At 43.1% G+C, this 60948-nt stretch overlaps 1 protein-coding gene across 2 annotated transcripts; it reads right to left on the bottom strand.

Annotated features, from left to right (window-relative positions):
• Positions 1 to 23003: 23003 nt before the first annotated feature.
• On the bottom strand, positions 23004 to 41692 carry cercam (cerebral endothelial cell adhesion molecule). Of its 2 annotated transcripts, XM_060908941.1 has the most exons (12): positions 41404 to 41692; positions 39993 to 40103; positions 36840 to 36957; positions 36619 to 36753; positions 35711 to 35915; positions 34249 to 34368; positions 32547 to 32623; positions 32268 to 32374; positions 31286 to 31418; positions 29998 to 30125; positions 29417 to 29620; positions 23004 to 28318 (listed from the first exon to the last, which is right to left on the bottom strand). In XM_060908941.1, exons 1-12 carry the CDS (start codon positions 41610 to 41612, stop codon positions 28084 to 28086), a joined length of 1782 nt encoding a protein of 593 aa, XP_060764924.1. In that variant the 5' UTR covers positions 41613 to 41692; the 3' UTR covers positions 23004 to 28083. The 2 variants fall into 2 exon arrangements, with proteins under 2 accessions (XP_060764924.1, XP_060764925.1); XM_060908942.1 differs by lacking the exons at positions 39993 to 40103; positions 41404 to 41692 and adding an exon at positions 37728 to 37993.
• Between the last annotated feature and the right edge of the window lie 19256 nt (positions 41693 to 60948).

The raw sequence follows: 60948 nt of genomic DNA, 5'->3' as shown, positions 1-60948 counted from the left end.
ACGCGTTAGTAAAAGTTGCCATGTCTTTTACCTAACGCGGGCCTTACTGCAGGTCTATTTATACTAATTAACATATTCAGTGTGGAATAATTGAGGGAGGAGACGGGGCGGGGAACGGGGCTCGTGCATGTGCGCCGAATTCCACGTTGATTGGGATGTACAACAGGAGAGTGCGTGGAAACCTTCGTACGCACTGATTAATACATCCGGATTTTTTTGGTCGTACGCAAATTTCCCGATTTTGACGTGCGCACATATTTAGTGGGAAATCCACGCAGGTCTTTGTACATGAGGCCCCAGGTCATCACAGGGCTATAATAATAATAATAATAATAATAATAATAAAATTATTTTTATTACTACTAAAATCTCTGATCGCTGTTATGATGCTCGTCTAAAATCCACCAGCTGAAGGACAGCAAACTCACAGGACAGCGACGGACACATGAGCAGCAAAGGAACATGCTAATGGGCAGAAAATCATCTCCTTCTTACCTCAAGTTCAGTTTAGTTCATGTCGGATTCCACCATGTTTTCCTTTCCGAACAGACTGAAATGGTGGTGGAGAAAAAGAGCACTGGGGGCGTGTCTATAAAAAGACTGACAGGACTCCCGTGTAAACACAAAGAAGCATAACACAGACTATAATGCACTTATTCCGAGGCCATGGCTTAAACCATTTATAGTATCATGTTCTAAATATTTTCCAGATTATTTCTAATAGTAAAATAAATGGAAAAAATCATATTATTGCATGTTTAAGGAAAATAATTGCTCCTAAAGCTGTCCTGCCTTTCAGATTTTTCAAGTGTAGGTCATAAAAAGAATTTTCCCGACACCTAATTATTTTTGTTTAGTGACCAAAAGCTACTGAATTCGAATCACAGACTTCCAATTTTATTTTATTTTATTTTTTTAAAGAGAACAATTAATGAGTTTATCTCCACGTGGCCCTAAATTCTCTGCTATTTTTTCCTGCTTCCCCATGACCCAATTCAAGATACTACGTCATGCATCACGTGGTGGGCTTTCCCCGTTCGCGCAAGGCATTGTGGGATACAAACAGAAGAGAAAAATGGAGGACGTGAGTGTGCGAATGAAACGTGAAAGAGCGACTACAGTAACGGAAAGAAAGCGAGAAGAAAAGATGTGATGTTATATACGAAGGAAAGGAAACGCAGGACCAAACTAATAAATATGGGCGCTCAGCGAGCACCTCGGTGTGATCAGCTGTTCGTTTAGCGACAGAATGATGGAACTGTCAGTGCACGCTCAAAGGGAAACCTGTAGATGGCAGTAATGCAACACTGTGGATGCCAGCTGCTGTAAAACCCAAAAGAAGAAGAAGGTAAACCTGTGCATGCGCACACGGACTTCCTCTGTCCGCTTGACTGCGCCAAGTGAGCGATTTCATGCACATTATTTGCTTTAATCCCCTCAAATTCAATAACTTCCCAACCACAGAATGGCCTGATATTTTGTGAGATATTACAGAAATAAACAGATATCACAATCACCACATTTCAGAGGGAACTAAATTTCACCGAGTTTATGAAATCAAAAGGCCGTTTAGCTTTAAAGGCAGGATATGTGATTTTTTTTTCATATTTCTTGAAATTCTCCTTACATCCAGACAACAATGAATAAACCAAATGCTCTGATAATATAAAGAAGAAAATCTGTTGTCTGTGGCCGTAGCTGGGCTGTAAAACTCCCATCCAATTATTTCACTCGGTCTGAATGAAGTGATTGGACGTCCTACCTGTCTGTCTACCTGTGCACTCACTGCGAGCCTTCCACAAGGTGAGGCAGATATATTGCTAAAGTTAGCGAGCTAGCCGACAGCTATGAGTATTAACACTAGCCACGTTTGGGGTTTACATTCATTATGATAATGTGAGGTGTGAATGAGACATGAGGAAGATGGCGGCTCACGATTGTGCAGCGGCTTCTAGCTCTCCTGTTGGTGTACATTTATGTTTTTTGTTTGTGTTTTTCGTAATGTTCCCATGTCAAGGTCTTACGAACAAGTATAGCCATACTGAACTAATCAAGATAGGACTACGATACAACACAGCCATTATGAGAGCCTTCCAGGAGGCTTATTACATCCCGGAGGATATAGCCAGACCTCCGGGTGCTCCGTGGATTGTTGTTGGTAGCAGCAGGAGACGAAGGCGGTGACGGGAGAGAAAGCAGAAGCGAGGATGCCGGTCGGGCCTGCTAGCCCAGCTAAGGAAACTACCACACAGACCTACACTGCCAAGCCTACTACTCACCAACACCAGATCCATAGCACACAAAATGGAGGAGCAACTACACACGGAACTGCTGCGTGATGATTATCACTGAAACCTGGCTGAACCCCCTCATCCCGGATGCCGCCGTGCAGCTAGCAGGCTGAGCTAGCTACCGGCAGGACCGAGACAAGAACTCCGGCAAGACCAGAGGAGGAGGACTTTGCATTTTTGTGCATAAGGAATGGTGCACCAACAGCAGGATTGTTGCCCAGCACTGCTCACCTGACCTGGAAGCCCTGTCGGTAATATGCAGACCATTTTATTTACCAAGAGAGCACACCGTAGTGACTGTTACTGCCATCTATATAGCCCCCGATGCTAACGTTAGCACAAGTTTGGCTCACCTGCGAACCATAGTTAACAAACTGCAGTGTGACCACCCGGAGGGAATTCATATTGTAGCAGGGGACTTTAACAAGGTGTCCTTAAAGACTGTACTCCCCAGCTTTTTCCAGCATGTAGGTTGTGCTACTAGAGGGAACACCACACTAGACCATGTATACTCTAACATCAAGAAAGCATACAGAACTACTCCTCTCCCTCATCTGGGCCAGTCAGATCACATCCAACTACTCCTGATCCCAGCATACATCCCTGTCAGAAGGACTATACAGTCAAGTAGAAGGACTATCAAAACCTGGCCTGACACTGCCCTATCCCAGCTCCAGGACTGCTTCCAACAGGCTGAATGGGACCTGCTCTTTCAAGGCGACTTAGATGGTGACACAGAAGTTGCCCTGGATTACATCACATTCTGCATGGACAATGTCACAGTTGAATGTCGCATCAGGACATATCCCAATCAGAAAGCCTGGATGACGAGAGAAGTCAAGAGACTCCTGAGGAAACGTAATATCACCTTCAGGTCAGGGGATAAAGAACAGTACAGCTCTGCCAGAGCTGATCTGAAGAGGGGCATCAAGGAGGCAAAGGAGGCATATAAAAGGAGGGTGGAGGCCTACCTGACAGACAACAATCCGCGCAGAGTGTGGCAGGGAATACAACAATTAACCAACTACAAAGGCAGCACTGTCAACAGTACCACCAACACTGATGCCTCGCTGGCTGAGGAGCTGAACCATTTCTTTGTCAGGTTCGAGGCTGACAGACCTGCAATAGACCTGCTGTCTCCACCAGTTCTCACCAGTCACACTCTCACTCTGCAGGAGCATGAAGTGAGATGTTCACTGAAGACCATCAACCCACAGAAGGCAACAGAACCTGACGGAGTGCCCGGCAGAGTCCTTAAATCCTGTGCAGACCAGCTAGCAGGAGTCTTCACCAGAATCTTCAACAGCTCCCTGTCACAGGCCATTGTACCATCTTGTCTGAAAATCAGCCACCATCATCCCCGTGCCAAAGAAGCCAGCTCCAGAGGACCTTAACAGCTACAGACCAGTTGCACTGACACCTGTTGTCATGAAATGCCTGGAGAAACTGGTGCTACGGTACATAAAATCTAGCCTCCCAGCCTCTTTCGATCCCCATCAGTTTGCATACTGGTCAAACAGGTCCACGGAGGATGCTATCACCATAGCGATGCATGGTGCCATCTGGAACACAGCAACACCTATGTGAGAATGCTCTTTGTGAACTACAGCTCGGCATTGAACACCATCATCCCGGACATCCTCATCAACAAGCTGCTCCATTTGGGCCTCTGCACCCCCATCTGCACCTGGATAAGTGATTTCCTCACCAACCGCTCACAAGTTGTCCGACTGGACCCCCACCTCTCCTCCACTATCACACTCGGTACAGGTGCACCGCAAGGGTGTGTTCTCAGCCCTTTGCTATACTCCCTGTACACCAGTGACTGTTCCTCAGCTCATCCCTCCAACACAATCATCAAATTTGCAGATGACACCACAGTCATCGGTCACATAGTAGAGGGAAATGATGAGACACACTACAGGGCTGAGATCGAGAGGCTGACAGCATGGTGCCATAATAACAACCTCGAGCTCAACATATCAAAGACCAAAGAGATGATCCTGGACTTCAGGAGGAAGCAGCATATGGACCCACTGCCACTCTTCATAGAAGGTGCCATTGTTGAGAGGGTCCACACCTTCAAACTCCTGGGAGTCTGTATTGCCGACGACCTCTCCTGGACAGCTAACACCACTACCATCATCAAAAGGGCACAGCAGCGTCTCTACTCCCTGAGACTGCTAAAGAGAAATAACCTAAGGGAGATGCTGCTGGTGGCCTTTTATCACTCTGTTATAGAGAGCATACTGACGTACTGCACCACAGTGTGGTATGCAAGCTGCACTGTGGCACAGAAAGAAAAAAAAAATCACTGCAAAGGATCATCAGGTCTGCAGAAAAGATCATTGGCCGCTCCCTGCCCACACTTGACAGCATCGCCTCATCCTGTTACCTCAGCAGAGCAAAAAACATAATCAAGGACTCCTCTCGTGGGCGGCACGGTGGTGTAGTGGTTAGCACGGTCGCCTCACGGCAAGAAGGTTCCGGGTTTGAACCCAGCGGCCGGTGAGGACCTTTCTGTGTGGAGTTTGTATGTTCTCCCCGTGTCTGTGTGGGTTTCCTCCGGGTGCTCCGGTTTCCCCCACAATCCAAAGACATGCAGTTAGGTTGATGTGAGGTGGCCTTGGGCTGAAGTGTCCTTGAGCAAGGTACCGAACCCCTGACTGCTCCCCGGGCGCTGTAGTGTGGCCGCCCACTGCTGTGTGTGTGTTCACTGCTTCAGATGGGTTAAATGCAGAGGATGAATTTCACTGTGCTTGAAGTGTGCATGTGACAAAGGTTTCTTCTTCTTCTTCTTTTCTTCTCTCACCCAGGCCATGAACACTCTCAGTTACTTCCCTCAGGAAGGCGTTACAGATCTGCCAGAATCTGTACAACCAGATTCAGAGACAGCTTTTTCCACACAGCCATCACAACTCTAAACATTCACTTACAGAAATAGGACTTCATCATGCTGAATGATTATCTTACCTGGTTGCACTGCATTTGCACTTTCCAGTACTGTGATTTTTTCTTCAAAAAGAGGAAAAGGGGAAAAAAATATTTTTACATACTGCCTAATATCTATTTTTATACTGTTTCTTATGTGACCTGTCCTATGATGTGTATGTATCGGTATGAGTTTGGTATGAGAGTATGGCGTGAGTGAGTGTATGAATGTATACTTCTATGCACCAGAAGGAGTAGCACTTTAAATTTCGTTGTGACAATGTCTTACAATGACAAATCAATGATTCTGAGATAGATGGTTATGACATCACACTCTACTCTCCTCCCCCAGTGCTCTCTCTCATGGATTTGTCCACCAGCAGTAATCAGACAGTTCACGTGTTTTGGAGGCATGGCTTTGGAGGGAGGGGCTAAAGGTAGGGGTGGGATTTTTCCACTGTATACTTTCACAATCTCTGACTGGTTTCTCCAGAATGACCTACTGCAGCTTTAACTGGAACTTTGTTACACAACTTTCTCAGCGAATCAGGACATCAGGACGTTTGCAGAATCAGAAGCCTGAACTGCAGTAAACAATAATTCAGTGTGCTGCAATGCTGAGAACATTGTTTCGTGGTGTTCGTGTCGGTCCAGAGTCCAGCACAGGCTCAAGATTTTATTCCTCAAACACATCTCATTCATTTGAGCAGGAAAACCATCACCATGTGAGAGGACGCAGATGGATACAGTGAAGACCTGATGCCTTTAAAAAGAACAGTCAATTCTGACATCTGAGGAGATCCTGACCAATCACAGGGAGGGGGTGGCCCTGGAGATCGTTTCTGATTGGCTGTCAGATGAGGGCAGAGTTACTGGAGGTCAGCAGTTCTCTCAGTGTGAGACATGTCTGTTAGACGCTGGAGTGAATTTCTGAGCCTCTGATAACAAACACGTCCTGTAGCCAAGGAGCAAAGTTCAGCCATGTGCCGTTGGACTGGATCACAAAATTATTTCAGACTCTGTTTAAAATTAACCAGAAAAACATTCTCAGCTAACCACCAGAAGCTTATGAGTTTTAATCCCAGCCTATGGCAGAGAAACTTACTCTGCATACAGGAAACTCCATATGGTTCAGAGTGCAAAGGTTTGCATCCCCTATAGGTTTTGAATGAAAAAAAAACAAAACAAAAAGAAAAACTACACTCACCAGCCACGTTATTAGGAACACCCATCCATCCATCCATCCATCCATCCATCCATCCACCTGCAGCAGTTTCCTGCAGTTCTGTAATCAGCTGATCCCTCGACGGCAGCACGAGGCATCAAATCCCACAGATACAAATCAAGAGCTTCAGTTAATGTTCACAATGTTCAAACATCAGAACGGGAAACACTGTGATCTCACAGCGAAGTGTGACTTTCTTTCACTGTGGTATGGGTGTTGGTTTGATCCAGATGGACTGGTTTGAGTATTTCAGAAGCTGCTGATCTCCTGGGGTTTTCACACACAACAGTCTCTAGAGTTTACACAGAATGGTGCAGAAAACAAAAAACACTGAGTGAGTGAGCGACAGTTCTGTGGGTGGAAACAAACACCTTGTTGATAAGAGAGGGTCAGAGGGAAATGGACAGATTGGTTTGAGCTTTTTTGCCAGGAAGGATATAATAACTCATATAATCACTCTTTACAACCGTGGTGAGCAGCAAAGCATCTCAGCATGCAACAGCAGACAGAAGAACACACTGGGTTCCACTCCTGCAGCCAAGAACAGCGATCTTAGAATCAACATGTTCCTATTAAAGTGGCCGGGGAGTGTATTTTACAATTTATCTACACATCATAAAATTTAAAACATTCATGTGGTATGAAGGTAGGATGGTGCCATATATCCGAAGAAGAGCAGACTATGATTTGCAAACCCGTAATTCGCAACTTGTGAATGCGCATCTCAGAGTTTGTAAGTGTAACTTCAGATCCACACATCTGCAAAAAGCAAACTGCAAGCATATTTCACAACTTGTGAAAGCGCATCTTCGAATTTGCACTTGTAACTTCAGATCTGCAAAGCTGCACAACAGGATTTGCATGTGCAGGTTCATGTGCAGGTTCCTATTTGCTCGCTCAGTTGCGTCATCCTTCTCACGTGATTTCTGGCACAATTCACTCGGATGGATTTGAAGGAAACGATTTGCGCGCAGAGACCAGGAATGCCTGTTCTACCACTTTTGTCCAGGAGGTGGCAGTGTGGTTATTGGCCATGCAAAGTCGTATATAGGGAATAATATCTCAACAAACGGCTCTGTGTGGCCATGAATCTTGGTCTGCGACACGGCGCCACGAAAGCATGGAGGGAAGAGGTGTTCAACAACGTGTAAGTAACATTATGGTTTAAATGTCTTATAGTTAACTAACTCTGTAATATACACGGTTAGTGAAATTATCCTATTTGAGGTAATGTGCACGTAAAAGCAGCCTTGAAGAATGAGGTAATTAGGCTATCTTGACAGGCTAAGTTGGCTAACTATATTGTAAGACACATGTAGTAACATTTACAGTTAGCGAAATTATCCTAATAGAGGAAATGTGCGAGCGATACAGCTTGAAGAGTATAGGTCAGGGGTGTCAAACCTGATCCATAAAGGGCCTTGTGGCTGCAGGTTTTCATTCCAGCCATGCAGCAGCACACCTGACTTGGCTCATTCAATCAACTGAACTGTCTTCACACAGTCAAATACTTGCAGCCACACCCACCCTTGATTAAAGGGTGGGTGTGTCAGTTGATTGAATAAGCCAAATCAGGGTGCTGCTGCATGGCTGGAATGAAAACCTGCAGCCACACGGCCCTTTATGGATCAAGTTTGACACCCCTGGTATAGGTAGTTATCTTGAGAAGCTACGTTAGCTAACTGTATATAGTAGGCTAACGTTTCACAGCAGTGGCGAGCTGACCATCGGGAGCACTCCTGGTGGCCTGACAGTTAGCCTGATTTAAACAGTCAACTTCACCAGCAATAATATAGTAAGCAATTAAACACACCTATGACAATGGGCAACACTGGATTGTGGTATATTAAAACGCGCTGCCTGTCTTTGGGCTGCACAGAGTATCCGCCTCCACTGAGAGAGGAGAGGAGCAGTATTGTTTTTTCCTGAGTGCTGCAGTGACTATTGGCGGCTTTCCCTCCTGTTTTTCAGGAAAAAAACGATATTCAAACAGAGAACTTAATTGACATAAGGAGAGACCATTTTTAAATCTATTTTGTACATCATTTTCCCCTAGACATATAAACTTGTTTATACGACTATGGTTTTTCGATATTTTCTCCGCTGTCCATGATTTGTCAGTCAATAGTTATTTGGCTACCGGTACTTTACTACTGTTATTGTTACCATTCATAAGCGCATTGATATGGAACGGTGATTACTTTTTTGGGGACTACTTCAAAGGTAGGCCATTTATATGACGTTAATGGCCACCCCATCAGCCAATCAAGGAAGAGGATCCCATTGTTAAGGGAGATAAAAGTGCAGTAACTGATGCAGAACCTATGTATGTTTGCTAAGTGCCTTTCATGTATAGTACAATAACAATGGAAAATTGTCTTTTATTTACAGGCACTGTTGCGTCATGTCCTTCAAAGACTGCTTACACGCCTGGAACATGTCCTGCAACAGCCACACCTGGACATGGACTTCATGCAGTTTGTATGTTGTCAGGAGAGAGTTTTTCTCAGTGCCATAGCAGGTCAAGTCACTATTCCAGCAGAGGTAATTGCAGGAATAGATGAACTGGACTGTGCGATCAACACTGAGATTGATCAAGGAAAAGTAACAGCATTGAGTATGGAGCAAGGTGCAAGAGGGCGCCCAAAGACACTCATTTCTGACGAGCAAATAAGCAGCCTGTTGGAGTTGTCGTTCCCTGTACCGACAATTGCTGATTTACTTGGGGTGTCCATCAGAACAGTGCGTCGGTGGATGGAGGAGTTCAACCTTAGTGTTAGGGCCTCCTACAGCCAGGGCCGTAACCAGGATTTTTCAAATCCCGAGGTCAAACATTGCGATACATCTTATTTGCCAAAAAAAAAATGTCCTAATATGGTGACTTTTCATACATTTTGGAAACGAGTCAAAATCACAAGCCCAACAAGATGAACATGTAGGTGAACATGTTTATTTTAACAATTTCAAAACTGCACGATCACAAAAGTAATGTGTGTGTGCGTGAGTGAGTGTGGGTGAGTGAGTGAGAGTTTGAGTGAGTGATGGAGTGTGAGTGAGAGTGAGAGAGAGAGAGTGAGTGAGAATGAGAGAGTGAGTGAGTTAGTGAGAATGTGAGTGTGGGTGTGAGTGAGAGTGAGTGAGAGAGTGTGAGTGAGTGAGAATGAGTGTGAGTGAGTTAGTGTGAGAGAGAATGAGTGAGAGAGTGAGTGAGAGAGTGTGAGTGAATGAGTGAGTGAGAGTGACAACGCAATCTAGCCGAGCCTGAATGGACTTCAACTGCTTTTTAAAAAATATATGCCTTTTCAATAGCAAAATACTAGACGGTTATTGGACAAAACCGACTAAAACGCTACATTCGGAGACTGAGACCCCGTCCACACGTAGCCGGGTATCTGCTAAATCGAAGATATTTTTCTACGTTTTGGCCTGTCATCCACATGAAAACACATCAAAAACGAATATTTAAAAAAACTCCGGGCAAAGTGAAGATTTTTGAAAACTCCGTGTATGCCTTTTCGTGTGGACAGAGATAACCGGAGTTTTGCGTTTTAGAACGTCACAATCTGCGCCAAAAAAATGACAACAAATCTGCCCTGACGTCAAACGTGCAACCTTTGTTTACTGCAGAATCCAGATTAAGCATGGACTTAAGCTAGCCGCACACCACGGCGATCCACGCGGTACCGAACCGACCCATTTCAGAGCCGACTCCCGACAGGGCACGCACATATCCCCCGACTGTTGACGAGTGCAGTCGCGATTGAAGCGACACGTGACAACTTAATAGCTTTGTGATTGGCTATTGGATATAGTTACTGTTAAATCCAACACTTGAAGATGCTACAGGCTGAATTACAAATGACACAACATGGAATATGTAGCGCACTATCTAGGCTGCATGAGCTATTATTTCCAACCTTAAATAGTGCACTTATATAGGGGAGTTAAAGCGATTTGGAATTCAGCCACACAACTTGAGCAGAGTAGCTTTCCAGCCCACTGTGTCTATGGATAAAGCTTCAGTCTATGGAATTACAGTATATACCTGCATTAGGTGCTACCAACACGTATTTCTCGCGCTAGAAATTGTGTTTAATGATGTCACGTGTTATATGCGAAAGATATGATTGGCTATTGCTAGCGACTCTCGCCGATCAGTCTGCCTCCCGATTAGTTTTTCGAATCGGCTGTGAGATGAGTCGGTACCATCGAAAACTAGTCTTTACGCCTGACTCGCGACTTCAGTTGGCTCGGTACGCTGAAAATCGGCGTAGTGTGCGGCTAGCTAAAGAGTAATGGATCGGAGTAGTGCCTTGAAAGCGTTAATTATTGTGCTGGTGCTATTTACATGTTTAATTTTAGAAGCCCAACTACTGCTCCAAGAGCACAGGCGATGTGATTAGGGGGTCGGATTTGGGGAAATAATGCCATCTACAGGTTTGGAATGCTTATGAATGTGATTGAAAACGCAGATGTTCGGTTATGTGTGGAAGGGATTTTTTTCGAAGACGAGGTGGTGTGGATAAAACATTTTTATAAACGGAGGGGGGGGAAATGTTCGGTTTTAAAAATACCCGGCTACGTGTGTACATGGCATGAGCCTCACTGGAGATGGGAGTCAATAAGAGGGGCGGGACAAGACTTCCCGAGAGGAGGCTCATCTCCAGCTGGTGATTGGAGGAGGAGCTGTGAACGCGGCTAGGCTGCTCATGATTGACAGAAAGCAGTCAGAGGCGGTACATCATGTTGTAAATAAAATGTGAACATAAGTTTGCTACCCGTTTTCATTTCCGTTCGAAAATACAACCAATGATCAAAACAATAGTGTCTTGTGTTCCCGTTAGCCTATAGTCTGGTAAGTTAGCAAAATAGCTCAAGTCTCGTCAGCACCCAGTAACTTCATAAACAACAGGTCACGACTGTCCAGCCTTTTCTGATCTGAAACGCGCCAAATCACATCGAGAGAGAGAATAAAAGTTTGTGCCGCCTGGAAAACGAAAATCCTATCTAGCTAAGTGGCTTCGACTGTTGTTGCTTGAAATGCTAATTAAAATTGCACTGTTAATGATCATAAGCATTCCGGCACATAACTGTCAGTGACTGGCAAAATGAACTCCCCTTCTTCCCTCTTTCTTTTTCTCTCACTTGTTGACTTTCCAGAGCTGAGTTTGGTTTGTTTTAGTGTAGTAGACTTCTTCATCTTATGTCAGTTTTCAGATTCCACGACTAATTGACAAACTGGCTGGCTGCGGAGTCGGACCTTGATGAGAACACTTCTCAGCTCTTGTGTATCCCGCGGTGCTGAGCTGACTATCGCGAGGCTGCCGGATATGAAATGTTTCCAATGTCAGATATTTCAGCTTCGTTTAAAAATGATTATGTGGACTTTATTTTTAGACAAACAAATGAGAACAGGGGGATGCAAGCTGAATTTAGAATTTTCCACCGATCAAAGTCACAACGATTTTCATCATATATTAATTTCACATTTCTGAGTGAAAAAAAAAAATACCGTGGGAAAAAAATGCCGAGGACATGACCTCGGTGTTCTCAATGGTAGTTACGGCCCTGCCTACAGCAACCTCTCAAATGAGCAGCTTGATGGGATTGTGTCTGAGATTAAAACCAGGATGCCACATGCAGGATACCGCATGATGAAAGGGGCATTGGAGGCAGAAGGACACAAAGTGCAGTGGGATCGTATCCGAGCATCACTGCATAGGGTGGACACCCTTGGTGTGTATTACCGCATGATAAACCTTGGGTGTGTGGTGAGACGGAGCTACTTTGTTCCGAGCCCATGTTTCTCATGCACATTGACACCAATCACAAACTGATCAGGTTAGGTTTTTTTGTTTAATCATGCCTGATGTTTAATTAAAAGTGGTGATATTCACAACCACCGAACTAAAGGAGTTTACTGTGTGGAAGATAGTCAAAGGAGTTAAGTTGTAAGCAACTGGACTTCTTGTTGGAGCTTGAAGACCGTTCACCTTTTATCCCAAAGGCTTTTTCAGTTCTGGCCTGATGTTTGAAAACCAGGAATTATATCTCTGGATCACTGGAGGTGTAAACCACACCCCTCATTCCATGACAAAGGGTCACATAAGTCACCCGTCAAGGTGTGAATTGGAGTGAGACCTGTTTACCCTGTGAACAAGTGTTTCACATGGGATCATGACTTTGTTTTAATATCACTTTCAGGTGCTAAACATTCCCCTGCTTGACTGGGAAAGCAGTGGACTGAGAACAGATCCAAACCCTGGGGTTACTGTGCCTTCAATTGCTTGCCCTTTGAGCAGTGCACAAATGGAGGAGTTGAAACAAAGAGTCAATCCAACGGCTCCATCTTTGTCCTTTGGCACAGACCAGTACCTGGCAACTCTGCAAGTGGTGCAGAATATGATTGCAAGTTAAAATATTGTAGTTACCACAATGTTAATGTCCACTTTTGTTACTTAAATAAATAAACATGCTGATGTTTTACAGTGCTTTTAATGTTTTTTTTTTCCCTTCTTCACTTTTTAGATGTTGACACACTTAACAGGCAGTGCTTCTACAAAGACAAAAACAGTCATTCCAGAGAACCTAAACCTTAAAAAAATTGAATGAAATTACATGAAAGGTTGCATATACTGTAGAAAGTCAATCAAAATAACTTTATGCCTGTGTCACTTGTTATATGAGCCCAAATCCAGTGTTGCTTGTTTTGATGCACGCCTCTAGGTCCTTTTGAAACTGCCTGAAATCAGTGTAATGAGTGGGAAGACGGAGTGTTTCAAAACAAGTTGCTGCTCTTGGGTACTTTGATGAAGTCATCGCGACAATGAGTTCACGGGGCAAGACCTCCCATCCAGTCCAAAAACGCAGCAGTTCTTTCCGGTCATTGCTGGATGCTGCAGGTGAAAGACCAGATGTCTGTTGACCATACTTTACAAAATGATGGATTCTTGAACAAATTGAAGTTGGGTGGTCTCTGTTTACATCCATGTCCAGTCATAATCAGTATTAGCTGCAGCATGTATATGGATGGTATAAGATACTAATACTAAGACACTTAATACTGATTATGAGTGGACATGGACGTAAACCGAGAACAGTCAGACATTAACTGACACAGCATGTTTACATGACAAAGTAAAATATAGAAAATATTCTTTAGACGTTACAAATAACTGGTCACCTACCATTCTCAATAAATTCACGAAGGTATCCTCCATGCTTTCGTGGCGCCGTGTCGCAGACCAAGATTCATGGCCACACAGAGCCGTTTATTGAGATATTATTCCCTATATACGACTTTGCATGGCCAATAACCACACTGCCACCTCCTGGACAAAAGTGGTAGAACAGGCATTCCTGGTCTCTGCGCGCAAATCGTTTCCTTCGAATCCATCCGAGTGAATCGTGCCAGAAATCACGTGAGAAGGATGACGCAACTGAGCGAGCAAATAGGAACCTGCACATGCAAATCCTGTTGTGCAGCTTTGCAGATCTGAAGTTACAAGTGCAAATTCGAAGATGCGCTTTCACAAATTGTGAAATATGCTTGCAGTTTGCTTTTTGCAGATGTGTGGATCTGAAGTTACACTTACAAACTCTGAGATGCGCATTCACAAGTTGCGAATTACGGGTTTTACAAGTGCAAATCATAGTCTGCTCTTCTTCGGATATATGGCACCATCCTACCTTCATACACACCATGTGTTATAAAGTAAATCTGAATGTAAAAGACGTTGGAGGTGTTCATTATAAAGGTAAAGTGTGGACGTGCACATTATTAGAAATGTTTCTCATTTCTCTCTTCATTTAAAGCAGAAAGGCTGAGTCTCGGTTCTCTCTACACTTTCACTAACCTTCCAGTTTTTAATGTAAACTTTCCTCTCTGTTGTAAAGTGACCTTGGTTTGAGGAAAGGAGTTATCTAAAATAATAATATTTATCATTATTAAATGTTAGCAGTCATATTGGTCTGACTTTTCTAGTGTGTGTTTTTTCCACAGCAGCAGGTCAGGGCCACGTGAGGAGCTGTGTTCGGGGCCACGTGAGGAGCTGTGTTCGGGGCCACGTGAGGAGCTGTGTTCGGGGCCACGTGAGGAGCTGTGTTCGGGGCCACGTGAGGAGCTGTGTTCGGGGCCACGTGAGGGGCTGTGTTCGGGGCCACGTGAGGAGCTGTGTTCGGGGCCACGTGAGGAGCTGTGTTCGGGGCCACGTGAGGAGCTGTGTTCGGGGCCACGTGAGGGGCTGTGCTCGGGGCTTTTCTGCTCCACTTACACTCATCTGAGTGAAACGTTACAGCTGAGACTCCGTCTGCCTCGGGTTTTTCCTCGCACGGCTCTGTTCCTTCCATACGATCAAACGGACCCAGTGTCAGTCCCCCTCAATGAAGTCGACCACACGAGACATGCTCGAGGCCCAAAATTTGCTTCCTGAGTTTTAAACCAGAGCTATGAGGTTCAACATATGAACAGCTAATAAAAGTGTGTGTCTGATAAAAGTCTTTATCCCACAGTGAGATTTCCATTTTGGTGAATCGAGCCTCATTCAGCAACATTTGACATAATTGTGTCTTTTTTTTTTTAAACTTTTTTACTCGACTGCTCAGATCTGCTCCTGGATTAGATCCTGCTTCATTTGCATTTCCATTTAAACAAACAAACAGCCGGTGTGCAGTAACACAGTGTACAGTTCTGATCTTTACTGAGTTATGCAACATCCACATTTCTGAGCATTTCCACACTCAAAAGTGCTGAGATTGAAAAAAAAAATAAAGGAAAATTCTGGGATATTTACATCTCAGATATCAAATTTTTTGATACACCCTGTATTCCGAGCGCTACACATGGAGACGAGTTTCCTTTACTAGAATGTGGACTGGAACATAAGAAGCCCAGTCCCAGGTCTTAATATAACTCTGTGGACTGTCCTGTTGTGGGACAACATGATGGGAAAAGACTTCCAGGGTTACACTTTCATCCCTGGAAAGTATTTAATGGACTAAAATTAGAACACATTTATTTAAAACACATACAGGTGTCTGTTTTTTCTACTCTGATTCACCAGAATTACTGTAACACAAAACCTCAACAGACTGTAATCCCAAAATCCATGTCTTCAAATAAGATCCAGGAAAAAATAAGTAAATAAATAAAACCCCCACTGTTGTAAGCATGTCGTCAGGCCTGTGATGCGCCCTCTAGCGGGTCGACAAGCAAATTTGGTAGCTAGCTTACGTTAATGGTGGTTATCTTGTAGACAGTGTTTATAACAGTGATGTAAACGTTGTCATGCACAACAGGCTTACAAACTTGCAAGGACTGGCTAAAAATTCTAATATGTGCCACACAAATAGGTGAAAGACTGTCAACTTCTCCCAGATTAACTTATTGTGTTTATCAAAATGTCATAGTCAGAGTTAGTTTCAGCGAGCTGCATGGCTTTCATCAGAAGTAGCTAGTGTGTCGTGAGCATGAATGGAGTAGGACAGGGGATGGCTCACAAGAAAGCTCTTTTTTACATAAATAGGCTACGTTTGTGACCTTGGTCGGATATTAATGCAGTAATTCAGCTAAGAAACCCGAACTTTCTGCAAGGAAGCCCTGCTGCGATCAGCACAGCTAATGGCTACGACATGGCAAGTTTGCTTCGCTTGTGTCTCTGTATTGTTTTTGCTTCCATGGGAAGGAAGGACAGCCCTTGCCATTTTCTCTGAAGCTTATTAAGAACTGTATGAGGTCCACCATGGGCCAAGAGAGGCTCTCCAGACTGGCACTGATGTCAATTGAATGTGATGTCCGCAGGTCTTTGGACATGGAGGGTATTGTGGCTGCCTTTGCTGAAGCCAAAGCCCGCAAGCAGCAGTTTTAGACATTTTGCCCATGATTCTAGTTGTGTATTCTTAAATTTTTATGTGTTTTTCTATACCTTTTGCACTTCTCTGTGTGTGCTGGTTCTTATTAAGATTCTTATTCATGTTTGTAATCATTTAATCACCATTTGAAGTTATTTCTACTTGTGTATATACTGTAAATATTTAGTGTTGTGTTATTTGCACATTTTATATTACTCTGTCTTATTTTCATATTTTATATATATATATATATATATATATATATATATATATATGTGTGTGTGTGTGTGTGTGTATTTTGTCTATTCTTGTGTTTAATTGGGTTTGATAATTATTTATAATAATGTAAAGAGTTCATTTAAGTAAAAATCGTAAGAATGATTACAATATGTGTGATGTTTATTTATTAAGTCTTCAGTGGGTAGGCGGCCATAAGGCCTTTCGTCGAGGGGGGGATAATTATGGGCCCCAGATCCCCCTTTGCCTAGGGCCCCCAAATAGCTTAAAACAGGCCTGCATTTAAACCATTTCATTTATCAGTGAATCTCTCTCTAAGACTTACTCACAGGTTTTCCATTTCCAAAAGTTTAATTCTATGTAAAATTCTACTAAAATTGTATTAAATTTAATACTTTTTTTTTTAATTCACATGCTGCATTTTCACTGTTTTAGATCCATACTCTGGGCCAATGAAAAGTCTAATTATTAATTATGAAAAATGTTTTACAAGCTTTAAATCAGTTGCACTAAGGATCTATTTATTTATTTAATTTATTTATAAATGTCGGTCCTGGCGGCACAGTGGTGTAGTGGTTAGCGCTGTCGCCTCACAGCAAGAAGGTCCTGGGTTCGAGCCCCGGGGCCGGCGAGGGCCTTTCTGTGTGGAGTTTGCATGTTCTCCCCGTGTCCGCGTGGGTTTCCTCCGGGTGCTCCGGTTTCCCCCACAGTCCAAAGACATGCAGGTTAGGTTAACTGGTGACTCTAAATTGAGCGTAGGTGTGAATGTGAGTGTGAATGGTTGTCTGTGTCTATGTGTCAGCCCTGTGATGACCTGGCGACTTGTCCAGGGTGAACCCCGCCTTTCACCCGTAGTCAGCTGGGATAGGCTCCAGCTTGCCTGCGACCCTGTAGAAGGATAAAGCGGCTACAGATAATGAGATGAGATGTCGGTCCTTATACAGCTCAACTAGAGCGCCATCTAGCTGTGAATCCGTTTGTATTTCTGTTAAAAACAATTAACAAACCTAAATAACTGTACTGATTATTTATTGCAGATGTTATTTGTGCAATCACACATTACAGTAATAATCTGATTATTCACGAAATAAAAATAGGCTTTTGAAATTGTCAGCGTTTGTGTAACTAATAAAGTAAAGCAATTCTTTCTTAAAAATCAGAAACTCAGAAAATTTTCTTCAAGGTGTATCAGTAATTCTCTAACACACCCACATGCTCAAGTCTGCTTTGATTCATTTAATTTGCTTTAATTTAACTTAATTATAACAATCATTACTAATCAATAATAAGTATTAATAGAATTTCCCGCATTTTTTTACAGCCTTTTGATTTGTCTTTATTCTTCACACAGTCTATTAATCAAATTTCACCATCAGTGGAGAAAAAAAACAAACAAAAAAAAATCCGTTTTGCCTGTGCAATCCACAATGACCAAAAATAAAGACAAACAAACAAATAACAATGATAAAGGAAAATAACATTCTGATTTTTTTTTTAATTATTCCATGATTCATTTATATGATGAGTTTCATCAAACCTCTGTAGATTAATGGTTAATTTTCTGTGGTATTAACCTGATCATAACGATAAAAAATAAACCAAATATAATCTCATCTCATTATCTGTAGCCGCTTTATCCTGTTCTACAGGGTCGCAGGCGAGCTGGAGCCTATCCCAGCTGACTACGGGTGAAAGGCGGGGTTCACCCTGGACAAGTCGCCAGGTCATCACAGGGCTGACACATAGACACAGACAACCATCCACACTCACATTCACACCTACGCTCAATTTAGAGTCACCAGTTAACCTAACCTGCATGTCTTTGGACTGTGGGGGAAACCGGAGCACCCGGAGGAAACCCACGCGGACACGGGGAGAACATGCAAACTCAGCACAGAAAGGCCCTCGCCGGCCACGGGGCTCGAACCCGGACCTTCTTGCTGTGAGGCGACAGCGCTAACCACTACACCACCATGCCGCCCCCCCAAATATAATAAGAAAGGAAAAAGTTCACAACAATACAAGCATTGAAACATTCCCCACAACACTCCACCACCACCACCAGCCAGAGCGAGTCTGAAATCAGAACACGGCTAAAACACAAAAATCATAGAATAAAGTTCAAGAAAACTGGAATGAAAAAAACCCCTCCTGACTGATTATTCTTTTAGCTGTGTGAGGAGTCAAGTGAAGTTCCTGCTACTGCGTCCAAACGGATTCATTTTCAACATTTACAAACTTTTATTTACAACCCCGTTTCCAAAAAAGTTGGGACAAAGTACAAATTGTAAATAAAAACGGAATGCAATGATGTGGAAGTTTCAAAATTCCATATTTTATTCAGAATAGAACATAGATGACATATCAAATGTTTAAACTGAGAAAATGGATCATTTAAAGAGAAAAATTAGGTGATTTTAAATTTCATGACAACACCACGTCTCAAAAAAGTTGGGACAAGGCCATGTTTCCCACTGTGAGACATCCCCTTTTCTCTTTACAACAGTCTGTAAACGTCTGGGGACTGAGGAGACAAGTTGCTCAAGTTTAGGGATAGGAATGTTAACCCATTCTTGTCTAATGTAGGATTCTAGTTGCTCAACTGTCTTTGGTCCTTTTTGTCGTATCTTCCGTTTTATGATGCGCCAAATGTTTTCTATGGGTGAAAGATCTGGACTGCAGGCTGGCCAGTTCAGTACCCGGACCCTTCTTCTACGCAGCCATGATGCTGTAATTGATGCAGTATGTGGTTTGGCATTGTCATGTTGGAAAATGCAAGGTCTTCCCTGAAAGAGACGTCGTCTGGATGGGAGCATATGTTGCTCTAGAACCTGGATATACCTTTCAGCATTGATGGTGTCTTTCCAGATGTGTAAGCTGCCCATGCCACACGCACTAATGCAACCCCATACCATCAGAGATGCAGGCTTCTGAACTGAGCGCTGATAACAACTCGGGTCGTCCTTCTCCTCTTTAGTCCGAATGACACGGCGTCCCTGATTTCCATAAAGAACTTCAAATTTTGATTCGTCTGACCACAGAACAGTTTTCCACTTTTTGTGATTTCCAATACAGAAGCATGCCTGTATGTGATGCAGTGCCGTCTAAGGGCCCGAAGATCACGGGCACCCAGTATGGTTTTCCGGCCTTGACCCTTACGCACAGAGATTCTTCCAGATTCTCTGAATCTTTTGATGATATTATGCACTGTAGATGATGATATGTTCAAACTCTTTGCAATTTTACACTGTCGAACTCCTTTCTGATATTGCTCCACTATTTGTCGGCGCAGAATTAGGGGGATTGGTGATCCTCTTCCCATCTTTACTTCTGAGAGCCGCTGCCACTCCAAGATGCTCTTTTTATACCCAGTCATGTTAATGACCTATTGCCAATTGACCTAATGAGTTGCAATTTGGTCCTCCAGCTGTTCCTTTTTTGTACCTTTAACTTTTCCAGCCTCTTATTGCCCCTGTCCCAACTTTTTTTGAGATGTGTTGCTGTCATGAAATTTCAAAATGTCTCACTTTCGACATTTGATATGTTGTCTATGTTCTATTGTGAATACAATATCAGTTTTTGAGATTTGTAAAATTATTGCATTCCGTTTTTATTTACAATTTGTACTTTGTTCCAACTTTTTTGGAATCAGGGTTGTATTAAAGAGTGATATGTTTAACATCCACATGTGGAAAGTTTGTTCCAAATCACAGACAGCAGGTATGAGAAGTCTTCGAGCCACTTCCTGTTTTTGCACGCTATTTTATCGTTATAGATTTAATTTAAAATGGATTACGTTGACTTTTTGTTCAGGAATCAACTGATGGTAATCTGCATTTTAGAAACTGAACTCTCGCGCTTAGACAGATATTCAGAAAGAGTCTTTACTCAGAACTTTGTGGAAGCAGCTTTGGCTTTATATATAAAAAAAAAATAATAATTATAGATTTGATTTTTCTTGGCTTATTCTCTACCAGCTTTACACACCTGAATTTCTCCCATTCTTCCTCGCAGATCCTTGATCAAGCTCAAGGAGGCCATAAGGCGAGTGTGTGAACGGCCATCTTCAGCTCTCACTTCACGGATCTTTTACAGGGTTCAAGTCAGGGTTTTGACTATACGCTTCGGGTTGTTGTCATGTTGAAAGCCGAACCTTCACCCCAGTCTGAAGTCGTGTGCACTCTGGAGCAGGTTTTCCATAGTCATGCTGCTAAATCATCCAAACCCTTCAGTTCCTATCCTCAGTGACCTTTCAGCAGTTTTTGACATGAATCACGACACAACACCCTCCTGTCCATCCTCATGAGTGTTGGAATTCGGGACATAGCATGGTGAGAATTTGTTTCTTACCTGTAGGAACGCTCCAACCAAGTGACAAAAACTCTATCAATCACACAAACAGACCCATAAAGCTGCTTATTAAAAACTAAATCAGTTATCATGTGCAATTTCATCAGTTAAAAAGAAAACACAGTCTCTTACCTGATCCTGAGTTCAAATATCTGGGGTCAGCTGGAGAAAGTAATGGTGAGTGTGGAAGAGAAGAGAAGAACGGAGAGCAAGCAGGTTGGAATGGATGGAGGAGAGGGTCAGGAGTGATGTGTGACAGAAGAGTGAAAGTGGAGAAGACAGCAGTCAGAGCAGCGATGGCGTTCGGTCTGGAGACAGAAAGGCAGGAGGCTGAACTGGATGGAGCAGAGCTGAAGATGCTGAGATGTTCACTGGGAGAGAGACAAAGACAGGATTAGAAATGAGAATATTAGAGGGACAGGACATGTAGGACGGCTTGGAGACAAAGTGAGAGAGGTGAGATTGAGATGGTTTGGAGACGTTCGGAAGAGAGATCCAGGGACTACTGGGGAAAAAATGCTGGAGATGGAGTTGCAGATAGAAGGAAAAGAGGAAGCGCAAAGATGAGATTTATGGATGTGGTGAAGGAGGACATGAAGATGGTTGGTGTGGTGGAAGAAGATACAGAGGACAGGAGGAGATGGAGGGACATTATCCACTGTGGAGAAACCTAACGGGAACAGCCGAAAGGAGGAGGAGAAAAAGAAGCAGCTCTGACCTCATCCATAGCAAACACCAATAATAATAACAATAATAACAACTCAGAACCAAAACATAATCTGTTCCGTTATTATACACTTTATTTAATGTCTTGTGGAGGAAAAATAACCAAAATCTTAAACATGATGGCTTTTCATCACCTGCACTTTTTCAACAGAAAGAGATACAAAGGAAAAGTTTCAGGAAATAAATAAGAGAAATCATGAGGATGATGATGATGATGACGATGAAACACTCTAAACCAAATGGAAATTATACAAGAAAAGTAAATGTCCTCTGGTTAATATCCATGCACACAGCTTCAGTCTCTTTTCTTCAGGACGAGACGTGCAGAGTCACTGTTTTACTGTTCGACTAAATTAAACTTTGGTCATCGTAGCTTAAACATTTAAAATCATCTTATTTATATAGTTTAAAATAAAAAAACTTTTTTTAAATGATAAAAAATGAGTAATAAACATTACAAATACTTGAAAATACTAAACAATAGACCCCTTTCACTGACGTCACCCGAAACCGGAAGTAAACAGACCCTGCGCCATTTTGGAAGACCAACAAACTCGTGATAAGGGGATAATAACGGCAGCGGTATGTGAACCCACGAGAATAAAGTGGAGTGGCAAACGACTTAAACAAACAAATCTGAGCTGTTTTATTTATGATTTATTGGCCCAACAGTAGACTTGAAAGAAACCTGTGTGAGACTTGGCAAAAACCTGTGGATATAATGGATAAGTCTGTGCATGATCTGCGGACACTTTGAGGTAAGCAAACGCAAGAAATTCAGATTTAAAACATGCTAAAGTGGCCTCAAGTTGATAACTGGATGAGGAGCAAGCCTCCCAGACTTCTACAATTTAATAATAATAATAATCATAATAATAATAATAATAATAATAATAATAATTTAGGATGGTTTGGGGCTTGCTCTCCCTCCTATTATATAAATAAAAGCATAGTTGTTGTGTAGGCATAGATCATAAATACATATGTATAATTTGGATAAATTAACCTAAATTATGGATACCTTAATAGTAACAAAAAGTATTAATTTTTCAACTGAAAATATATATTATTAAAAGATAAATATCAACAAGATTACCTTGGCCATAACTATATGTAGGTTATTCTTAATAACAGCTGTAATATCACGAACCAAGCCACTAACAACATACCGTATTGGCCCGAATATAAGACGACCCTGAATGTAAGACGACCCCCCCTTTTACAAGTTCATCTTTGGGGAAAAAGTTTTTTGAAGACCAAATGTTCATTCATATAAAGCACATTTATTTCAAAATTCTGTTTAAAATTAGAGGCTTTTGTTTTTCACATTTAAATAGAGGTCATTTCAGTCTCATTTCCGTGAACACTTTCATAGAAGTAAAAAAAAAAAAAAAAAAAAAAAAAAAAAAAGAGGCTAAACTGCAGGCTACTAGACAAGCCAAATTAAAACATTTAAATTGCATTAATTCAACAAATTTGTCAGGTTTAGATTGAAAGTTCATAAACTTCAGAATGTCAATGCATTAACTTCCCATAGCCTACGGGTATATGGAATAAATTTGCAGAACAGTGCAAATGCTTTAAACAATGCATTAAACAATACATTAAGGTTTACAATAATAAACAACTGAAACAATGGAAAGGGTAGTTTGCTAAATTACAGCTACTCAGCACAGAGATCCTCAGCCTCACTTTGCTCACTCTCACTGTCCTCACTTTCACTTTCGTTTTTGGCGGCATTTTGTCTAGTCCGCGAATTTAAGACGACCCCCCTTTTTAAGAGCTATTTTTTACAACAAAAACACCGTCTTATATTCGAGCCAATACGGTAATTGTAAGCCTGTAGCCCTTTGTAGGCTTTCAAGTCATCAGCAGTGTAGGCACTGGGTGTAAACAACAAATAGTTTACAATGTCTGGGTAGCAAACAGATGGCAGAATTGGTGTCCGGTCCTCCTTATGTATCTGACACGGAGAAATAATATAAATCGTGCTGCCTACCAGATTACAGTCGTCTGTTTTATTGTATCAGTACTAGTATCACTTACTATACTCAGTCATAGATTAGTCCAGTACAACATGACCAGCCTGCTTTTTTTCCATTTGACTGTCGCAAGTTTTTTCAGGCTGGTACAGTCAAAAATTGAAAAAAGTTTTGGCCTACTAAACTAGTCATCGATTCTACTAGTGTATTAATTGGAGTCGACATGAAAACGTTCGGTAAAAACTTTAAACCAGTACAATCTCTTCTTCAAAGTTTCACCAAATGGTTTTATTTATGCAATTTAAAGCTCATAATACTGTATAACTTTGGTCAAGTAAAAACACGGAGCAAAAACATGGCTGAATCCTGAATGACTCCTATTTGTTTAAATAGGGCACTACATAGGCGGCAAAATCTAGTTTCTTTTTCCCTGCCATGGAAGCGCACTTGTATACCGAGGAGGAAAGCAATTTGCATTACAGCCGTGAGGCGGCTCGGCTCGGTTTTCCCTTTCGGGCGCTCTCGTTCTGTGTTAGAATTTGGTAAAGAAAAAAAATAAATATTATTTACCAGCTTACCGGGTCCATTAACATAAATCTGACAGCTGACAAGGTCGGGATATAAACGAACTTTTGCGTTAAACTGTGTGCTTGGATTCACATAATTTTTTCTGAGTCTTATCATATGGGTCAAACCCATCAATCACAGCCAGTTTCTCCACATACCGTGCCCTTTCTGCAGCTGGTAATGTACTCACATAACCCGAATTATCATCCATCATGTCACTTTACTCTCGCTCGTACTTTGTTTTATATTGTGAGTGCATGTACTTGGTCTTCCAATATGGTGCCTAACAAAATCTCGCGGCGCGGTGACGTCATGTGAAAGGGGTCTATTGGACGCCGCAAAGTTTAAAGGTCATAGGCAAAGATTTTCAATTTATGCACATTTGAAACTTTATATGTTAAAAACGCTCTGTAATTTTCTTCTGGTCCCAAGAAGTATTGTTAATAAGTAATAATTAAAATAAGTTAGCGCGGATCGCGGCGAATTTCTGTTCGGCTATTTTCGTGACCACTCGGCGCGTGACGTCATTTAAGAAACAAACAAACCGCTCGAGTTGAGCCCACTTCCGTTTATGTACATTGCCATTCGGCTCGAGTGCAGACATGCGTTTAGGAATTTCCAAAGAAAAACCCCCCATGCCTTATAGTTGTGCAGTGAACTGTAACAACGGGACCGGTTCAGGAAGAAGCTTTTACCGAGAGAGGAGAAGAGGCAGAGCGAGAGGATTGAGCGCGTGAAGCGAGAGGGTTGGCAGCCGGGTACTTCGACGATGATTCATTTTTGAAGAATCCCCATCTGTTGGAGAGTTTAGGTGTCAGTGTCGGACAGAGAAGCTCAAACCTGATGCTGTTCCAAGAAAATTCAAACACAAAATCAAGCAGTCAAAGAAGAAACGGAGCAGCAACGCTCAAGCAAAAAGGAGAAGATTGGAGGTAAACATTTTTACTTTTGCTTGCAATTGACGAGTCAAGAATCCTGAGGGATCCTGTACAATCACTGTGGAAATGAGACAAAGGGATTTTTCCTCACTTAGAGTCGGCTATAAATAGTATAATGCTCGTATTACTATTAGCAATATTTTATATTAGCAATATAAACGAATCCACGTTATATTATAGGGATTATGTGTGTGCCCGTGTGGTTTAATTATTCTTCAAAAGGGCTCTTATTTAGTATTACGACGAAAGTAGGAATTTATCATAACTACCAGGATAAATCGTTTGGGCGCGAGTCTTGTTGAGGTCCGGGGTCGCCGCGATCAGAGTCGGTCGAGTCGCTGTCCGATTCCGAGGCCACACGGTCAAACCAGTGAGCCACATTCACCGATTGCTTCGCAACGGCCATAGGTTCATACATATATGGTTTCACCTTTCGATATTCAATTTGGAGAGTTCCTACTTCAAATTACTATCGCTTTCAGACATTTTACGCAACCTCTCTCGACCAAAGTCCGTACACGTGTGCTCGGTTCGCAGGTAAACACAGAGCTGCTCCCGGTCTGTTTGGCTTAAATGACGTCACGACGACGGTCCCTTGGCGGTGAAAGTGTGCATAAGTGAGATGTAAACAAACCTTCAGAAATTGGGCAAAACAGTATATTTTAACCGTTTTATTCAATTTTAGGTGCAAATTAGACACCAGGAAGATTGAATTTGCTTTTTGGGTCGTTCTTCTAGACAATAAAGTTGATATTCTACGTTCCACCTCCGACCCTTACCTATGACCTTTAAAGGGGCGATGTGTAAGAGTTTCAGTCTTCAATATTTTTTAAAAATTAACTAAAATTATCCAAAAAAAAAAAAAGTGTGAAGAAATAAGAGTTTTGGTGAAGACGTCTGTGTACCATGTTGCTTCGATATCTACTGAAGTTAGCATGCTAACCAGCTAACCCTGAGACAGGACGCTCCATGTGTCTCGCAATACCACTTTGTACCTCAAGAGGTAATAGTGAGTCACTGTAGCATCCAGTTTCGCACACGTTCATCTCTGAGCTAGCTTTTTACTGACTGCTGAAAACTAAGGAACAGAGAAGAAGGAAACGAACCAGAACGTCAAGGGTGTAGGAGCTCATCTGGCCTGGATCAAAACAACCACGACGAGAAAAACATCAAACAGAACTGAAATGTGACGATGTGAGAGAGGACCAACCGCCACGACAAACTGTTTACAACAGGAACATCAACAAAGGACCAAATTTTGTTCCCCGAGGGAAGCTCGACCCAAAACATCCATCAGAACTGGAATCAGATGAGAAACGAGAGAGGAGATACAATTCTAGTGGAAAGTCCAAAAACTCGCTAACGTGACCTCATCAGCTGTTTGTTAGCAAAAATTTGACAAAACAATGACCAAGTTTTGTGCGAAGTGATTGAGTTCTTTCAAACAAAACAATTGGAATGGAAATCCGTGGAGAATTGATGGAGAAGATACGATTTAACTGAATTGTGGACGACGGACATCATGCCATGGCAACAGCTCATCGGCCTTATAGTCAGATGTGCTAATCACTGCGACTTGCAGAAACATCTGGAATCCAGGCATTGAAACGTGGATTTGCGGTTACCATGTCTGGTGTTGGTTTGTAGTATTTTTGGAGAAGAGAAAGAAAAGGGACTCTACTAGGAGAAAGGGACTCACAAGGCCAAACAACGCTATTTGGACAAAACAGCGGCTACAGACTGGATTACACGCCCCTCCGCCCGCACGCCCCTCCGCCCGCACGCCCCTCCGCCCGCACGCCCCTCCGCTGTAAACTAAGTCAGTTTTGGAGCGGGAGTTTGCACCTTGTGCAGGTTTTAAAGCTATAAAATCTCTGTCAGGCTGCTGTGGCTGGTTTCTTGCTAAACACTGAGCTAATCGAGCTGTAATGTAAACCACACCCTGACACCACACGCGAACATTATGTTATATGAGAACAGTGTTCTGCTGATCGGTTCTCAGACTTTCAGCAGTTTGGTTGAATTTTGCTGTTAGTTAGTAGTTGACGATTTTGTAGAACTCATGACTCCTATAAAACCCGGCTGGTTTGATCCCTGTAGTGGGTCATGGCACGATAGAGTCACGAGTGAGAATCCTGTAAGTGTTTGTGGTGTGGGGTTTTTTTTGTGGGGGGGAGGGGAGGACGGAGGGCTCTGCATTGCCTTGTTTCTTATGATACAGCTGGACACCCTAAATTTCTGGTGATATACTGCCCCCTATCTGCTGTGAATGTGCAGTCTAAATTCACCAGGTGGCCAAATTCTTGCACATAGTACCTTTAAAAAATATATAGAAAAAAAAACCTTAATGCAACCACATACAGTGCAGCCTGTGGATTTGGATCAGACAATTTTTGACACTTTCAGAGATTTTGTTTGTTTGTTTCTGAGCTCATGGAGGTTCATGGGAAGTGAGCCATACAAGACATTTCAACCACTTTCCCAAAACGTCTCTGAATTTATGAAATTAATCTTAGGACTTGAGTTAATTGTAGATAATGTGGCCTTCCAGATCTGTTGCTCCTCAACAAGAGGACCAAAGATGTGATAATACACCAGTAAACAGACCAGCGTGAGACTGTAAAGTCAAAATAAAGTAATAAAAATGAACCGCTTAGTGCATTTTTGAACCAAAACCCACATTACAGACCTTTTCCCCCAGACTGACTGTTTAAACTTTCCAGCCGTTCTATATTTAGTTTTCACTTCTTTAAAATGACAAAAATTGTGTTAACTCCTTACAGACTGCATTGTATGTACGGTACCTTAGAAAACACACACACAGGTTATTAAAGGTCTCCTGTGTGTCACACTCTTCAGTCCCCGGGTGTCCATGTTCAGGAATGTTCTCCGTTAGGAGCTGTATGGTTACCTCCTCTCACACTACACATACGTCCAGGAAGGCCGAGTCTCTCTCTCTCTGTCTCTCACGCACTCCGCGCTGCATTTCACAGCTCGTCCCTGTAGGCGGCGTTCTGAATGCCAGCCGGTGGCGCTCCGCCCTTCAGACTCTTGTATGAGCCCCTCCAGTCTGTGGGGACGTTATCATCGTCCCACAGCGTGGACGTCTCCGTGTCGCTCACCCACTCAGCATCGCCTGCGTAATGACATGGCTGCACCAGCAGGGGGCTTGCTGAGAACGCCTGCAGGTTCCGGTTCAGGAAGTGGGATTTGTAGTCTTCGCTGTACAAAAAAGAGAAAAAGACAGAAATAGATTAGTAGTAAATGTGGTGAATGTGTCCTTGCTTAATTTTTTTTTAAAGGAGTGTTGTTTTGTCACTTGACTGCATGGAGAAGTTTCTGGACCACAGCCGTGTTGCTTTGTGAAGATCTCAGATTTATATAAAATCAGTGATGCTTTCACTGCCATGCTTTCAGTTTATTGAAGACTTACACACACACACACACACACACACCAGATAATCACTGCAAATATATTTATATAAAATGCTCAACCATCCGTGGCATCAGGTCCGACTCCGCCCCTTTCTCCAATTCCTTAAAGTTCTTCCCAGTTAAAAGATTTTAGTGCCACTTAAGGGTTCTCATAAAGGATTAGATATGATCACACACACACAGCGTTGTGGAAGTATATACAGTATTTTATCACGTGAAAGTAGTTTCAGGGCAGAGCTACCACATCATACCAGAGTTCTGTATTATTTCTGGACCATGAGCTTTGAGTTTAAAATGGGAAAACCACACAGAAACCCCCAAACATACAAAATCCCTAACTATAAGTTTATTTAAAATTTTAAAAACATATGGTTATGACAAATTATATCATAACAGCATGGACTTTTCCAGCCTTTTCCAGAGACACTAGAATGCTGGATTAGACAGTTTTACTGCAGAGAAACCTGCATTATAGAAACATCCCTGAACCTGAACTGCTCCGAAATAAACTTAACAGGAATCAAAAAGTGTGTTTTTTACTAATAACAAGCATGGGGAAAAACAAACAGTCATGATGTTATAGGACAATAATCCACAATGGGGCTGAAGCAGAGGCTCTCTTCCCACCCCGAAGATCACCATTTTCCTATAACAGTATCCATCCATCCATCCTCTGCCACTTATATGGGTCTGGGTTATAAGTGTTACATGAACATGTTCCTCCTTACAAAAACTACATTGCACCAAGGATTACACACATTTATGTGGCGTGTCCACGGTACAAGCCCCTGTGAATGAGGAAAATAATCCGCTTCAAGGTGATAACACTAACTTCACTTCATCACACCACCCCATCTTCTGGTACAGTGCTCTGGTCATACTCACTTAGGATGTTTGTCGTACATGATGGGCAGGAACTCATCTACAGGAAGCATTTTGGAGATCGGCTCAGCGTTGATCAGCTTCTGAGCTCCCTGCAGTGAGATGGCGTAGGACAGCGTCCAGTACGAATAACCAGCAACCACCAGGTTCTTCACGGTTTCCACAGGGTCCTCCTCACCTGGGTTCACCTGCTTCCTGCCCAGGTATCTGAAACACACACACACACACACACACACACACACACACACACACACACACACACACACCTTTTCCATCCATGATTTTTATGTAAAAGCCAAAAGAACACACAACTTGAGTACTAGCATCAACTAATGTCCTTCAACTACTATGGTGTGTATATAAGCCATATATAGTGAGACATGACATCAAAGAATCCCAGCCAATCACACGCAAGCATGTATGATGTCATGTGATCATGTATTCCAACACATCACACATTATGGTGTGCTCAAGCTTCAAAAACATTCTTCTGTAAAAATTCTGACAAACATTTCTTGCATATTGATTTTTTTTTAAAATGAGAAGTTTCCATGGCAACATGCGGACAGACAGGTGTCACTAACATGATGTCCCAGTCGAGCTCGGCTTGCTCCACCTCGTCCATCATCCTCATCAGGCGCCGTTTGAAGTTGCCCTCAAACCGAACATCGTCCTCAAAGATCAGAGCTGTGTCCAGCTGCATGTCCACCATCTGAGACACACACACACACACAAACACACAAACTTATCACCACCTATTAGCTTAGCGAATCTGTATACAGAAATCACACGGTCTAAACAGTATACAAGTACACAATAATGTTAGTATACAAGTATAAAGCGCTGTAAAAATTGCAGGCAGAAATCACACTACATGAAAAAGTATGCAAGTACACAAGAAGGTTAAAATGCAAGCATAGTGGTATGTTACAATGCAAGTATAATTCAAATATGCTAGAATAAATGAGCACCATGCTTAAAACTGCATGTAGAAATCACATGAACAGCGTGCAAGTATACTAAAATCAGAGTATACTAGAATGTTTTAAGTATGCAAGTATAAATCAGTACAGTAAAATTGTTGGCAGGCTTCACACACTGCAAGTATACAAGTATGCAAGAATGTTAAAATGCAAGTAGGCTGGTATAAATAAGCACCATAAAACTGCATACTGAAATCACATACTGTGTGAATAGTACGCAAGTATGTCTTATTAGCATTAGTACGTTTTAAATATACATGAACAGAATGCAAGTATATATGCAAATATAATTAAATTCCATATAATTTCAGGCAGACACCGCACTATGTGAAAAGTATGCAACTACGCAAGAATTGCAATTACAGGTAGAAACCATACACTGTGTAAACAGTACACAAGTATGCAAGAATGTTATAATGTAAGTATGTTAGTATGCATGTGTGCCAGTATATTAAAATGCAAGTATACTATACTATACTAGTAAGTGCCATACAATTGCAAACAGAAATCACAAACTGTGTAAACCGTATGCAAGAATGTTGTAAGATAAGTATGGTGGTGTAAATTAAGTATGCTAACATCATACACTGTATGAACAGTTGAACAGTACGCAGCTGTGCTGGAATATAAGATTTGACACTTGCCTCAATCTGTGTGGACGTGACTACAATGCTGTATGAATCTTATTCTGAATAGTATGCAAGTACGCTTACACTCAGGCAAGTATGAAAACATGATGTTCATTAAATGAGGAGGCGAGTATATGATTCACTGTTCAAACAAACTTAAATGACTTTTACATGTTACCATTTAAAGGTGTGTGTGTGTGTGTGTGTGTGTGTGTGTGTGTGTGTGTGTGTGTGTGTGTGTGTGTAGAGGAGTTTCTCACCTCCTTCCAGATGTAGTAGTGGCTGAGGAAACATCCCACCTCCCCTTTTGTGAGCGTGCGGCCAGAGAATGGGTCATAATACCCAGGCAGAAGGTCCACGCCCAGGATCTTAATATCACTGCTGTTCAGAGCTCTACACACACACACATTAATACCTTTACACCACAGCACTGTTGAATTTCTGATTGGTCACATGGTGTTGATTAATTTTCTATAACAGCAGCTCTGTCAATAGTGCAGGTTTTTGCCAACTCGCAGTAATATGAAAGGAATAACACACTTGTTGATGTGCTGTTACAGTCAGGCTTGTAGTACTCAAGTCCAACTCGTGCCATAATTTTAAGGACTTGTGACCATAAACGACTTGCACCTGCACAAACACACTTACTTTGCGAAGTATTGAGTTGTGTTGCTGAAACATTACCGAGCCTTATTTCCTTGTTTGGTTTCCTGATCCCTGATTTCCTGTTTCTCATCTTTGATTCTATCGAGTCTACGACAGCCTGTTTGTGTCTCGCTCGACCTATCATCTGTTTCACTGTTTTACGATTTTGCCTGCTGTTCTAGATTGTTTACCGTCTTCACTTGTATTAATAAACACACCTTCTGCACTTCCATCCGTCTCCCAACCGTCTCTGACAGAATACTTCACACTCCCTGATAAAGAGAAGCACATTCACCTGTTCATACGCCATGTTCAGGAACAAACTAATGTTAATGGCGCTGAAACAAACAGACACCGTCACATGGTGCGGTTGGAATCTTGTTCTCGGATTCAACTCTGATCAGTAGTGGACTCGTCGTTTTTTTTTTTTAAATGGCTCGGACTTGAACACTGGGGACTTGAGACTGGACTCGGACTTGAGGTTTAGTGACTCGACTACAACACTGGTTACAGGAAAATAATCAACCCCAGGGTGGTGACAGTAACCCTGCACCACTCAGTCACTCAGTATTTAAAAGGTGAAAGTGTCGAACTGACGCTCCGTCCACAGCATCCACCACTTTAGCGTTGATCTCCAGCTCATAGAGAGACCACAGCATCCTGTCTCTGCGGTCAGGCCGCCTGCGCAGGTTTATCAGGTAAACCTGAACACACACACACACACGAGATTCACCATTCTTACAAATTTAGTTCTTTAATTCTCAAACAAACATGACTGGATCTCTCTGGAGGTTTCAGACGAACATGATGCCGTGTGCTGAGTGTTTATACACACAGGGCAAACAGGAAGCAGCTGCAGGTTTGATGTTTACTCACCTCATCAAAGCCCATCAGGTCCGTCTGCTTGGGAGGAACGTGAACATAACGGGACAAATACATGGGGGGTCCATCGACTGCACAGAAGACCAATACAGAACGAGGAAATGTTATTTTTACCTTGTTCTTTTTGTAATTCTATTTTTATTTGGTTTTCACTTTGAGTATTATATTTGAGCCTGTAAGGTCCAGAAGTCCATCATCACGGAAGAAAAAAAAATAAAAATAACCCACACAACTTGCTCAATGTAGAAGGTCCACCATTTTTCTCAATACAAATATTCAGACAGGTGATATTTCTCATCTCATCTCATTATCTGTAGACGCTTTATCCTGTTCTACAGGGTCGCAGGCAAGCTGGAGCCTATCCCAGCTGACTACGGGTGAAAGGCGGGGTACACCCTGGACAAGTCGCCAGGTCATCACAGGGCTGACACATAGACACAGACAACCATTCACACTCACATTCACACCTACGCTCAATTTAGAGTCACCAGTTAACCTAACCTGCATGTCTTTGGACTGTGGGGGAAACCGGAGCACCCGGAGGAAACCCACGCGGACACGGGGAGAACATGCAAACTCCGCACAGAAAGGCCCTCGCCGGCCACGGGGCTCGAACCCGGACCTTCTTGCTGTGAGGCGACAGCGCTAACCACTACACCACCGTGCCGCCCAGGTGACATTTAGTCCAGTCAATAAACACCAGTATGAGGTTAGGAGTAATGGAGCTACACCCCTCAAATGTTTAACAATCCTAATTTCCTCCGTGTAAACCTGCACTTTCATACTGGCTTTCAAATAATTTTGTTCATCTTTGCTCAGATACGATATGATGACGGTGTGTTAGAGCCACTGTTGGTAAAAAAAAAACAAAAAACAGATCAGTGGGAGAGGATAATATAATACTCCAAGAAAGAAACTCAAAGTTAAGAATTAAATTCTTGTAATTTTTTTCCTGTATATTCTCTGAGACAACAATCACATACTTCCTGACTGCAGTGCCTTCTGGGAAATGTAGCTGAAAATCATTAAGCGCTTTATTGTTTTATATTGTGTTATCGAAGAATAAAGACTGCGTTTCCTGTAACTCTCGGCTCAGACGTGGCTTCTGATATCTTTTTTTGCATCCATGTTGATCATGTAACTCCTTTTGGACCACAACGGAAATAAGTGCTTGCGCTTTGTGTTATCCAATTATTATTATTATTATTATTATTACTGTATCTTTTTTATGCAATGTTATTTTAATAATGAATAAATACATATGATACAAAAAATGTGGTGTGATGTTGATCTGACCTGCAAAGTGATGCAAACTGGTTCCTAGACCAAAAAAAAAAACCACATGATTTTTCTGTTTTTTTTTCTAGTAAATTTATGACCATAATCTCAGAGAATATCAAAGGTTTTTTCCCCCCTCATAAACATGCACCTGTATTCTCACAAATTGATTTTTTTCCTCAGAATAATCACCCCCTCCATCATGATCTTTAAAAAAAAAACCCCTAAAAAGACACGAACCCTGTGATGATGGACTTACGGCCCTGTGTGCACCACTGCTATATAATGATGATGATGATGATGAACACTGAAGTCCTCCAAACTCTGCCTTCTGACCAATCAGCACTGTTGTACATTCTAATCTAACCCATCACAGCACACCAAAAATAAAAACCCTCGACAGTTAAATCCCCCTCACTCAGAGCCTCGAGGCAGAGATGGACGAAGTTAATGCGGTCGTCCTCCACGCTCTGATGCGGCTTCGCCGGAATGTTCAGGTATCCGTAACGCTCTTTATTACACACGTACATCTGAACCTCTGCATCAAAAACACAAACCACACAGGGTTCAGTTCCAGTCGTGCCACATAACCAAAAATATTACACACACTGCAGCATCAAAACAATGCACATTTCAACACGTACAGCACCATGCATAAGTATTTACCCCCTTTGATCTTTTTAACATTTTCAGAACTAGAACTTCTTTTGTAGGTCATGTAAAGTAGTCGGGGTGTGATGATACACTCTGGTCACGATTCGATTTGATTCACAATACTGGCTTCATGATTCAGTTCAATTCTCAAAATAATTTCAACAAAATTTGAAGGATGACCAAAAAGGCTCCTTTTTTATTCCTGAATCGTAAACAATGCACAACAGTGTGCATGTTTGTGTGTATAAAACAAATAATAATAAACAGGGATCCCAGCAGTAATTGAAAAAAATAGAGGAATGTAAGAAACTATCAGCAGGGGTCAAGAGGGCTGCAAGCCCCCTGAAGCTGTTGAGATTTTAACATTTAAAGATGCTATAGAACAAATTTTTTACATAGATTTAACATAGAAAAGCAACAGAATTTAACAATAATGTGTATCTATTTGATGCCATATTTTGTAATCAATGACACAAGTAGCAAAAAAAAAAAAAAAATTTATAAAAATTAGATGAAAATGTAGCTTTGAAGAATATACTTCTTCTAACCTGGCCACTGTTCCGCTATCTCTTTTATGGACGATATCTTTTTTCCACGACATATTGAATTAAGTTCAATGCATTAGAAACAAAAGCACGAACGGAGTTAAAACACATTTTCTAGCAAATGGGCGCAGCCATATTGTTTTCTTGTTCTATCGCATACAGTCTCGCGGTATTTACATCAATTTAACTTCCGAGTGTTCCCGAATGTCAACGAGAACAAATGAAGCTGACAAAAACATCCCTAAACAAGCAAACCAAATCAGAACGTATTCTGCTGGTCATTTTACTTAAACATATTTTTAACGGATATACAATAGATTTAAAAAAAAAAAAAAAAACACCACCACTTTGGCTAGAAAAATAGCGGAATTCCGCTAAATAGTGGACGTCTGGGATCCCTGAATAAAAAATAAAAAAATCACTATAAGCAAACATTTAATGTTGTAAATAAAATGTATTAAATGTTAAAACTCATTATAAAATGATTTTTTAAAAACATAACTTCAACACAAAGTGCTACGTTTGTCAGAAACTCAACACCACTCATTATCCTGAGAATGCTACTCTATCCTGTGAAGCACGGTGATGGTAGCATCATGTTACGAGTTACCAGGGTTCCGTGTTGATAAATGTATCATGGTGTAAACTACAGTAGTGCCTATTCACGAGGGATTTTTGTACCTGAAACTCTGCAGGAGAAAGCAAAGACGATGATGTCATCATAGGGCCAGGAGTAATCGGCGTGCGGTGGGTAGAAGGCCAGGTTCTTGGTGGCCTCCTTGCGCAGGTCCAGTAGCATGGTGGAGTGGACCATGGGAACAGGGTAACAGCCTTTCCGGTACCGGTTCCTGGTCGGGAAGTACTCGGCTGTGCGGCGATAGTAACCCTAAAATACAACCAGAACATATCAAACAACAGACGTCAATCAAATACAGACATTAAAGTGGGCGAGTTTTACATCCAGCATCTGACTGGAGAGATCTTTTTTTTTTTTTTTACAAGAAGGTGAGATACCGAACACACAGCACTGTTGACCAAATATATGATGAAATTAAAAAATAATATTGTAAGAATGTTGTTATTTAAACGATGATGCATCACACTGTCTATTTACAGTTACATCTAATGTTTGCAAAATGAGTGAGTTCCTGTTGTTGCTTACATTATAGCAGCTATAAACGTCCAGTCCCTCACCAAACTCTCTTTATTCTCCCTCAATAAAATAAAAAAAAAACTTTCAGCTTGTCACGAAGATGTCGTAAAACTTAGTTTCACCTCTGACTGATACACAGCGCTGACACTGGAGACTCCTTCCAGAAACGTTACACAAACATTTATTCTCTTTACAGAAAACTTCACCATATCAACTATATTATCATCCGCTGGACACGCCCCTGTAAACGAGCTGTTACTATAGAAACCATAACGTATTAGAATGAAAGGACTAATATAAACCTGCACTAGTGACAGCAGCTCTGACAGAGAGGATTAAATCAACACCTTCTCTTCTGACCAATCAGAGTCCAGGATTCGAACACGGCTGTGCTGGAATGGTGTTGAACACACTGTATTTCCCTGAAGTGTTTTACCTGAGGCGTGATGCCACACCAGTAGTTGGAGTAGGCCGACTGAGAATCCAGCATGGGTGCGATTACAGATTTATTCTCAGCCATGAGGAGGTTCAGCGTGTCCGGGTTGGTCAGGATGTTATCTGTATCTGCAAACTACAGACCACAGAACATTAAAGAGAGAGAGAGAGAGAGAGAGAGAGAGAGAGAGAGAGATTGAGTGAGAGAGTGTATGACCCCACCAGGATATAATCAGCCCAGCGTTTCTTGGCGAAATTCAGCACTGCCTGTTTGAGCCTCATGATGTGTTCGTAGCGGCCGTTACTCCAGTGTTTAGGCCCCATTTCACCTGCGTAAGACCTGCACAGGGAGAGAAAAAAAACACCCAGAAATACACAACCGTCCACTTCATACACAGCAGCTGAAGAAATGAAAAACACACACAAGATGGTGTAATTATTTACCAATAAATATATAATGAGACCGTCAATGATGACGTAGCTCACTCCGGCCCCGCCTAATCCAGAAGGAACGATCTAAAGTGGGCCATGTTGTGCAATAAATGTTGCGAGCTATATACACTATATACAAGCTATACATAGAAGCGATATCCACCCTAGGAATACCGACCTATTTACCAGAAAGCACCCAAATCAGTGAGGAATTGACCGAGAAGAAGCGATTTTTGTTGAACTGGTCATCAAGGCTTAATTAATCCATAACTTCATTAATAATTGTAATGAAGCAAATCTGGGTACAAGTTATATGCACCCTAGGTACGCCGACCTTCATGGCAGGAAGAATCAAAATCGGCGAAGAATCGAGGGAGAAGAAACGATTTGTGTGAAATGTGGATGACGCCGGATGGACAACAGACAACACATGATGGGATAAACTCATTACCTGTCGGCCAGATGAGCTAATAATCACAGTAATTAAGCAGGAGCACTTTATTCAGCTTGTACTGCAGTATGTATGTATGTATGTATGTATGTATGTATAGATAGATGGATGGATGGATGGATGGATAGATAAACTTTACTCATCCCAGAGGGAAATTCCATTGTTTCAGCAGCCTTAAAAACATACAAACACACATACAATACACATAAATAAATAAGCACAAATACCATTCAACCACGGAGTGGCACGGTGGTGTAGTGGTTAGCGCTGTCGCCTCACAGCAAGAAGGTCTGGGTTCGAGCCCCGGGGCCAGCAAGGGCCTTTCTGTATGGAGTTTGCATGTTCTCCCCGTGTCCGCGTGGGTTTCCTCCGGGTGCTCCGGTTTCCCCCACAGTCCAAAGACATGCAGGTTAGGTTAACTGGTGACTCTAAATTGAGCGTAGGTGTGAATGTGAGTGTGAATGGTTGTCTGTGTCTATGTGTCACCCCTGTGATGACCTGGCGACTTGTCCAGGGTGTACCCCGCCTTTCGCCCGTAGTCAGCTGGGATAGGATCCAGCTCGCCTGCGATCCTGTAGAACAGGATAAAGCAGCTACAGATAATGAGATGAGAGACATTCAACCACAAGACCCAGCCAGAGGTGAGGTAGCCATCAACACCCGATTCTACATTTCACACTGATTCATTCAATAATGTACAGACAAGGCGTCTTCAATCAGAAATAACAGAATGCTGTAACTGACCAATCAGAATAAAGTATTCAAGAGCTGTGTAATAATTACTGTTATTGTTCCACTATTTTACTAAATCATGTGTCTGATGGTTCAGTGACGGCGTCGTGTTATTTTATTAAAACACTCAATTTATTACACCAACTTCGGGTATTAACAATAAAACACGCAATGAATAAATTAAATATTAAATAAATTAAGCATATTAAATAAAATGTATTCATTTTCCTGTATGTAACAGTTAGTTAATATTGTTAGAGTTGTTGTTAGTAATGTTGTGGACAACAATACATTTATAAAGAAAGAAAAATAATAAATGTATTTTTTACAAATACTAATTTGTATTTTTAATATGACTTTTGTTTTGTTTTTGTATTTTTATAAACTCCTCCCACAGATACAGTTCTGTGACGGGAAACAGAGAGGTGAGGGTTCAGATAGTTCTGGTTCCGTATCAGTAACTGTACTGAGTTCAAGTTCCAGTTTATTATAACAAAATAATTACAAGTTAACACCATCATAAAGAAAAAAAAAATACAATCAATGAAAGAAATAATATAAGTAATGGAAAGAATGAACTTGAAAGAAATTGAAAAAGGAAAAGAAATAATTATAAATAAGTGTATTATATATATTTTAAGAAGTCAAAGGTCTGAATTGTTTATAATTTATAATTTAACTGAGAGGATGTCAATATAGCGATCTTCTGTTCATAAAAAAAAAAAGTCTTTTACGGAACTTTAACTTAAACAATTTCTTACTTAATTTACAGATCACTGGGGATATTATTCCATAATTTTACTCCAAATCTCAAAAAGGATTTTTTTGTAATTCTAATTGAGATTTTTTTTTTAAATATAGAAATTCCCCGATGATGAAAATCTCACGGATAAGCGCTAGAGATAACAGAGAGATCGAGTTCCAGGATGAAGTTCGAGAAGGAAACAGGCTTTTACTCTTCAGGATGAAAACTGTGTGAAACAGTGACTCAGTCAGCAGCACAGAGCTGAGGATACACTCTGAGCTACAACTCCAACCAAGTTAATGTTTTACAATGAAATTAAATTTTATTTGTACAGCATTTAACAATGGACACTTTCACAAAGCTTGAGCTGAACACACACTCCGGCAGGTTAAAGCATGTCCACTCATTCCTGAACTCAGAGAACAGAGGGCGTGAACATGTGCCCCCCGGGGCAGCTGGGGTACGACACCTCCATCAACACCCACTCAGACACGCCCGAGTTTTAAACTGGACTTTCATATTTCAGTCCACTAATACCTGAACTCTCAGCTGAAGATACCCTGTGAATAGTGATTAATAACATTAAATCTTTACACAGCTGATAATTAATCAGTGTGAATATTTACTGCTCAGTTACACCGAGATCAAACAGCAATAACGAGCAAAAATACACACAGTGAAGAGTAAACTTGTCTTATATATTTGTACATCACTCTTTATTCCTCTCACAGGTATGCTCTCTCTCACTCCCTCAGTGTCTGTCTCCGAGAAGGAGGTGTGGCTTCTGTGTGACTCACTCTAAGTGAAGGAGGCGTGGCCTCTGGGTCAGTCTCCGTGAAGGAGGCGTGGTCTATTTCATATTTTTGGCCTTGTTTCTGAGTAATATCCAGGGTTTTGTCTATTTTCACCACACTGTCCAGACCCCCGTTTTTATTAGAACCTACTCCACCTTCATATACTAAAGAATATTATTTTATTTCCTGCGTTTAAGAAACTAAAACTGAGGAAGCCTTACGTGGGCTTGTCCATGGGCCGCCACTCGATGTAGTGATAGTGCTGCTGCATGACGGTGAGCCACTCCCTCAGCACCGCAGTGGTGTTATCAATGTTGTGGTCTGTCGCCGCCCTGGTGGGTAATAAAGGAAAAACATTAGTGCAGCCTGCAGCGTAGCCTTCATATCCAGGAGACTGTGATCCACTCAGAAATAACGGCACCAAACTGGACACTGAGCGTGTCGCTGGAGGAGTAGCAGCTTTGGTATTTAGACAGAGAATTTACCTTAAAAATAATTTATTATACATAACTGTACTTTAAGGATCACTGCCCTAAATAACACCATCTCAGCAACAAGGAAAAGTGCATGTATCGTGATAATGCATCACGTATCACAACATGAGGTTTTTGGGTTTTTTTTGTCACATCATGTGCCTCTGATTAAACCCGCAGATGAGGTGGGAATTAATGAGAAGCTCATGCAAGGACACTTAGATTCTGGTGCATAAGGAATCAGAATATGAGCCATTCCACAGAGAGCAAACTCGGAGCCCCAAAACCTGGAGCCCCAAAGCCCAGAGCCCCAAAACCAAAGCTCTGAAGCCCAGAGTCCCAAAAACCCAGAGTTCTGAAACCCAGAGCTTTGAAGCCCAGAGCCCCAAAACCCAAAAGTTCTGAAAACCATTGTCCCAAAGACCAAAGTTCTGAAACCCAAAGTCCCAAAGCCCAAAATTCTGAAATCCAGACCCCCAAAACTCAAAGTTCTGAAACCCAGATCACTGAGGCTCAAAGTTCTGAAACCCAGATCCCCGAAGCCAAAGTTCTGAAGCCCAGAGCCCCAAAACCCAAAAGTTCTGAAGCCCAAAGCCCCAAAACCCAAAGTTCTTAAACCCAGATGCCCAAAACCCAAGTTCTTAAACCCAGATCCCCCAAAGTTCTGAAATCCAAACCCCCAAAATTCAAAGTTCTGAAACCCAGATCCCCAAAGTTCTGAAACCCAGAGGCCCCAAACCCAAAAGTTCTTAAACCCAGAGCCCCAAAACCCAAAAGTTCTTAAACCCAGAGCCCCAAAACCCAAAAGTTCTGAATCCCAGATCCCCGAAACCCAAAGTTCTTAAACCCAGATCCCCGAAACCCAAAGTTCTGAGGCCCAGAGCCCCAAAACCCAAAGTTCTGAAGCCCAGAGCCCCCAAACCCAAAGTTCTGAAGCCCAGAGCCCTGAAACCCAAAGTTCTGAAACTCAGAGCCCCGAAACCCAGAGTTCTGAAGCCCAGATCCCCAAAACCCAAAGTTCTGAAACCCAGATCCCCGAAGCCAAAGTTCTGAAACCCAGAGCCCCCAAACCCAAAAGTTCTGAAGCCCAGAGCCCCAAAACCCAAAGTTCTTAAACCCAGAGCCCTGAAACCCAAAGTTCTGAAACCTGGAGCCCTACCAGATGGAGATGCGCTCTTTGGGGTAGTTGAGTCTCTCCAGAGCTCCGAGGTAGTAAGGCAGAGAGTGCGCTGCGTTGCGGGCGATGATGGCCATCACCACGGTGGGCGGCTGCATCTCCGACTCCTCCGCGTAATTCTCCTCCGAGAAATAACTTCCTGTCCGCGGAAACATCAGAAACAGAGAGAAAACCAAAACCCCGAGCGACATCTTCTCACGCAGCCCCTCTCTCTATCCGCGTCAGCAATCCGGGGCTCCAGGTCCTCAAAAACTCCCCATCATCCAGCTCTCTTCACTCACCCGTATTCTCACTAACCACGCCTCCTGTCCTGGAGTGCGTCTGAAACCGACCTCACGCGCTTCCTCATGTAGTGGACATAGTCAGCGCCTGAAAGTGGAGCTCCTGATGAGTTTATGAGCAAAATATTTCCAAGAACACAAAATCCCCCTGAATAGAATAATAATATTACAGCACCATGAATGAACCATCGAATTGTGTCGTGTCGTGTTTTTCACCTCAATAAATCACTGCATTGTCTTGTGACAGTGAGACCAATAACGAGAGACACATCACAGTTAAGATACATATTTATTCCTTTCTTTGACGCCGTATGCCATGTACCAGGAACACCACCAGCACATTTATTATGGTGTGACTCTGCTGGGTGCCTGGGGGACAGCAGTGAACCAGCACTTTCACTTTACATCACTACTGTAGAGTTACCATCCAATATCACACTCAATATGCCAAACAGTCATCTGGTTTCATCCCTCACAGCCACACACAGCACCATTAGGACTAATCGTCATGCACCTGTTCCTGATTAGAGCTCAATCACAGCGCAGACATTTATATAAGGACTCTGAGTAACTTTGTGAAAGCCTCGTATTTTGTGTCGCTTTTCTGGTTTTGACCCTGTTAGTGTTTTTGGACTGTGAGTATTGTATCTCTCTGATATCCTGTCTGTGTCTCACTCCACCACTGCCTGGTTTTCCACTCGGCCTTTGCCTCCATTTTGGATCTGTTTGCGAGCGTGTTTTCAATAAAACTCTTCCTGCATTTACATCCATCTATCGCCCCTTACACAACACAAACTGTCACCTGTCCAACAAGTGAGTGGACTCATAAAACTGTTTTAACTCATTTTATATGAAACTGTCGTGAATATTTTCTGTAAAATGTGTAAGTAAATATAATAATCCCATGTTACTTTAAAAAAAGCAAATTAAAAATAAGCGCTGGATAAAAACCCATCTATCTTATGGGAATAAAGATACAGATTTCATTGTCTTACAGTCAAGTGTTTATGAGATATGTTGCCTTGCAGTTATGATCGGATTCCCTGTTGTGGTACTTGGATGTTGTTCATGTACAGCCGTTGTACGGTCACAAAAAACATCAAAAATCAATCAGGTCAATGCATTACCATATACTCTTAAGTTAATACTCCGTTATTAGAGATGATTAGGCTGCTGACACAGTTGATGCTTTTCGACAGACTAATCTCACACTGTAAAACAATTCTCTGGTCGTGTCTGTAGATCGGTGGCTTCAGCGCAACATCATCAGCTGATTTACACACAGGTTTACACTGTGTGATTCCAGTGCTCTTTCACCATTGTTACTTGTGACACCATACGAGATAATCCCAGAAAGAATTCTGAGCGGTAACTTGTGTGCTACATGTCAGATTATACAACAAAGACAGCTACAGTGTTCTGCCATACTGGGGGCTCAGTGACGCCGCACAGGTTTGTAGATCGTCAACTGGAAAGCATAAAAATAATTTTCACATTGTAATAATAGTAAATAAACTTTATGGACTCTAGAGCTTCTGCATGCTAATTAGCTAGCTACAGACCTGACGACTTTCATGTCCTGTTGTGATATACTGTATGTTATAGAGACATTTAACGAACTGCTCTTCTTTTGTAAACAATATCTTTTGTTTACGGTTCTCCATCACCAACACAGCTGTTGTAGCCGTCCCGTGGGTTGTGTGTAATTATATTCCATCCTCCTGTTGGTAGGTGAGTGTTGTAGCAGCGCTTACACGCTGAGATTTTAAGCAACATTTTATATCCTAAGACCAACTATCTCGATTCAGGACAAAAGATTATCCTTTACGATACGCGATTGTTCCTGTGGCAGTAAAATCAGAATCAGGCAGAATATCGTACAGTGTAAAGCCGATCAGCTTTCACCGATTTACACTGAAATGGTCAGTCAGCGCTTGTTGAACATCACGTGCTTGTTTCTTGTTATGTTTCATTTTTAGAGCTTTTAGTGTCAGATTTTTGGGCAAACAACCTGAAATTGAGGGCCTTTCTGTGCGGAGTTTGCATGTTCTCCCCGTGTCCGCGTGGGTTTCCTCCGGGTGCTCCGGTTTCCCCCACAGTCCAAAGACATGCAGGTTAGGTTAACTGGTGACTCTAAATTGACCATAAGTGTGAATGTGAGTGTGAATGGTTGTCTGTGTCTATGTGTCAGCCCTGTGATGACCTGGCGACTTGTCCAGGGTGTACCCCGCCTTTCATCCGTAGTCAGCTGGGATAGGATCCAGCTCGTCTGCGACCCTGTAGAACAGGATAAAGCGACTAGAGATAATGAGATGAGATGAGATTAACATGCTATTGTTGTGTATTATGCCTGATGTCAGGACTCTCGTCTCTGCAAGCCTACCACACAGACTTAATACTTGTGTTATTTTTAGACATTGACACCTGTTGCCTACACTTATTCAGGTGATATTGGGCATACCTAACAACCTGTGTTTTCTCTCCCCCCCAAAAAATTTGTCCCTCTGAGTTACATGTCGGTCCTGGGATCGAGATGCTGAACCTCTTCTGCTCCTCGGACCTGCCTGATCCATCCTGGTGCCCTGTGTCTGGTTGGAGTCTCATCACATCGCTCCTGTGGAGGACGGCCCCATGTGGACAGTTGAAAGTCACACTTGGAAGATGCTCTGGACTCTTACAGTAATGCTTTTATGGCTGAGGACTACAGCTGACTTGCTAACTTTAGGACTGCAGTTGTCATGAACAGTTTTGCACTCAAGTTTCCATCAATGAAGAGTTTATAACATCAACGAAACTGACTTCATGTTAAAACTGTTAATGTTATAGTCATGCTGTCTGTTGTTGCCCAAATGAGGATGGGTTCCCTTTTGAGTCTGGTTCCTCTCGAGGTTTCTTCCTCATGTTGTCTGAGGGAGTTTTTCCTTGCCACCATCACCACAGGCGTGCTCACTGGGGATCAGTGGCTGCTGGTAGTCTTTCAAACAGGGGAGGCTGGTCGGTTACGATATTTCCAGATTTTAAAAGAAAAAAGAAAAAACACATCAATTTTGCCCATACTCTTGCCTCTGATCTGGCTGATTGTTGGCAGGGTCACAAACTGTGAAATAACAGATTCTTTTGGCCCATTAGCCTACTGTCCAATATACATGATGGTGGTGTTGGGGGGAGGGGTATATTTTAACATTTTATATTTTAAAATTGTGGCATGTTGTTTAAAAATTGATCATTATTGAAAGCAGCTCTTTGTCAGGAACCTCAGCAGTAACAGCAGAGTGTTCTGGAATAGGCACAAGCACTGACCTTGGGGAGCCAAACATAGAGCTGGGGGCCACACATTTCATTCAATGACACTTTCCCTATATTTTACTTATTTTGACTGAGAAATGTTTTATTGACAGTTTTGATAACCCTTCACTTTTAATCCAGGTCTGTAGTGTGAAATGTTCTTGGCTGTGTTTTTGTTTCAAAATGTTTTCCAAATTGTAGCTGTGTTTAATTAATATCCAGAAAAATATATATTCCAATATAATATACTCAGCATAAACATTTTAAATAGATTCTATATTTTTGGTCCATCCATGACATATTACTAAAGTAGCCTATTTACTGTTGTTGATGTGGGTCACTTGCTGTTAGCCAATTCACTTTCTCGTACCAGGAGAGCTGAAAGGAACGAGTATTATTCCCTACCTTTTTCACCAAGTCAATTTGAGGCGTTGGTCTACCCTGCTCTTTAATTTTAATTTTTTCCTCGAAAGGAAGACTGGCAAATGGCTTCGCCAAAATTAAATCAGCAATGCTTGGCATCCGTGCGCAGCTTTCTTGCTAGCTGACTAGCCCCCTCAAGTTCAAGTTCAGTCACTCAAATAAACGAAATTTCTGGAACTAAGATAGCAAACTTGACAACACTATATTTACACTTTATTTACAATGAAAATATATACAAACTAAAAAAGCTGGTAGAAACCGTATGTAATGAATGAAATCGAAATGTAAGCTGATCTCTTACAATACACCACAGCACTTGTGAATCCGCATGGGACTGAACTGAGATTCACCGCTGCCTGTCTATAGTTGAAACGAGCTGTCAATCAAAGAAAATATCTGGCCGCTTTCACCAATCACCAGTCTCTTCGCGGAAACTGCCATGTCCCTCCCACTGTGAGGCTCGGAGTCCGTGGGAGTCCGTGGGCGGGCGTTTTCGCAGTATTTGTCCAATAATCGTCTTGTATTTTGATATTGAAAGCGCAGAGCTCCCAAATGCCATTGAAGTCCACTGAGGCTGGGCTGCATCGCACTGTCACGAGGGGGAAAAACTCACGCACACATTAGGCGAACTGGGGAAAGTTATAACGGAATGATTTCGCACTGTAGTTGGGTTGAGCACATATATTTCTATGATTCTGGATCTGAAATAGCAATGTTATAAGGTCGGCTATAACATAAGCCTAGCGCAATTCTTCCTACACGATGTTCGTCATTTTTAGAGGAGGCTGAGCCTCCCTCGCTGTCTTAGAGCAATCGCCACTGTTGGGGATAGATTAGGGATAAAATTAGCTCGTGTTTTAAGTCGTTCAAATTCCGTAAAACTGCTTTGTGGCAATGTTTATTGTTAAAAGCACTATACAAATAAACTTAACTTGACTTGACTTAATGTTGAGGAGCATGTAGAAGCAGATGGACGGCTCCAGACCTGCTGTATGAAGCCCTGGTGGTGTGGGAATTAAAAGTTAGACTTCATGCAGCTTTGCAGCTATCAAATACCCCTTTTCCACCAAATCAGTTCCAGGGCTGGTTCGGGGCCAGTGTTGGTGCTGGTTCACAACTCGTTCAACTTGCGAGCCAGAGAACCAGTTTGCTTTCCCATCGCTCGCGGTGCTAAGAGAAGACACGTCATTACGTCGCTGTATACGTCAGTTACGTCGTTGTATATGTCATTACGTCGTTGTATACATCATTACGTCGCTGTATACGTCAGTTACGTCGCTACGTTTGCATAAACCTTGGCACGAATATCGAAGCAAAAACAACAACAATAATAATAATGGATGACTTCGCGTTTGTACAGCTGCTGCTTCTCGTCGCTTAAAAATGGCGTTCTTTCGTGGTCTTGTCATTGTTGTTGTTCTTAACAACTCCGCCCCCTGCTGATGTAAGCGGTTCTTTCCTCTGGCCCAGCAGAGAGTTGGTGCGAGCCTGGAACCGGTTTTTCTGGCCCCAGAGCCAGTTCTTTGTCAGTGGAAACAGAAAACCCGGTTCCAAACTAAGCACTGGCCCCGAACCAGCCCTGGAACTGCTTTGGTGGAAAAGGGGCAAAACATGTCGTTCTTCTCCTGAAGGTTCCCCTTCAGGACTTTTTGCTTCTGGATGAAACACTTTTCAGTTTCAGACGCACCCAAAGCAGACTCGAGTCACGCGCGCTTTTCCGATTGGACAGTGTTCGTTTGTGATGAACTTCAAGCCAATCGTAGTGCAGGAGGCGGAGTTTGTCTGAATACGGGTAGGGAAAGAAAAAAAACACCACCTCGAAAAATTCCCTGGTTTCCTTCGAGGAAAGCCAACGTGTGTGAGTTTTATTACCACTTCCGGCTGAGGACTGAGCAGAGCAGAGGGACACTAAAGCAGGGGAACCGTGGGGTTGTGCGGTTTAGTCACTAAAACTTCAACATCAACTGTAGAGATTTATTAAGGATAAAACTTTTAACTTGAGGTGTTTAAACATTTCTTTAAAAGTTTGTTCACAGCACAGATTCATTTAATAAATATTATTATTCCAGTTCATATTAAAATCACATTTATTTATTTTTATTAATGCTATTTGAAATATGCTGTTTTCTCTCTCTTTCTTTACAAAAATATTTTACTCAATTCCTATTTACTATTTTCTGTATGATTTCTTTGTTATTGTTGTTGTTGATGATTTTTTAAAAATTTATTTTTATTTATTATCTTTTCATCATTTTATTTTATTAAACCTACACAGGTCTATTGCTGTTTGGATTCCTGACCTTTATATAATTTATTATAATTAAAATAATTTCATATTCAATTTATAACTGGTAATCTGTACATACACTCACCGGCCATTTTATTAGGAACCCTCCTACATCCACCTGCAGCTGTTTCCTGCAGTTCTGTAATCAGCCGATCCCTCAACAGCAGCACGATGCATCAAATCCCACAGATACAAATCAGGAGCTTCAGTTAATGTTCACAATGTTCAAACATCAGAACGGGAAACACTGTGATCTCAGTGTGACTTTCTCTCACTGTGGTATGGGTGTTGGTTTGATCCAGATGGACTGGTTTGAGTATTTCAGGAACTGCTGATCTCCTCCTGGGGTTTTCACACACAACAGTCTCTAGAGTTTACACAGAATGGTGCAGAAAACAAAAAACACTGAGTAAGTGAGCGACAGTTCTGTGGGTGGAAACAAACGCCTTGTTGATAAGAGAGGGTCAGAGGGGAATGGACAGATTGGGTCGAGCTTTTTTTGCCAGGAAGGATATAGTAACCCATATAATCACTCTTTACAACTGTGGTGAGCAGAAAAGCATCTCAGCATGAACAAGACATCAAACAGTTAGGTGATGAGCTACAAAAGAAGAAGAGCGCATCAGGTTCCTCTCCTGTCAGTCAAGAACAGGAATCTGAGGTGATCAGGAGTCCTATATAAATGAGATATGATGCAGGAAAGTAAGAAATCCAAATGATCATCTCAAATGATTCCTTGGACCTGTCTTATAGTGCACGTGGTCCAACATTTCTTCAGGACCCTGCTCACAATTTTAGTTCCTGCCTGCAGTTAGTTTCCAGAAAAATAAAAGAAAAACATCAGACCATGGTTTCATCGTCTCCTGTCATATACAACCTGTCATTAAACATATACAGAGAACGATGTGAAGAAAAATAAAGCTGGGAAAGAAGTAGGCGAGATTGCGTCTCTGGTGAGTGAACATAGCTAGTACAGTTAGCTCGCTAATTTAATATGAGAATGAAATTAGTATGAAGCCAAGCGTGCAACATGTATCACTGGTATATATGTATATACGTACCGTAGCAATTACTGTTTCTCATTGGTAACATGGAACTGGCCACGCCCACAATCAACAAACTATAAGTGACACAAATTTGTTGCTCTTTCATTTTCTATATATGCGTGTGACATGTAGCTGTGATTTCAACAACAGCCCAATAAGATTTTCTCAATTCTATATAAAATTCGTTATAACGCAATAAAAGTACCGAAGTGAACCGATTGGCTCGAATGATTTCTCAGACCAGCCCTACGACCCCTGAGGGATGACGCTTCTTCTAAAATTGGAAATGTGGCTGGAATTTTTAGTCGTCCGTAAAAACGTTTCCATTATGATGATTGATAAATGACGTCCAATGTATCAGGACACATCGTCTCCATCCATCAGCAGAGAGCGCAGTTAGAGATTAAAGCCACTCTTCTTTCCTTCCCTTGATGGATGAGGAATTGTGCAGGAACATCTAAACCACAAGCAGACCAGTAGGTTCCACTTACAGGGTGAAAATGGCAGCTCAGTAAAGTCTTTTTTTATTTTATTTTACTTTTTACCGAATGACCACAAGAGGGCGGTGTTGAGCTTGAGCAGTTCGGTATCAAACTAAACATCATGTAGCATCTAATCTTCTGTGATTAAAATCTCTGTGTTTTTAGACTAAAAGAACCAACAGAAATTTCTTTTAGTTTACTTTTCCAATCAGCTGATCATCAGGACACGATGTGACTCTGCATCAGAGATGCTAAAATGCTGGCGTGTCTTTACTTCATCCAAAATCTCTACATTGATTCAGTAGAACATTTATCACCAGCTGTCCACTCAGGAAGCTGAACAGAATTGACCAGCAGCCATCAACACTATTGAGGACTTGAGCACTAAAGAATGCTGAGACACAAGGAAAGGACAAAAGAAAGAGGAAAAGCTGAATCCTGGAGGAAAAACCACACCCGAGGAACGCTGGAGATGGAGATGGAGATGAAGAGATATACAGCTGACAACCAGTTAAACCAATTTCTCTTGGCCCCCTGTCACACAATGGAACCAGGACTGTGCTGGAACCCAGGCTGGGTCAAAGAGGGCGCCATTTTGGCACCCGCTCCCGCCCCTTTGGACACCACCCTGGCCCTGCGAGGGCACTTTCCCAGCAACCCCTGCACACCCGTGTCTGAGAGAGTTCATGTGACTCATTGGTAACTTTTCACAGCTGGGTCAAAGGTCAGAGTAGCGGGGCAGCAGGGTGTGGCGGCCCAGTCGGGGAACACAAGCCAGTCATCCTAACTCAAACATTTATTCAGCGCAGAGCTGTGAGGGCAGGAGGAGAGAGGCGGGGCGGGGCACTTTAGAGCGATCCCAGCACTAGTGGGGGGTCTCAGTGATATAGCTGCTAAAACCAAGGCTACAATGGTTGGGGGGTTGCGTCAAAGGAAGATGGTCCAGTGGTCAGCTGCAACTCCTTTTTCTTTCGTCAGGCTCAAATCCCTCAGAGGGCGGCTGTGATGCTCTGGGAACCTCTGCAGCTTCTTGCAGACACATTAATAATCAGCGCAGACGTTCTCATGCAGCCATCAATAAATGTCACTCCTCCTCCCACGCTCCGTCCACACAGAGAAAACTTCATCAGCTCGTCTGAGGAGCGAGCAGGAACCGACATGGAGAATATCATTCCACGTGTTATATTATATTTGACAATCATAGAAAAATAATCAGTATGGAGCTAATTAACTGGCATCATGCATTTTTGTAGTTTTTTTTTCTTTGCTTGTGCAAGAAAATGATTATTTCTGTAATTTTAAAGGAGCATTTGAAGAAATCAGAGTCTCATATCGACAGGATTTTACGAACACGGCAAACAATAAGTGATTTTCTTTTCTGGTTAAAAAAAAATAACCTCCTGTGTGTGCTGCTGTTTTAGGAAACTAATCAACAACCAGTTGGTGTGATGAAGCAGAGTCAGCACTGCCACCCCAAAGCTGATTCATTTCCTGTAACAGCACGTGATTTATTCCTTTAATAACAGCAATTTATCAACAATTACAATTCATTATTTAAAAGAATGATGTTATATTTTTATCTGTTTATAGTTACATTTAATGTTTGCGGAACAAGTTTCAGCTTCACCTCTGACTGTTACAAAGCGCTGACACTCGAGACTCCTCCCAGAAATGTTACAGAAAACTTCACCGCATCAGCGATTAAAAAAAATTATATATATATATATATATATATATATATATATATATATATATATATATATATATATATATATATATATATATAAACTTCATAAACTTCAGGATAAATAATTCATCATTTTAATGCAATCAGAGAAGAGCCTGATAAAATATAAATATTTACATATATAAAGTTAAATAAAATTATTTATTTATTTATATTAATTTCTATTAAACAGTGAAGGGAAAATTCTCACAACATTTCTCTGTTTGTTGTTGTTGTTGTTGTTGTTGTTTAAATCTTATAAATTCTCACACACTGCTGATCTGATACTCCTTAAAAAACATGAAATTTTTTAAATGATTATTAATAAATCCAGAATTATTTAATTCATTTTTCAGCTTAAAAAAAAAGAAATATTAATCACACCAAATATGTCTTTGGGACTAAAATCAGGTTATTTACATGTGAAAAGATTTGGATTTATAGATTATAAATAAAAAGGTGATGTGATGTTTAATGTTATGTTTCGGATTGCATTTCAAAATAAATTTTTTATTGCTTTTATTATTCAGTTCTCAAATAAAAAGAGTAAATGTTTGTGGAACATCTTTGCATGAACTATATTATAGTTATATAATTAAGGTTTAATTAATTAATGAATTAATTAAATCATTAATGTGATATTTTTTTAGACGTGAAAAAAAATCGAACAATTTTCCAACACTAATTATAAACTACACATCCTTAATATCATGGATATCAGACATGTTCTAAAAAAACAAACACAAACATAAACACAAACACAGATGTAGAATTTATTTATTCGTGTTGTTTTAGTGCGCAAGTCTTCAACGTGATGATAATCGTCTAACATTCTGAGATGAATAATTAATACCTATAAATAAAATACTGTAACCGTGATGTCTTTTTCCCGCCGGTGTTTAACGGTACCGCGATTCGACTCGCGCTGTGGATCTGAACACATCCATGTGTCTGTTTTTTTTAACACCAGGAGAATAAATTCATACTTTTCTTACCAATCACCGTTAACGGTTTTGTTTTTATTGTTCTCTTATTATTTAAAAAACACAAAAACACGCCACAATCTCTGTTTGCTGAAAAAAAAAATCAGAGCAGAGAGTAAAAATAAAATGAAAAATACATGAAGGTGTGAAAACCCACCCCTTACTAAGCTTATGCCCCGCCTTGTAGCTAGTCTCTGGGCCAATGAGCTTCCTTCAGCTACATAATTTACATAAAGACACGTCATTGGTTAAACCACAACAGAGGCTCTGTTACAGAAGCTGCGAAGGATGGTGTTGAGAAAAAATAGAGATTTTAAATAATTTTCTCAGGTATTTTATAAAGTAGTCAGTTCAGATGAAACACTGGGGACAGGGGACAGGGGACGGGGGTGGGGACGGGGATGGAGATGGGGTGAGGACAGGGGACAGGAACGGGGGTGGGGACAGGGACGGGGACAGGGACGGGGTGGCACGACAAAAATGCAGCTTGGACTGTGATGTTAAAATTCAGGAGATATTTACTCTGTGTCCATGCTCAGATGGGACAGCGCGACAGGCGAGGGTTAATCCAATGTAAGTGCACGATGCGGAGATACGATTCCAGCGACAGAGAGATGAGCAGCGTTTTATTTACAACTTTTCAGTCCTGATTTTAAAAAAATGACATGCTAAAGTGACAAATCCAGCATTAAGTCAAGTTTATTTGTACAGCGCTTTTAACAATAAACATTGTCGCAAAGCAGCTTTACAAAATTTTAATGACTTAAAACATGAGCTAATTTTATCCCTAATCTATCCCCAATGATGAAGCCTGTGGCGACGGTGGCAAGGAAAAACTCCCTCAGACAACATGAGGAAGAAACCTCGAGAGGAACCAGACTCAAAAGGGAACCCATCCTCATCTGGGCAACAACAGACAACATGACTATAACATTAACAGTTTTAACATGAAGTCAGTTTCGTTGATGTTATAAACTCTTCATTGATGGAAACTTGAGTGCAAAACTGTTCATGACAACTGCAGTCCTAAAGTTAGCAAGTCAGCTGTAGTCCTCAGCCATAAAAGCATTACTGTAAGAGTCCAAAGCGTCCTCCAGGTGTGACTTTCAACTGTCCACATGGGGCCGTCCTCCACAGGGGCGATGCGATGAGACTCCAACCAGACACAGGGCACCAGGATGGATCAGGCAGGTCCGAGGAGCAGAAGAGGGTCAGCATCTCGATCCCAGGACCAACATGTAACTCAGAGGGACAGATGGGTGGGGGACATTAGTTTTAATGCTTAATTTAAAGGAGAACTGAAGTCTCTTTTAAACTTGCTTTATTTCTTAATTAACGTGTGTGGTAATTTCCCTGTGGGTGGGTGGAGCACAGAGGACAGCAGGACAGAGATCAGGTGAAACAAGGCTTTTATTGCCACACTTTTCAGCTTTAGCAATATGTGTCAGACGCACAGAGACACACACATCAGCGTCTTGTCCAAGGGTGAGCTCCTTCCGCTCTCGCTCTCCCTCCTGATATAGGGCGCGGTCACTGGGAAGACACACAAACACAGGTTAATTGCTCTCAGGTGTCGTGATTCTGCCACTTACCTTCCCTGACTCCGCCCTCCTGTCACAGACTGGCGCTTGACCACGCCCCCGCTGCCACATACCCCCACTGCCTGACTCAGGCCGGGCGGCTGTCCGGCCTGCAGCCGACTCCCCCCCCCCCTTGACGGGAGAGGAAGTCCGCCACTACCATCTGCGCCCCCGGCCTGTGGACCACCTTGAAATTAAAGGGTTGGAGCACCAGATACCAATGGGTGATCCGCTCGTTGGCATCTTTCATGCAGTGGAGCCACTGGAGGGGCGCGTGGTCTGAACAGAGGGTGAAAGGGCGCCCCAGCAGGTAGTACCGGAGGGCGAGAACCGCCCACTTGATGGCCAGACACTCTTTCTCTATGGTGCTGTAGCGCCCCTCACGCACCGACAGCTTCCTGCTGATATACAGGACAGTGCGGTCCTCCCCCTCCACCTCCTGGGACAAAACCGCCCCCAGCCCTCTGTCCGACGCATCGGTCTGCAACATAAAGGGGAGAGAAAAGTCAGGGGAGTGTAGAAGTGGCCCCCCACACAGTGCAGCCTTTACCTCTGAGAAAGCCCGCTGGCACTGCTCCGTCCACTGGACCGGATCTGGTGCCCCCTTTTTAGTGAGATCAGTCAGCGAGCTGGTGACGTCTGAATAATTAGGTATAAACCTACGATAATAGCCAGCCAGCCCCAGGAACTGTCTCACCCCCTTTTTGGTCTTGGGCCTCGGGCAGGCCGCAATTGCTGCCGTCTTATTAATTTGGGGACGCACCTGCCCGTTGCCCAAGTGGAAGCCCAGGTACCGTACTTCCACCCGCCCAATCGCGCACTTCTTTGGGTTGGCTGTGAGCCCCGCTTGCCTCAGCGACCTAAGGACGGCCCTCAGATGTTCGAGGTGCCGCTGCCAGTCATTGCTATAGATGATTATGTCATCTAAATACGCTGCCGCATACGTGGCTTGAGGGCGGAGGACTCTGTCCATCAGCTGCTGAAACTTCGCGGGCGCCCCAAACAGCCCAAACAGAAGGGTGACGAATTGGTGTAAACCAAACGGTGTGGAAAAGGCCGTTTTTTCTCGGGATAGTGGAGTCAAGGGGATCTGCCAATATCCCTTCGTCAAATCCAGTGTCGAATAAAAGCGAGCCGTGCCGAGTCGATCGAGCAACTCATCAATACGAGGCATTGGGTACGCGTCGAATTTAGACACTGCGTTGACTTTCCTATAGTCCACACAGAACCGGACCGACCCGTCGGCCTTGGGTACCAAGACCACCGGGCTGCTCCAGTCACTGTGGGACTCCTCGACGATGCCCATTTCGAGCATGGTCTGAAGTTCTTCCCAAACCACCTTTTTTTTGTGTTCGGGTAGCCTGTAAGGGCGGCTACGCACTACCACCCCCGGGGGCGTCTCTATGTGGTGCTCTATGAGGTTAGTGCTACCGGGCAGGGGCGAGAACACATCCGAAAACTCGGTCTGCAACTCGGCGACCTCCGTGAGTTGGGTCGGGGAGAGGTGGTCTCCACAGGGGACCGGAGAGGTACGTGATGCCAATGTTCCTTTTTGAACCTCCGGCCCCAGCTCCGCCTTCTCCGGAACTACCGACACCAATGCCACGGGGACCTCCTCGTTCCAGAGTTTAAGCAGATTGAGGTGGTAAATCTGTAGCGCCCCACCCCTGTCCGTTCGCCTCACCTCATAGTTGACATCCCCGACTCGCCGTGTGACCTCAAAGGGTCCTTGCCACTTGGCGATCAATTTGGAGCTCGGCGTGGGCAACAGTACGAGTACCTTATCTCCCAGAGTGAACTCTCTAAGGCGCGTACCCTTGTTGTACAGTTGGGCTTGCCGTTCCTGGGCCTGCTGCAAATTCTCCTGAGTTAGGTGGGTGAGCGTGTGGAGTTTTGCGCGCAGGTCCATAACGTACTGAATTTCATTCTTACTTTGTGAAGGTCCCTCCTCCCAATTTTCCCGCAGCACGTCCAGGATGCCGCGCAGCTTACGCCCATATAATAATTCGAACGGGGAGAACCCCGTGGAGGCTTGGGGGACCTCTCGCACTGAGAACAGCAAGGGTTCAAGCCACTTATCCCAATTACGTGCATCCTCATGAATTTCTTAATAATACTTTTGAGGGTGCGGTTGAATCGTTCTACTAAACCGTCCATTTGTGGGTGATACACGCTGGTGCGGATCGGTTTAATCCCCAACAACCCATACAGTTCGCGCAGTGTTCGTGACATAAACGTAGTGCCTTGATCAGTCAGAATCTCTTTCGGGATTCCAACTCGGGAGATGACGCGGAAGAGCGCCTCTGCAATACTGCGTGCTGAGATATTGCGCAGAGGCACGGCTTCCGGGTATCGCGTTGCATAGTCCACCAGAACTAATATAAAGCGGTACCCTCGTGCTGACCGATCTAATGGCCCGACGAGATCCATCCCAATTCTCTCAAACGGGGTCTCGATTAACGGTAGAGGGCGCAAAGGCGCTTTTGGAATGGCCGCTGGGTTTACTAACTGGCATTCGCGGCATGCCGTACACCACCTACGGACATTGCCGCGAATACCCGGCCAATAGAATCGGGCCATTATTTGGGCTAGTGTTTTATCCTGCCCCAAGTGTCCAGCCATGGGATTAAAGTGAGCTGTCTGGAATACCAATTCCCGGCGGCTTTTCGGAATTAAAAGCTGCGTGACTCGCTCTTTAGTTTGAGTGTCCTGCGTCACTCGGTATAATCTATCCTTCATAATCGCAAAGTAGGGGAAGGACGGGGTGGTGTTCAGCTGGAGCGTTTGACCATCGATTACTCTCACTTGATCAAACGCATGCCACAGAGTCTCGTCTTGCGACTGCTCTAATGGGAAATCCGTGAGGGATTCCCCAATAGAGAGAGGAGGAGCCGGCGGCTCCTCACTCTGACGCGGAGATGACGTAGACGGCTCTGTGACAGCTGCTCCCGCCAAAGCGACACCGGGACCTCCCCCTGTCAAATGGCAGGACCCACTCTCTACTAGGCGTGTCATTAAACCCCGAAATCCCGGCCAATCAGTCCCCAAAATTAACGAGTGGGTAAGGCAAGGATTAACCGCCGCCTTCACTATAAATTTTTCCCCTCTGAAAATAATGTGGACCGACACCAAAGGGTAGCGGTGAACATCCCCGTGCACACACAACACCTTCACCCCTTGTGCTCCCCCCAATGCCTCGTTTTGAACCAGGCTTTGGCGAATTGAGGTCTGATTACAACCAGAATCCACCAACGCCTGATATGTAGCCCCTTGGATACTCACCAGTATGCGATACGCTCCGGCCCGATCGAGGGCGGCCTCTGGCGCATCGGGGATCCGAACCACCGCGCCCACTTCCATTGCTGTGCACTGCTGTTGAAGGTGGCCCGGCTCCCCGCAGTGCCAGCAAACCGGCCCGGGCTTTCCCTCTGCACCGGTGATCTGGGGCTCACTCACCTGAGGTGGGGGAGAGACAGACACAGAAGGGAGAAACGGGAGGGCACCGCGGGTGCGGCGGGCCGGCTGGGGTGGTGCCGGCCCCCGCCTCCGCGGTGGGGGAATGGGGCGAGGACGGGACACAGGAGGAGAGGGAGAGAGAGAGAGAAGAGGAGAGAAGAGACGATGCCATCTGCTGTCCTGCCGCCGGGACAGCCGCCAGATGATCCTCCGCCAGCTCGACTGCCTGATCCAGCGACGCCGGGCGTCGCACTGGACCCACTCCGCGGTTCCGGCTGGTAAGCGGGCGACGAACTGTTCCAGTACCACCTGGTCGACGATTCCCTCGGCGTCGCGATTGTTGGCCCTCAGCCACCGCCAGCAGGCGTCCCGGAGCTGCTGGCCGAACGCAAACGGCCGGCCGACTTCCTCCAGTCGCAGCGCTTGGAAGCGCTGGCGCTGTTGCTCCGGTGTGCGCCCCATGTGCTGGAGGACGGCCCGGCGGAGGTCCGCGTAGGCCAGCCGGCGGTCAGCGGGGAGCTGTAGCGGGGCCAGCTGTGCCTCTCCCGTGAGCAGGGGGAGGAGGCGCGCCGCGCGCTGCTCCATCGGCCACCCCGAGGCTTCGGCGACCTGTTCAAACAATGTGATGAACGCCTCGGGGTCGTCCTGCGGGCCCATCTTGGTGACAATGAGGGGAGACGGGCCCGCGGCCGGAGCGCTGGTGGACCCCGCCGACGCGAGGAGATGCCTGAACGCCTCGCAATCTTCCTGCTGGGCCAGCACCAGGGCTTCGAAGCGCCGCTCCTGCTCCTTTCGGAGCGTGACGAGCGCCTGGTGCTGGCTTTGCTGAGCCGTGGTGAGGGCGTGGACCAGATCGGCGAACGGGGAGGATTCCATGGGGCTGCTGGTTTGGTGCTCCACTGTCCCGGGTTTCGGCACCACTGTGGTAACTTCCCTGTGGGTGGGTGGAGCACAGAGGACGGCAGGACAGAGATCAGGTGAAACAAGGCTTTTATTGCCACACTTTTCAGCTTTAGCAATATGTGTCAGACGCACAGAGACACACACATCAGCGTCTCGTCCAAGGGTGAGCTCCTTCCGCTCTTGCTCTCCCTCCTGATATAGGGCGCGGTCACTGGGAAGACACACAAACACAGGTTAATTGCTCTCAGGTGTCGTGATTCTGCCACTTACCTTCCCTGATTCCGCCCTCCTGTCACAGACCGGCGCTTGACCACGCCCCCACTGCCACAACGTGTTATTCAATTACATTTTCGGTTTTAGTAACCTTATATCATGACTCATATTGGCAACTAATTGCAATTAAATATTATACTTATCAGCCTGGCGGCACGGTGGTGTAGTGGTTAGCGCTGTCGCCTCACAGCAAGAAGGTCCTGGGTTTGAGCCTGTGGAGTTTGCATGTTCTCCCCGTGTCCACGTGGGTTTCCTCCGGGTGCTCCGGTTTCCCCCACAGTCCAAAGACATGCAGGTTAGGTTAACTGGTGACTCTAAATTGACCGTAGGTGTGAATGTGAGTGTGAATGGTTGTCTGTGTCTATGTGTCAGCCCTGTGATGACCTGGCGACTTGTCCAGGGTGTACCCCACCTTTCGCCCGTAGTCAGCTGGGATAGGATCCAGCTCGCCTGCGACCCTGTAGAAGGATAAAGCGGCTAGAGATAATGAGATGAGATGAGACTTATCAGCCTGTTCGATTTTTAGCCGTGTTGAATTTAGTTCGTTTGGTCCATGGCAGGCGTCGCTTATCCGCGGGATCTTCACAAGATTTGTGCAAGACTTCGAAATGTGAAGCGTCACCCAGGTGTCAGTGCTGCCATTTTGAAAACTGTTTTCCAAACAAACCCCCATGTCTGAAATCGCTCCCTACTCACTATAGGGCACTATATGTGATTTCGCCATTTTGTAGTGCTGTCCAAAACCTTAGTGAGGATTATTTACACCCTATATAGTGCACTCAAAGTATCCCACAATGCATCACAAAAAGTAGTGTACAACCAATGGTTACTAACCAGAGCAATATATCCCATCATGCATTGCGGTCGCGCTGAAAGAAATCTAATTAAAAGTCTCAAATGTGATTTAATAAAAGGCAGCGGCAAAAAAGAAAGTATTCAGCCTTGATTTAAAAGAACTGAAAGCTGCAGGTACTTTGTAGTGATTAATGTGTGAATTGCACTCAGTATAATATGGATTTATCACAAAAACACATGCATGTATTTATTATTTTGAAAACCCGCCAACCGACTGATCCGGCATGTTATAATTGTGTGACAGTAATGATGTAAATACCAGTGTGATGGACTAGTGTCTGAAAGCGTTTTTTTTTTTTCATTTTACCAATGAGCTCACTGCATAGTCCTCTATATAGTAATTCCCTATATAGGGAGTAGGGAGTAGTGAACAAGTGAGCGATTTCGGACATGGGAAATATTGCACAAAAGCGAGTTTAAATGACGATTACTGCACGGGCGCAGATAGGGGGGGGACGGGTGGGATTCGTCCCACCCAGATTTAAATTCACCTCGTTCGGTCCCCCCCACTTATAGGGAGGAAAAAACGTCTATGCTGTCTTTCTTTGCGTAAGGCAAACCTCACGGAAAAATCAAAAGACTAATTACCATTCGGTTTATTGAGGTGCACAGCAGTACATACATAGTTCCAACTGCGCAGACTGCACAGGTTGCGAGCTCGAGCTTGGTTGCTATGGTTACCCACAACAAGTTTGACAGGCATATCGGGGACAGCGCCTTCTAGTTCAGGACCCCAACACAGCATGATGAAGGGTGCCAAAAGGCAGAAAACGATTGCATCGTTTTTTAAAAAAAAACCGACTGTAAGTAAACTGTGCCTTACTTTATCATATCACCTTGCAATTTTTTGATAGTCTGTTCAAAGTAATGTCGTAGTGAAAGTAAAATCGTACGGAGTAGAGATGCCTTTCTGGTAGCCTCCTTCTTTCGGTGGTAGCCTGTAGATACAGTGCTCAGAAGGCAGTTTTAATGTTTAATCTGGCGTTCCCTGCCATAATTTCAGCGAGCATATTGTTTCATAAGGAAACTTTGCGAAGAGTTGTTGACTGACTGCCGCTCACGCAACACACAGGCATAGTTAGAAAGTCAGGATGCACTGGTTTACACTTTACACACACACACGTAGCCCAGCCTCTCGCTATGTTTAACAGTTGGAACTTAGCGGTTTTAAAACTAGTTTTGCAGTTTTGCAATTTCTGTGCGTGATGATAATGTGTAAACTTTGGATTTCCATAGGCTATGTTAAAATGTTATCATTGTCCTGGCCTGCAGGTAGTTCCTGGTGATGGCAGTGAGGGAGGTGAAATAACATGTATACACACTACCGTTCAAAAGTTTGGGGTCACCCAGACAATTTTGTGTTTTCCAAGAAAAGTCACACTTTTATTTACCACCATAAGTTGTAAAATGAATAGAAAATATAGTCAAGACATTTCTCTGGCCATTTTGAGCATTTAATCGACCCCACAAATGTGATGCTCCAGAAACTCAATCTGCTCAAAGGAAGGTCAGTTTTATAGCTTCTCTAAAGAGCTCAACTGTTTTCAGCTGTGCTAACATGATTGTACAAGGGTTTTCTAATCATCCATTAGCCTTCTGAGGCAATGAGCAAACACATTGTACCATTAGAACACTGGAGTGAGAGTTGCTGGAAATGGGCCTCTATACACCTATGGAGATATTGCACCAAAACCAGACATTTGCAGCTAGAATAGTCATTTACCACATTAGCAACGTATAGAGTGGATTTCTGATTAGTTTAAAGTGATCTTCATTGAAAAGAACAGTGCTTTTCTTTCAAAAATAAGGACATTTCAAAGTGACCCCAAACTTTTGAATGGTAGTATATATATATATATATATATATATATATATATATATATATATATATATACACACACACACACACACACACATATATATATATATATATACACACAAAATGGA

This window comes from Neoarius graeffei, chromosome 25 (genome assembly GCF_027579695.1).
Source record: "Neoarius graeffei isolate fNeoGra1 chromosome 25, fNeoGra1.pri, whole genome shotgun sequence".
NCBI classification, from domain to species: Eukaryota; Metazoa; Chordata; class Actinopteri; order Siluriformes; family Ariidae; genus Neoarius; species Neoarius graeffei.
The sequence above is the reverse complement of the archived record's forward strand: the minus strand, read 5'-3'. Positions and strand labels throughout refer to the sequence as shown.

Excerpts from the sequence above, each read along its gene's own strand:
- cercam (XM_060908941.1), bottom strand. The coding sequence starts at position 41,612 with ATGTCGCTCGGGGTTTTGGTTTTCTCTCTGTTTCTGATGTTTCCGCGG. Across the intron at positions 40,104-41,403 it reads AAAGAGCGCATCTCCATCTG|GGCGGCGACAGACCACAACA; the intron begins GTAGGGCTCCAG and ends ATTACCCACCAG. Across the intron at positions 28,319-29,416 it reads ATGTACGACAAACATCCTAA|CGAAGACTACAAATCCCACT; the intron begins GTGAGTATGACC and ends TTTTTTGTACAG.